This window comes from Microcebus murinus, chromosome 21 (genome assembly GCF_040939455.1).
Source record: "Microcebus murinus isolate Inina chromosome 21, M.murinus_Inina_mat1.0, whole genome shotgun sequence".
Taxonomy (NCBI): domain Eukaryota; kingdom Metazoa; phylum Chordata; class Mammalia; order Primates; family Cheirogaleidae; genus Microcebus; species Microcebus murinus.
In genome coordinates, this window is record NC_134124.1 from 9,453,884 (window position 1) to 9,522,001 (window position 68,118).

At 55.0% G+C, this 68,118-nt stretch overlaps 1 protein-coding gene across 2 annotated transcripts; it reads right to left on the reverse strand.

The window, feature by feature from the left end:
* Window positions 1-36,814: 36,814 nt before the first annotated feature.
* On the reverse strand, window positions 36,815-59,944 carry PCDH1 (protocadherin 1). Of its 2 annotated transcripts, XM_075996162.1 has the most exons (6): window positions 59,763-59,939; window positions 50,756-51,618; window positions 45,540-47,735; window positions 40,113-40,332; window positions 39,115-39,153; window positions 37,789-37,894 (listed from the first exon to the last, which is right to left on the reverse strand). In XM_075996162.1, the coding sequence occupies exons 1-5, from the start codon at window positions 59,800-59,802 to the stop codon at window positions 39,128-39,130; spliced, it is 3,345 nt and encodes a 1,114-aa protein (XP_075852277.1). In that variant the 5' UTR covers window positions 59,803-59,939; the 3' UTR covers window positions 37,789-37,894; window positions 39,115-39,127. The 2 variants fall into 2 exon arrangements, with proteins under 2 accessions (XP_012604523.1, XP_075852277.1); XM_012749069.2 differs by lacking the exon at window positions 39,115-39,153 and having other exon boundaries at window positions 36,815-37,894; window positions 59,763-59,944.
* Window positions 59,945-68,118: the final 8,174 nt, after the last annotated feature.

Consider the following 68,118-nt stretch of genomic DNA (forward strand, 5'->3'; position numbering starts at 1 on the left):
AAGGTCCCATGGGGGGGGGCAACCTCTTCCCAACTGAGAGGCACTGGCCTAAGCACTCACAGGGCAGTGCTCACTATTTGTGAAGCTTGCTGTCTGAGCTGGCCTCCCTGAGGGGAAGAAGGAAGGAGGAGGAAGAAGACGGATAGGAGTGGGGGTGAAAGAGAAAGAGAGAGAGGAAGACCAGGAGGAGGAGCCCAAGGCAGGGTTCCAGGTGGTGGGGAGCCTCTGGAAATAGGGACTCAGGGGAGATGCCCCCAGGGAGACAAGGGGCTGCCATTGTTTGCTTCAAGGATTAAATAAAGTGAGGTCTCCAAATGCCTTTCCTAGTTGAAGTTCCCTCTACCTAGTACAGCACTTCCCTGTCCCCACCCGTACCCCCTCCCCCTCCATACACATCCTGTCCTTCCTTCAGGCCCAATCAGGTACCACATCCAACAAGCCCTCATTCTCTCATCACGTTGATTTTTCTTTTCTCCGATGACTCCTCATCACTTTGCTTCTACCTCCATGCTAGCACTCAGCACCTTGGTGCAACTACTAACAACACTTACCTTTATTGAGAGTTGTGCTAGGAGTGCTAAAGGCTTTAAGCGTATGTTCTCATTTAATCCTCCTCACAACTGCATGAGCCACTATCATCATCTTTTTACAGATGAAAACACTGAGGCTCAAGTTAGGTAACTTGCCCAAGGTCACCCACCCCATTAGAAATAGCAAAGTGAGGATTCCAAGCCAGGTTTTCACAGCTCCAGTGCATGTGTTTTTAACTTCTGATGTTCACTGTGTGAGTGTCCGTCTCCCCCATTAGATTCAGAGTCCCCTGCAACACCCCGCCCAGTGCTGGGGAGCAGCAGGCGCTTGAGAGCTGTCTTGAGTGGGCAGGTGCTCTCTAGAAAGGGCCGAGTGGGCAGCTGGGCATCAAGCCTGAGAAGGCGAGGACCGGATTGGCAGGTCCAGGGTGTTGGGTGCTCTCTAGGGGCTCTCAGGATCTGCTGGGGCCTGGATTAGCTGGGCCAACCCCACGAAAGGCAAGTGCCACTGAAGCTGCATCACAGCCACACTGCCTCACTGGCCACCCTGGGTCTTGGGACTGACCTGTCCCTAAATCCCATGGATGCTGGCCCATGGCCCCCCCTAGTGGCCAGAAGGTCACGGTGGTGGTGGGTGGGAGTGAGGGTGGTTGGAGAGATGTCACAGAGCCCAGTGTGCTCCTCTATGAGTCCTATTCCCATGTTCCCAGGCACCCTGGGGAATTGGAGCCACAGGCCTCAGGCAACTGTCATTGTGGAGCCTGGCCCCTAACCTAGGCCTAGAGGGCAAACCAAACCCCCTGTTCTTCTACTCTCCACCAACCCTCTCCCGTCCCCATCACCCTCGACCCCTGAACCCTGGCAGCCCCCAGGAAGAGCCCTTTCCCTCATGCCCCATTTGGAATGAAGGGGCTGGTGTTGCAGAGGATTCTATCCTAGCCCCTGCCCAGGGCATGTTCCACCCCCATCTCTGCCTTACATTCAACAAGAAAGGGCTGGAGGCTAAGGGGTGTCTGCCAGGAAGCATCGTGTGATGCCACTTCCCTCTCAGGTTGGGGTTTTGATCTGGAATCCAGGAGCTGGAGTCCCAGGGGGTTCACATCAGAACTGCTCCCCACCCTAGACACGCATCCGCCACCCGCCTCCCCAGGAACCTGCAACACGCGCACCTCGGCTTTGAAGGCAGGGCTCCTGACAGGCTGCTGTTCCCATGGCAACCCCATCCCAGGCTGCCCTACCCAGAGCTTCCTTCCACCCCCCTCCCTCCACCCTGAACCCACATCACCTTCATTCATAGAACAAGAACTGCTTCGCATCGGCAAGTGGACACCCCTTCTCCCAGTTCTCTCCCACTCCTTCTCTCTCCTCTCACTCGATAGAGAACCCGACCCAGAGAGAGCAATGGAGAGTGTAGGTGGGACTGGGCTGGTAGAGCGGATGAAGGGGTGGGCTGGGGTGGGAAGGAGCCGTGGCCCAGTGCCTTCCACCAGCCTGCCCCCACCCCCAGTGATCCTCTCATTCCCAGCTGGCTCAGTTCTGGGATCTGTGCCTCTCCCAGCTCCATCTCTGGGGAGATCCAAGGCCCGGACAGGCTCCCTCATGGGCCAAGGCCACAAAGACCCCCAAGGTCTCAGCTTCCAGGCTCAGGTCTTCTCTCCAGCACCAGCCCTCAGCACAGGAGTACCAGGCTGCTCCTGCCCTATCCCTGGTGCCCTTCCTGCATAAGACACCACCTTGCAGAGGCCCTTGGAGAGTGAGGGGACTCCAGGTGACAGTGGGGTTCTAGGAGGAGCTAGAGGGGATTCTCAGCCCCCAGGCCTGGTTAAACAACGCAGCTCAGCCTGCTGGGCCAAGGAAGCCTGGCTGTGGGGCACTGGCGGGTGCTGTTGGGAAGTCAGGTGAGGCCTGCTCAGAACAGGCATCAGGCTCTCTCTGCAGGAGGCCCTGAGCAGCTTCAGGGTCAACCAGCCTGGATTTGATTTAGAATGCCCTAGTTTTTGCACTGAGTGATGCTTACCTTCTCTGAGCCTTGATTTTCATGTCTGAAAAATGGACATAGTGATTATCTACAGGTATATGACTAAATTAATGGGCTCCACAGTCCTTCCAGACATAGTGCTTGAGATGTGCTATCTCATTTAATCCTTGTAACAGCCCAGTGAGGCAGATATTGTCTGTTCTACAGAGGGGAAACTGAGGCTCAGAGATGTCAAGGTGACTCAGCTAGTGGGAGTGCAGGGTGTTTTTTTATTTTTTAGAGATGGGAGTCACACTATGTTGCCCAGGCTGTTCTTGAACTCCTGGGCTCAAGTGATCCTGCCTCAACCTCCCAAGTAGTTGGGATTACAGCCACTGACCCCGGGCTAACAGCAGGACTTTTAAGCCAGGAAGTATAAGACACTGTATGCACGGTGTCCAGCAGCACGGTCCCCAGTAAGTGGGGATTTTCTTATTAGTGAGGTCCTGTGACCTAAGCTGGAGCCTCATCTCTCCCATGCCTCCACTCTGAGGATGCACAGCCTCCACCTGCAATGAGATTGTGAACCACTGAGCAAGAGTCAGGGGGCGGCCAGACTGGGTGAGACGGTTTATGGTACAGGAGAGAACCTAATTTTGGTCCAAGGAACAACTGAACTGAGAAACCATCTCTAGCCAGCCCCTCGACCATGGCAGTAGAGCAAGAAGGTGAAGCCCAAGGAGGAAGCGACTTGTCCAAGGTTACCTGGTAAATGGACAGCTCCACTCTGCCCCTCTCCCCCTCCCCAGCATGCAGCCTTCGGACAACTGGTCAAGGTCAGAAGCCTCCCAGGCTTAGAATCCCCCAGAAGAGTGGGGAGGAGAGGAGGGGAAATGATATTTCCACTAAGGGGGCTGTCCTGGAACTCAAACCCACCCACTCAGACTGGCAGCTTTCCCACCTCCCTGGGAAAGGGAGGCCCGCCCCCAGCTCCTCCAGCTTCCGTCCTCCCCAGAAAGGCTCCCCATCCCGGAGCAGCCCCACTCCTCCAAGAACCTCGGAAAACTGGGGCCTGACCATCCCCCCCCCCCATCTTGAGTGAATGTGTCGAACAAACAGCATTGTTCCCCACACAATGGACACAAAGAACTTGGGAATTCACAGAATAGGCCTGAATTTCAGCTTCCTTCCCCTCCGAGCCCCAGAGAGATCCATTGTCTGTAAACTCCACTTAAAATATGCACCATTGCTCCAGCTGGGGAGCCACTTAAGACTACGGAAAAGCCTCCCCCACCCCCACTCGCTCCTTCCCCTCCTCCCCCAGCCATTTCAGAGCCTGGCAGGGAGGGGGAGAGGAGTGGCCGGCAGGAGTCGGTGCTGGAGTTGGAAGCTGGAAAGAACCCTGCCTCCCAGTACCGCTTAGCGCCGGCCCCCGTTTCACTACAGCTGAAAAGACTAACTAGCAGTGGGGTTGAGGGCAGTGGTCGGCCGGTAGACTCCTAACCACAGGATCTTGGCCCTGAAATGAAGACACCCAAGGACCCCTCCCTCTATTCTCCTGTCTGCATGCAGACCTCCAAGGACACTTGCAACCTCCTAAGGCACCAGTTCTACTCCTGAAAGTTCCTGTTATTGCAGAGACCTTCCTTAAAAGGAGCCCCACCCACCTCCCCGGACAGCCCAGTCCTTCACCTCCCACCCCTAAATTAACAGGGTCTTCCTCTGGCCGAGACAGGCTCCTGGAATTTGAAGGCTGCCATTACATTCCCCTGAGGCTTTCTTTCTCCCAGGCTGAACAACCTTGACCTCTTCCCTCGACCCCATTAATCAGCACTTTTGAGTACCTTCTGCATACTATTTCCCTCCTCTGTGCTGCTCGGTGTGGGGACAGACGGGGACTCAGCAACAGTGTCCAGAGCTGACCCAGTGGCCATGAGCATCTATTCAATAAGTATTTCTTAAGTGCCTTTCAGGTACCAGGCACTGTGCTGGGAGCTCCCGGATACAGATAAGATACCAGCTCTCCGGAGGCTTGTAATTCTGGTGGGAAAGTCAGGTATTAATATCAGATAAGATAATGCATAATTACCAAGTGAGATAAGGGTCTGATTAAAGGGATTTGGTAATATGAAAGCATCTAACAAAGGAAACTGATTTAGCGTGCAAGGGAGAAGGGCGGTCCACCCTAGGCTTCCTAAGATCTAAAGGAATAGGATTTAACTAAAGAAAGAGGGAAGGGAACAGTATTCAAGGTGGTGAGATCAGACTGTGCAAAGGCCCTGTGGCAGGAGGAAGCTTGTTTTATTTAAGGAACTGAAGAGGCCAGCAGGGATAGAAGCTGGTAGGGAATGGGGGTGGGGTTTTAGGTCTCAGTGAGGAGTTTGACGTGATTCTAAGAGCAATGGACAGGTCCAAATATGGGTGTGCAATAAAGGCTAATTGACATTTGCCTCAAAAATACACAGATCCCTAGAGTCACTGGTCCCAAGCAAGTCTTCTAAGCCTTTATACTTGCTGTTCCCCCTGCCTGGGATGCCCTGTTTCCAGACTTTTCGGAGGCTGATTAGTTCTCACCATTCAGGTCTTTGCCCAAACCATCCAAGCCAACGGAGCTCCTTCTCCACACCCTTTCAACCCCTTTAGCTTGTTTTATTATTTTTTACAGCACGTGCGCAATCTAAAATCAAATTATTAATTTTGTTGCCTGTTTACTGGTAACGCTCTTCCCTCGGGTGGGCACAGTGGCTCGCGCCTGTAATCCTTGCACTCTGGGAGGCCGAGGTGGGAAGATCACTTGAGCCCAGGACTTTGAAGTTGCTGTGAGCTAGGCTGACGCCATGGCACTCTAGCCTGGGCAACAGAGTGAGACTCTGTCTCACACACACACACAAAAAGAACTCTCCTCCCTCACTAGAAAATAAGCTCCACATGGGCAGGAATTTTATCTTAGCGACTCTCACATTGTAGCATCTGGCATAGTGCTAGCACATAGTAGGGCCTCAAAAAAATGATAAATGAACAAATGAATGAATTACTGAATGCGCACCAAGATAGAAAGACCACAAATACACACGTATAAATGTGTAGATATTTATGGGCAAGTGTATTAGTGCTACTGTCTCTCAGAGACCTCCCTGGCCTACATGGACCACCTCTTGGGGGACCTCTTAGACAATCCAGAGTTGGTACAGCTCACTGCACCTGTCTAGCTAATCAATCCACCTCCTCTGGCTGGACAAGGACCTGGACAAGGAGACATGTCTCATGTTAGCCGTTGGTTAATCAAAGATGGGGGCGGAACTTAAAATGCCCTACAGAGGGCAGCGGAAAGAGATTGATCTCTGTGGCCTGGAAGCAGTAAAACCTCTCATAATCTCCATCTATTTCCCACCTCTCATCTGCTACCTCGTCCTGGGGCCCCAGCCCATTGCCCATTGTTTCCCATGTCCCAATCTACTGAGTGGCTGAACCAGGCATTGTGTAGGAGCTAGAACAAAATGATTAGAATTTAGCCCGGGCGGGCACAGTGGCTCACGCCTGTAATCCTAGCATGCTGGGAGGCCGAGGCGGGCAGATTGTTTGAGCTCAGGAGTTCAAGACCAGCCTGAGCAAGAGCGAGACCCCGTCTCTAGTATAAATACAAAGAAATTAATTGGCCAACTAATATATACAGAAAAAATTAGCCGGGCATAGTGGTGCATGCCTATAATCCCAGCAACTCAGGAGGCTGAGGCAGGAGGATTGCTTGAGCCCCGGAGTTTGAGGTTGCTGTGAGCTAGGCTGACGCCATGGCACTCTAGCCGGGGCAACAAGAGTGAAACTCTGTCTAAAAAAAAAAAAAAAAAAAATTTAGTGGGATCTTACAGGGCTTAGGAATTTGACTAGTTGGGCAACTTTTTCAACAAGCATTTATTGACTTACTGAATACCTACTAAGTGCAAAGCATGGCTAGCGACTGCCAGACTCACACATAATGGCTGGTGCAGCGCAGATTGTGAAAAGTGATTAAGATAGAAACCTGAAAGGTGGAATCTTTGTGTTCCCAGAGTACATGCTCCGGTAGGGCAGAGTTAATTCGTAATCCAGGAGCTCTGGGAGAGTTTACTGGAGTATTATTTAAAATAATGACCACATTAATAGAGTACTGTATGTTAGGCTCTTCTTTCTTTTTCTTTCTTTCTTTTTTTTTTAATTTTTTTTTTTTTGAGACAGAGTCTCGCTTTGTTGCCCAGGCTAGAGTGAATGCCATGGCATCAGCCTAGCTCACAGCAACCTCAAACTCCTGAGCTCCAGCAATCCTGCTGCCTCAGCCTCCCAAGTAGCTGGGACTACAGACATGCACCACCATGCCCGGCTAGTTTTTTCCATATATGTTAGTTGGCCAATTAATTTCTTTCTATTTATAGTAGAGACGGGGTCTTGCTCTTGCTCAGGCTGGTTTCGAACTCCTGACCTCGAGCAATCCGCCCACCTCGGCCTCCCAGAGTGCTAGGATTACAGGCCTGAGCCACCGCGCCTGGCCAAGCCCTTCTTTCTTAATCCTTACTCTAAGCCTCTGTGTGTGTATCCCATGTACAGATGGGGAAACTAAGGCTCAGGAACGGTTTAGTAACCTGCCTAAATTTTCCACAGCTAGTAAGTGGCAGAGTAGATTTTTAAGCCCAGGAGGAAACTCTAGAGCTCCTGCTTTTCCCCATGATGGTGGTTATGACTGTGCCTTGAAGCAAAGGCAGGACTTGGATGGGCAGATAAGGAAATCCATTCTAGGAAGAGGACACAGTTTGGGGAAAAGCTTGTAGGCAATGCTGACAGACCTGTTTTTTTTTTTAAATTTCTAGTAGCCGGAGGTCCTAGGAGATCAAGAAAAACAACAACAACAAAACACCAAGCTATTGCTGACTTTTTCCTCTTTCTGGCCTTTAGGATATTAGCCCTGGATAGATTCCCTGCCCTGGGTGTGTCTTTCTCTAGTCTCCAAACAGAACTTCATGCAAGGGTGGTTGGTAGCAGGGGTGGGTGCAGTACTTTTGGTGAATTGGTCTTCTCCCTACCCTGGCTGGGGATGGGGGCCACTTGGGGACACTCTCTGAGCCAAGCTGGTCCTCTGCCCATCTGCATCCCTGCCTCCTGACTCATTTGATTGCAACCAATAGATTCTTGGCATGCAAATTTAATGAATAGGCAAAGAAATGATTGGCCCATTTTCCCCTGATGTAATAATGCCACTATTCAAGTAACTCCTATGTACCCCACCCCCAACCCAATTCAGAGTATTTGATCGTGTTTCTGGCAAGGATCCCCAACTCCTCTATTTCTCCTCTTTTTCCCCATTCTGAGTTAGCGAATCACTTCAAAACGCCCGACTTATCTCTCCAGGGATGGGATGTGTGGGGAGGCCCAGGAAGCCACCCTTAGGCCTGAACCACTGCGTTCTTCCTGGGAGGCCCCTTATGCCTCTGCTGGCTCTGAGTGGCATCAAATCCAGGCTAACACAGACTGTTTACTAAGACATTTTGTGAGAATCCATGTCCAAAGTCTTCCTGAAACCAAACCCCAGCATATCGGCTGTTCCTTTCAGCCCCTAATTTAGTAATTCTATTGAGAAAAAGAGATTGTGGGTTTTTTTTATTTGGTGTGATTTATTCTTTATCATATAAATAATAATAATAATTTACACAAAGCTCTTCCCCAAACAGAAGAGAATCTGTACATAAAAATAAACAAAAATTAAACTGAGCTGGGCCTGGTGCCCAGAAAACCAGCCAATTCCAAATACAACCAAGGGGGAAAAAATCCTCCAGGTCCTGGGAGCTCTGGGGCCTTGGCTGGAACCCTGGGTGGAGGCTCTGGTCCGGGAAGCCGTTGCCCTCTCTTCCCTAGTTCCTGTGCAGGATGATGGCACCTCTGGCAGCCACCACTCATGGACAGCCAGACAGCAAGCTCATTGGATTGGAAGGTGGGTGGGATTTGGACTCAAACGAATAATCAATTTAAAAACTACTGGGCAGTGTTGCTTGCTGCTGGCTTCCAGGGGCTGCAAGAGATACTGTGGCTGGGGAAGATGGGGTATTGGCCACCACCCAAAGTGGGTGGAAGCTGCCTATGGCTCCATCTTTCCCCTGTAGCTCATTAGAGACTCGGGCTGGGCAGAGTATCCCCTGGTCTTCTGTTCCCTTGGAGCTCTGGTCCCCTCTCCGGAGGCTTGTTATTTCTATAGATATTGAAAGATGACAAGCAATCTCCTTGGCCATTGATTAATTTCCCTCAATAGACACTCTTTGGCTGTTTGAAACTTCTCACTCCCTACCCCCATCTTATTTCCAGAACAATCTCTAAGAGGGAGACTGCTTTCTACATTCTGCCATTGTACCTTTACCTGAGGGAATATGTGTGACTTAAACTGGACATACGGTGTGACTAAGCCACCTCCTCCCATCCCAAGGCAGGAGTTAGATCCATGAGTCCTATAAGTACACACAAACGTTTGTAATTAGGGATTTATAAGTGGTGCAAATTGATGATGACAGCGAGTGTGACAATGTGGAAGATGATCACGGGGAAGATGAAGGGAAAAGGGAGCAGAAAGCAGTGCCGAGCTGCCCTTGTGTCTGGGGCAATTACCTGGCTTAGATGGAACAAAAATGGGAAAGTGATGAATTGTTAAGGGGAGTAGTGATGGTAACAATGAATGTGAAAGTAAAGGACAGGAAAAGGGGGAAGTGAAGGTAAATGTGTGCAGGTGCGGGTGAAGCTTCTGGAGAAAAAAGGTAGCAGAGCAGAGTAGTTAAGAGCCTAGATTCTGGGCCAGATACTCTGGTTTCAAATTCCAGCTCCACCACCTACTAGTTTAGCTTGAGTAAGTTAGTTAACCTCTCTGATCTTCGGCCTAATGGGAATCCTACTAGTCCTTGCCTCGTAGGTTGCTGGGAACACATAGCACGTGCCTGGCTCTCGGTAGGCCCTGTGCAAGGGCGTGCGATCTAAGGCGGAGATGGGGTCATAGCTACACCCGGAATAAGGGCCACATGGCACAGCAAGAAGCACTGGAAAAATTCAGGAGACTTTGGTCAGACTCTCCCGCTTAGTCTGTGGCTCTCCCCTGGCCTGGCCTCAGGTGCCTTGTGAAACAACAGTTGGGGTGAATAATAACCAGACTTCAAAAGTCCCCCTGGGCAGTAGAGCTCTACGTGTGTGACTGATACATGGCCTGGCTGTTCCTGCATGTGGGAACATCCAGGTCCAGACAAGACCATGCAAGTCTGCAGGGCCAGGTGTGGATTCAGCAGCGTGCCTGGATCAGGGGTCACACAGAGGGGGACGCTGAGCTGGTTGGACCAGCCTCCTTTGAGGCGTAATGGGAAGGTGAGTGTTGAGTTCCTGCCTGGGGGAGGAGGCTCCAGCTTCCCCTCATTCCAAGCCCCTACCAGGCCCCAAAGTGCAGCTCTGATGGGCTGAGCTGCCGATTCCTGGTTATACTCTGCAGCAGCCACGTTGGCATTCGCTCCCTAGCCTGGGTGCTTGAGGGTTTCACGGCCAGAGCCCGCCTTTTCCCTTGTTTGTATTCTCCGCAGGTCCCTTCCTCCTCCCTAGGGTTGAAGGACAGGAATGGGAGGCAAAGGTCACCAATGCTCAGTGCCTAATTAAATCTTCATAGACTCCCCTCATTTAGGCCTTATCTAAAGATGTCACAGCCCTCTAGTCTCCATCCCAGTATAACCAAGCCCGATTCTGCTTAGCTTCTGGGATCAGATGAGATCAGGTACATTCAGGGTGGTGTGGCCTTAGACCCCTCTACTGTCTCTCTAATCAGCAGGAGGCTGTCCGAGCTGCAGGGGAGGAACTGACTGCAGGATGTTCTGCCTTTATTCTGCCCCCAAGGGAGCCCAGCTTCAGGCTCAGTGGTCCTTGGAAGTCAGGGGTGAGGGAGTGGGTTTGGCCTTCGGTACCTAGGAGCCTTCATCAGTCCCTCATGTCCTCTCTTCCCGACAAGCCTCAGCCACTCCTCTTACTGAAGGAAGGAGAAAAGCCCTGCCATGTCCTGAGTTCCAATCCTGTGAACTGTCACTCATATCATGGTCTCTGGTCCCAGCCTGAATTTCATCCAGGAGCGGAGGCCTGCCTGGTGGTGTCCACCCTGCGGCCTAACACTTGGCTCAGGCCCCAATCCACCCAGGCACAGTAGACGGGGGCTGCGTGTGTGCATTTGGGTGGTGCTTGGAAGATATAACACAGATATGAGCCATCCACTTCTTGAGCTCTTACCATGTGCCAGGCTTTATGCTAGATGTTCCGCATGCATCGTTTCACTGAATCCTCATTTGCAGAGGAGAAAGAGGCTCAAAGAGGTTAGGTCACTTGTTCAAGGTCACACAGTTAGAAAGCACTAGAGTCTAGATTCACAGACCTCCCTGATTCCAAAGGCTGTGTTCTTACCCACCAAGCTGTGCACCACCCACCTGGATGAACATGAGATCCCTACGGACACTCAGTAAACAAGGTGTGCTAGAGACAGTGTGGAGAACCAAGGGTGGCCACCCTCAGGCCTCAGATCCACCTGTCTGCCCGTGGATCTCCTGTCCACCTAAGACTGTCCAGGGAGCCTCCCAGAAAAGCTGGAGCCGTGCCCAGAGCTGTCCAGACAGCTTGAGGAGGCAGCCAAGTCTTTGCTGAGTCAGCAAACCCCCAGCTATAGGCCTCCCCAGCCTGGTGAGCTCACTGCAAGAACTCCCCTAGTACCTCTCCCCGCCCCCGTCCCTTCCACCAAAGTGACCCTGGACCCGCTCTTCCCTGTTTCCTCTCCTACTTCCAGAGCTTTCCTGCAGCTCCCCCAGGCTCCCTTCCTCCCGAAGCCCAGACCTGTAGGGCTAGACTGGTCCAGCCCGAGTATCTCCCAGTTGGGTTTCTCCCAGGGGTCACAGCTTCAGAAGCATCTCTGCATCTTGCCTGCACTTTTACAAATCAAATGAAGACCCGAGTCTCCCTGATGCTGCTGCTCTGGAGCCCCCTCCTCCCTGCAAGTGCTCCCTGCCCGCCAGCTGCACCATGCAGTCAGAAGGAAGGGGGTGGACTGCCAGAAACCAGCTTGCTTCTGAGGCTGGAAAACAGAACTGTAGGAAATTAACAGGCTGAGAAATGTCTGCTTGGCTCCGTGTTTGCTTTGCGCCCTCAGTCTTTCTCTCTGCAGCTCTCTCCTCCTGCCCCTGCCACCTCTGCCACCCCCGCCACTCCGTGTGGGCGCCTTGGGCTCCGTGGCTGTGTGTCTGGGCCTTTGCGGGAAGGTGCATCTCGGCGTGTGTGCGTGAGCGTGTGTGTCTCCGCGTGTGTTTAGGGATGGCGGACCTGCCCCTCCTTCGGAGGCAGCTTAGCCAGAAACGCCAGCGGCAGAGACGGTCGCGCGGGTGGGGGTGCTGAGCGCGGAGCCGGCGGAGCCCGCGGGCAGGCAGAGAAGCACCACACAAGAAATTGATTCCATTAAAAAGTAATCTTAAATTTAATAAAAGTTATGATTTGATTATAGCCACAGAACCTACAGGCAAGAGGGAAGGGGGTGGATTCTAGTGATGGATAAACAGAAAGGAAAAAAAAAAACACACAAGAGGGGGAGGGGAGGGGAGAGAGATGCTTAGGTTTGGATGGATGAGAGGGTGGGAAGACCTGGGGGTGGGGAACCAGATCGTTCTCTCTCCCTCAGATGAAAGAAAGAAGCCTGTGGCTGGTTTCCAAAGAGGAAGCAGAGTGAAGAGTGAGAGAGGAGCTTCCAGGAGCTCTCAGGAGATGGAGGGTTGGAGGGGGCTGGGGGTGAGGAGCAAGGCCTGGGAGAGGCGAACACGAAGGCAGGATGGTTTTGAGCCCTGAGAAGGGAGGTGAGGAACGGAAAGCACCAATTTAGCAGTGAGACAGGCAGTCCTGGGTTTCAATCTCAGGCCAGCCTCTTCCTAGCAGTGTGACTTAATTCTCAGACCCCTCCTCTTTCTCATCTGCCCAGTGGAGCTGCGGAGATAGCGCCTACCCACAAGGTAGTCATGCGGGTGAGTGAAATTATGCAGGTGGCATCTCCCAGGTGCCCAATAGAGGACAGTTCCCTTCCTGGCCCTGCCCCACTGGAGGGAGGTCATTGCCCCAGCACTGCCCCCTCCCATTTATTTGCAAGCACTGGTCTAGCCTACTCCTACCTTTTGTTCCTTTTGCAATGGAGGAGACTGAGTGGACTTCAGTCATCACACTCAGCCTGGAAGTCTAGTCTCCTGGGCGGTCTCCTACTTTGTCCTTTGCCCTCCTTTCTACGCCAGGAAGAGGGTATGGCCAAGGCACGCTAGGGCGCACTTCCATTGGGGGCCAAGGGACCATCTAGGGGACACATGGCCCTGCCCGATCTCGCACCCCCGTCCTGCCTTTTCTCCCCTCACCCAGCTTACAATCATGCTTAGACACAGCTGAAACTCTCCTGACCCCTGAAAGCCGTCCCTTGGTGGAGACTGCTCAGGCCCAGCTCCTCCACCGCCATAACGAGGCCCTGCTGGACAGAGCATTTGGCTTTCATGAAGTCTCCTGTTGGTGTCTTCCAACAAGCCTGAGCCCTGTCCCCAGGCCGGGCGGGAGGGTGCCTGCAGGGTCAGCACCAGAACTAGTGAGTAGGGCCTGAGCAGGAAGCCAGGACATCACTGTGAGATGCTGAGCCGGGCGAGAGCCAGAGATCTCAGCTACCCCGGAGTCCAGGAGTTGGGGACCAGGAAATATAGTCTTGGTAACAGGAGTCTCCAGGGGAAGCAAGAAATCATTCTGAGGGCAACCGACCAGTTCTTCTCAGTCATCTCCTCCTATCTGGGCTGTTTATAGCCAGAAGTACCTTCACCTGAATTCACTCTTTCCCTTTGTCATGTTAAAGACACCTGCTGGTTGGAGACACTGAACAAGATGGGACTGGTGGGATTGGTGCCTTCATTTTACTGATGAAGAAACTGAGGCCAGAAAGGGCAAGCCACTTCCCGCAGACCACACAGCACGTGGCAGATGGAGCTCAGACTCCGGTCACAGAGCTGGTTCTCACCAGGCCCACAGTGTCCCCTACCAAGCATCACTCATCACGACTGCATCTGCTGGAGGCCTTGTCACCACTGTTGTCACCACACTGCTCAGCTCCACATTTGTGCCAACGTCACCACCCCAGGCCCATCACAGTGGCTGCTGGCTCACACATGCATCCTCTTCCCAGAAGGGCAGCCCAGGCTGGGAGTCTCGAGACCCGTGTAGTGTCCAGAAGGAAGAAACAATGAAGGTTGGGGGAGGTGGCGGGGCTAGAGCCCGCAGAGCACGGTGACCTGCAGCTAAGGGGCTCTAGGCATTGCCAAGGCTCCAGCTGGGACTATGGATGCAATCCGGCCACTACCCGCAGAGGATGTCCAGACCCTGAACGGAGATGGGGAGATGGGCGGGCCACCTTCTGATGGGGGGGTCGCCAGCGGGGCACCCTCAGCGTCCCTCACGTGCACGCTGCCTCTCCAAGACAGAGATGCCACCCTGCTGCCCAACCTCAGTCCTTTCTGCCGTATGTTTTCTTGTCCCGTTCTCTGTGCACAGGGCGGTCTGGCCACTCCCCATAATAAAATCCAGCCACCCTACTCTTCCTCGTGAGGAAGAGTCCCTTCCTCCTCCTGAGAGCCCGGAGGGCAGCATCTGAGGTGAAGGGACCATTAAGGGAAATGTCCTCTAGTGGGGTCTGACCTTCGATGGTCCCCTAGGCTGTGTTTTCAAAAGCAGATCCTTACACTTTACTTGAAATGGTCCCTACCTCCAAGAATCGCCTGGGTGACCTTTAGAAGAAGCCACCATGGAGTCCTGATTTCTGTGTGACATTCACTAATAAATCACTTCCCCCCACCCCTCCCCTGAGCTTGTCTTCCATGATGGATGCGGAAGGGGGTCCAGGCAGGGAGAGGGAGCTAACATTGGCCAAGAGCCTCCTATGTACATGCCAGGCCCACGCTAGAAGTCTGACAAGATGGCATTTGATCCCTGCAACAGCTTTTGTGAGGAAGCTCTTATGGTTCTTACTTTGCAATTAAGAAAACAGAAGCTCAGAGAGGTTAAGTGACTGAACCCAGGTCACACAGGAAAAGAGTAGCAGAGCCAGGATTCAAACTTGAATATGACTGAACAGAAAGCCCATTCCACCCTGTGCCTTTCATCCCTGGTTCAGCCTCAGGAATGAAGGGCTCCTTCACAGGAAAAAGTTCTCCACTCCAACTTGGCAGTATCTTTCAAATGAAAAATTCATACACATTTTGAGCCAGGAATCTCTCTTCTAGGAATGAATCCTCAAGAAACACTCATATATGTTCACAAAGTGTATTAGATGTTCTTGTTTGCAACAGCAAAACATCAGAAACAACCTAAATGTCCATCAATAAGGGACTGGATAAATAAACTGAATTACCATGTCATTGTAAGAAAGGCTGAGCCAGATCTTAACTACACCAGCACGGAAAGCTCTCTGTATTGGGGGCGGGGGACAGGATAACAATACCCTGAATATTGTGGGTATTGACATATATTTTATATGTACAGATATGCTACATATATGTATTTTGTTACGTAGTTGGGTTTTATTAAGGCGTTGATTGATTCCCGTGCGGGGAAGTGGGAAAAGGTGGGGAAGGGCCATGAGGGATGTAGCAACTCCCAGGCAGCAGGAACCAGGCCCTCCACCCTCTGCGTCTTTGCTCAGGGCCCTGTCCTCCCTCTCAGACCCAAGGAGTCCCAGTGCAGACATCGCAGTGCCCAGGACACGGGAAGGGAGTTTCTTATCAGTGCTAGGCATGACTTCCTCCCGCTGCCCCATCCTCACCTGGCACCTCTTGTAAGCAGCTGTGACTCGGCCCAGGGTTGATGGCCCCCAGGAGGTCATCTCGGTGGGTATGATCAATGGAGTCTGAACACTTCTTGCCACCAGAGGGTGAGGGGGAAGTTGAGGGACGTACTGCATCTCATGACGTGGGGAGCTGTGCAAGCCGGACTGTGCACAAGGCAGGCGTGTGCTTAGTTCCTCCTTCTGTCTCTCCGGTTTGTCACTAAGTTTTGTATACTGTAAATCAGATAAAATCTGAGGACATCTGATAAGGACGGGGTCCGGTGGGGGAGGGATGCCTAGCTCATGTGACAAGCAGGGATTGATCGAATGGTTTTGCTCATCTTTAAAGATCAGTCTTGGAATGAGGTTTGGGTCATCAGCGTTGCTAGCAGGGACATCCGTTGCAACTGGGTGTTGACTGTCCAGATAAACCCCACGTGACCCTGACTTCCTCCCCACCCATGTAAACCCATACCCTGCACAGACTGGGGGCTCAGATGGGCTACTGCCGTTCCACAGATAGTCTGGGTAGCAGCAAACAAGCTTGCATCCCACCTCTCATTGGCCTATCTGGAAAAATCCTCTCTGGCTCTATGTTCTTTCCAGTAAACTCCGGTGTTCCTGCTTCACTATTGAATGTCAGTTCAGTGGTCATCATGGGCCACCACACACACACACACACACACACACACACACACACACCTGCTTTCCCATCAGTCCTCATCCCTGCAGTTGTGCTTCTCTCGGGGTTGTCTTTCTCTCCGTCTGTTTCTCTAAGTGGACTTACAGTCTCTTGGATGCAAGTGGCAGAAATTCAACTCAAACTGGCATTTTTGCTCATGTAACTGAAAAACCCAGGAATAAGCTTCAGGCATAGCTGGATCCAGGCACTCAGACAATGCCATCTGGCATCTGTCTCACTGAACTCTTGGGTCTGCTCTCCTTTGTGTTAGCTTTACTCTCTGACAGCCACTCCCCAAGTGGTTTAAGCAGCTCCAAGCTTAAACCTGCCAGTGTGGCAAATCTAACAGAAAGAAAGCATTCTCTTTCCAATAGTTCAGCAAAAGATGCACTGCTGACATTGTTGGATCAACTTTTATTGGCTCGGAAATGGAAGGCACAGATTGACCAGATCCAGTTTTGTGCCCAACCTGGGATCTTGGGGGTAAGGTCGGGTTAGGTCAACCTTTCCTAAAGCACACGAACAGAGAGAGTGAAGGAGCAGTTCCCTGGGGAACATCTAGGAGTGGTCACTGGCAGAAGGAAGATGGGAGAGTGGATGGCAAACCAACATGACTGTCTGACCATGGCACTGACTTTGGAGAGGAGTTCACCTCTCTAGGTCTCAGTTTTCTCTTGTGAAAAACTGAGTGTGGTGTCCAGATCTGATTCTCTGCTCGTGGGACACTCTTGCAGCCTGATTTATTTCCATAGCCTTGGGCAGATGATCCAGATTAAAGCAGCTTCCAGATCTTTCCATATCACCACCATTCTCACTACTCCCCTCTCCACTTCTATTTCCAGTGGAGACTCTATGGTGTGGAGGGGGACAGGGAGGGAGAAAAGAGAAAGTAAGTGCAGGGACAGGAAAGGAAGAGAAGGGAAGAACAACAGGGACAGAGAAGAGGAGGGAGGCGGAAGCTCTTGAGCAAACTTCCAAGGCTGTGTTGGTCTTGGGCCACCTCAGCCCCACCTCCCCCTCTCTGCCACGTCCTTCAGCCTGCGAGTGGTGCATCATGTCTTATGCATCACGTCTGCGCAGTGCCAGCACCCTGGCTGGGCCGGGCTCCAAGCCCCTGCTGCTTTGTCAGGGTATCATTATTCCCATTCTGCAGCTCTCGTCACCTGGAGGTTCTTTCTTCTCCTCTGGCCCACACGCCAAACCTGCACACAGGTGCCTCTGTGCTCGCCTCCTGCCTGGTTTTCAGCTCCTCCTAATTGCCACCTTCTTTCATGGCCCTTTCCACTGCCACACAGAGCCTCTGCCCCTGTGGGTGCCACTCTGGCCCAAGCACATTTCCCCTCCTCTTTCCTCCCTCTGACTGGGCTCACTCTTTGTCTAGGGCGAGCTGAAACCTCTGCTCTAAGGCAACTCCCTTCCTTTCCTGGAAGGACAAAGGTGAAAGGGGTCCAGGTGGAAGAGGTGTCCAGGGCACTGGGCAGATCCGGCTAACTGATCACTCGTGAGCACTGGGCATCACGCGGTGTGTGGTCTGCAACGGACCCACTGGCTTCCCCACGGCCTCAGGTTGCTGCTCCTGTACTGGTTATCTCACGCTTAGACCTTCTTAAACTCAGCACTCTCCCTGAGTCCCTTCTCGACATTTAGTTTTGCAAATTTCATCTGGGTTTTAGGAGACAGCAAGAGCTTGAGATCTACCTGCAACTCGTTATATAACCGGTTGACAAGTCCCTTCACCCCAGGCTCATTGGTTGCACAACCATGAAGTGGTTAAAACTAGATCAAGGAAGTAAATCCTTTCACCCAAGCACCATTTCTAATGCGATGCCCATGGCAGACATTGCTAATCAACAACGGCACTCTTCTCAGGATGCACTACAGGCAGCTGTGGCTCATCATTCAGCATTAGCTCATGATTTGAAACTTCTTTGCTGTTCCTGGACTGGCTGATCTCTGAAGGCGCTTCCTACACTGACAGCAAGGATTCTGTGCCCTGGTTTAATCAATATCACTTCCCCCAGTTCCCACTTCTCCCTCCAGCTCATTCTTTTGATCATGCCTACCCCTCCCTCTCTCCCATCTTGCCTTGTTTCCAAGTCTTTGCTGCTGAGTCCATGTAAACCCCAGATGATGTCTGGGTCTCCAAGGTTCTGTTTACTGTCATTCAACTTCAGGTTCCTTGAAGGTTACATTTTCCAGGCAGTCACACTTACACATGTCGGGCAGTTCCATGGCATTGGCTCGGGGGAGGGAGGCAGTGATAGAGACACCAGAGACAGACAGAGGAGGAGCAGGAGGGACGAGACCAAAGAAATATTAAGAAAGAGATAACAGGGTGGGCAGACAGAGGGGCTAGAGTTAAATTTATGTATCAAGGCCATCCTGGTAGGAACAGGGAGTGGGAGTTTGAATGGAATTTATCCTGGACCCCCAAGGTCACAGCGGGAGGGAGGGAGGATCAGTTAAGGACCTAAAAGCAAAGGACAAAGAGGGAGCATATAAATTAGTAGCTCAACTGACAAACATGAAAGGGACAAAGGGATTCTTTGGTGGGGGGAACTATCAAGAATGGCCGTAATGAGATGGACCTAACCAGGCTTCATGAGTGTGAAAGCATCCGCTAGTTATTGATCAGTAGAGTTTGGTGCTGTTAGGTGGGTGCTAGCCAGCAGCCAATTAGAGGCTTAAAGCAAAGCCTGACCCAGGTTGCAGGCCATGTCTTATCCCATCAGAACTGCCTAGGGCACTTTTACGATTTTTCAGAAATGCTGCCAGCTTCATCTGAACAGCACGTGCACTTGCCGTGTACTTGCTGGGCACGCGCAAGGGCCAATTGGCCTGGAGCAGAATGACCAAGAGAAAGCCCCATAAAAGCTTCAGGCCTGAGTTCAAACCCCACCCCATCCACTTATTAACTGTGAGAATATGACCTCAGTTTTCTCATCTATAAAACAAGATGACTAGCACCTAACTCACAGGGTTGCTGTATTAAATAAAAATGCATGTAGGGCCAGGTGCCATGGCTCACGCCTATAATCCTAGCACTCTGGGAGGCTGAGGCGGGGGGTGGGGGGGATTGCTTGAGGTCAGGAGTTCAAGACCAGCCTGAGTAAGAGGGAGACCCCGTCTCTACTAAAAATAGAAAGAAATTAATCGGACAACTAAAATATATATAGAAAAAATTAGCCGGGCATGGTGGTGCATGCCTGTAGTCCCAGCTACTCGGGAGGCTGAGACAGGAAGATTGCTTGAGCCCAGGAGTTTGAGGTTGCTGTGAGCTAGGCTGATGCCAAGGCACTCACTCTAGCCTGGGCAACACAGTGAGACTCTGTCTCAAAAAAAAAAAAATGCACATAAAGTGCTCAGCGCAGTGTCAGTCTTTTGACTGATAAATAGAAGCTGGTAATATTAGCACTGTTATTATCATAGGCAACATGTCTAAGGGGTCCCTTCAGTGACCCCCTAATACACTCACTGTACATGTTTGCCTGTGTTATCAAATGTAATGGTGGGATCCTCCCAGGCACACCTTCTAATTCACACGTGATAGATAAATTTTGTCTAAACTGAAAGAGCTGCAATCCAAAATGCCTGCTTTTGCGTGGGGATTGCTCATGGTATAGGAAGAGCTGGACAGCTCCCCTGGGCCTAAGAGGAGGGTCTAATTCTTCCCTAGGATGGATGCAAAAGCTAGATGTTGGGGAAGAGCCCCAGTGCCAGCCTGACAAAGGCTGGGAAGGGCCCCAAGCATGAGCGAGGGCAGGTTCTCATCTTCATCTCCTTCACAACTGTGCTGTGGGCGGGGCCCTGACCCCATGAAGGAATGGGGAGGCATCTGGGACTTCCTCTGCTTCCTGGGAGGCTGCCCAGCTGGGGTTAGCAAGGGTCAGCCAGGCCTGTAGGCTGGCAGGCAGGATGCCAGTCAACTGGGGACAAGGACCCGGGCATGGGGCCGATGGGGCAGCTTACCAGGCCTCTTTGCTGCTTTCCTGAGGTTTGAACTGTTGTCCTAGAAGGAGCTGGGGACCTTCTGCCACCGTGTGTTGTGCCCACTGGCTCTGCCATGCAGAGGGGAAGCCCAGGCCAACAGAGAGAGAAAGCTCAGCCTCCCAGCCAACCTCTGCCCCAGGACATGAGTGGTGCCCACCTGAGCTGGAGCCCACGGGTGCTTTCAAGATGCCCTCTCAGCAGGGTGCCACACCCTCCGGCCGTGGTACAGGCACACAGGTTATGGAGAAAAGGCTGTGGAGTCAGACAGCCCTGAGTTCAAATCCCAGCTCTGCCACTTACTAGTGTGACCTAGGGCCAGCTCTGTGAGCAATCTGTGCCTCAGTTTCCTCACCTGTAAGTTAGGGATGATAAAAATGAGTCCCTGACAGGATTAAGTGGGAATGAGGCACGTGTAGTATTTAGCCCAGGTCTGGCACATAGTAAGTGCTTGAAAAATGTTAGCCATTATTCTTCTAATTAATTATTACTGTAGTTCATGAGGTCCCAAAATGTACTGATTGAGCAGTTGCACAAATTCCAGCCAGGAAGTCCGTAAGTCTCAGTATGGGAGTAAATCTCACCACAGTCCAATGTGATTTGATCCTGGTCCCTCCTGTCGCCCTGAAGATGTGACCCAGGCCAGCCACAGAGGGGTTGGAGTGTCCAGGGGAGCCCCCTGCCCTGGAAATGCAAGGGGGATCTCAGATGATACAGCTGCTCCTGCACTCCCTTTGGCCTGTGTCCTGCTCAGGGTTCAGCCGGAGGCAAGAGCGACAGGGAATGTATGTCTCTGAACGGCCTAGTCTAAAGTGGCCCTCGGCCACACGCTGGGAAACAGCAACAGCACGCCCTGACAGGGCCCAAGCTGCCTGAATTTCCGTGGATTTTAGTCCGGAGTCTGGATGGTCAGGGCAGGCGGTCAGGGAAGGCAGCTGCCACCTCTCCAAGCATAGCTGAGAAGGGGGAGGGGACCACCTGCTGGTCACCACAGCTGGGGAGGCCACAGGTGACCTCAGCCTCTCTTTGTTAGGGACCCCAGCTCAAGAGCCCCACCCAGCCATGTCTCCACCCCTCCTTCCCCCATCCTCCACCCTTGCCTTCTGGCCTTCTCTCTCCCCAGGAACAGACCGAGTTCCTGTGTTTACCTGGGGGCGGTGCTGGGTCTGGGTATTCTTCTGCACTTGGGCCCTTCCTTGTCCCCCACCACCGGGGCGGATGCCTGGGCTGGATTGTATATTTCCGGAGTTGCCTACTTGAATCACAGGCTTTTATTTTTAGAAGATTACAAATGCGGGGGCTGGGAGGAGAGGATGGGGGTGGGGGAAGAAGTTCAGGGGTCTGAATACGGTGACTGTGGGACGGGAGTGGATTTAGGCACTAAAGGCCATGAGTGAGCTGGTGGGAAAAAATGAGGTAAGGAAGTCGGGGGGGGGGGGGGGGTCCCACTCACCCAGTGCCCAGAGCTCCCTGGGCAGGGATCAGAGTCTTTACCCAGCGGGGAGGGTGTGTGGAGGGGGCCGGGGTCAAGGGCCACCTCTCTGGCATGTAGCAGGATCCCCAGGGAGGCTGAGGAGCCTGGGAAAGAGACAGAGAAAATCTATCCCCTCCCCCCTCCCCAGAGGCCTTTGGGACTGGGAGAGTAGCTTCCTGCTCAGACAACTTCTCCATCCCCTGGGCTGGGGACGTCTTAACCCCTCTGGTGCTGGTATGGGAGAAAGCAGAGAGCAACACAGATGTGCTTACAGGGTGGCCCAAATGCCACGTTCCCACAGGTGCAGGCCTTCCTCTTGCTCTGGCCTGCGCAGTATGCTCAGCCCGGCTCCTGACCCCAAAGCCCCGGATTGCCCCTAGCAGCAAGAATTCAGCTGAGCCTCCTCCCAGAGCCCAGAGTGAGAGAAAGGGGGCTGCTTCACCTAGGCTCGGGCAGGGGGCGCAGCATCTTCACCATGGGTGGTGAGGGGACATCAGACAGAAAGGACAGCTTGTAGGATTAGGAAGTCCCCATCCTGCAATGAATGGGGGGCCCCAGGCTGAGAGGAGACAAGCCTAAAGTCGGGAGACCCAGGTTTGTGTCTCTCTGTGTGTGACCTTGGGGAGTTACTTCACTTTCAACTTCAGACGGAGCCTCTAAAATCAAGCCAGAGATGGTCTGCTGCCCTCAGGGGCAGAGAAAGGAGATCTGCTGGCCTTTCACTCCCTGGAATCCCCTGACTATGGCAGCCCCGCAGCCCCAGACACAGAACTTCAGGGCTTTCCTCTCCATCTGCTCCATAAAGGCAAGAGGCCATTTGCTTTCTCTGCCCCTGAGTAAGCAAGCCCAGCATGGCAACGCGCACACACTCTGCTTCCAATAAGCTTGTGACAAACAAATAAATAGATAAATAACCCACCTTGACTTCGGAATGGGATTTTTTTTTCCTTTTTCCATTGTCTCCTCAAGAGCACTAGACCAGAAGTCGGACCTGGCCTGAGTTCAAGCTCTGACTGTCACTTTCCAGTTACGAGGATTTGGACAAGTCACACTGACCCTCCAAGTCTCAATTTCATCTATCTATAAATGAGAGGTTAGAAATAAAACATCCACCTTATAAGCCTGCTGTCAGGAAAAATCCAAAAAGCCTTTGTAAACTCTAAGGTGATCTATAAAAAGCAAGTGGTATTGTTATCAGTGATATTGTTAGTCTTACACCTAGTTCAGGGGTAGTATTAATACAAAGTATGGTGGTTTGGGGGCTGAGGTGGCTCAATAGATGTGTGATCTTGGGCAAGTTTCTTAACCTCTCTAAGCCTCAGTTTTCTCGTCTGCAAAATGGGGATTCCAATAGTATGTATACCAAGAGGCTATGAGTTTGAGATAGCATACATAAATCATTTGCAACTGGAGCCTGGTGCATGGTGAACTCCATCTCCTCCACTAGCTCCTCCAGCAACATCAACCATCCCCCACCGCCTCTTATCTCGAGGTGGTTGTTGCACCTATACCTTCCTTGCATGATGACAGATAGTCCCAGCTTTCTACTTTGGCCTCATTTGGATGAAAATGTACCTCCCAGAAGCTGCCTACCTCACAGCCCTGAAAAGGAGAGAGCAGGAGGGAGCAAGGGTTGCTAAGGGGCTGGACTGTGTGGCAGCCACAGTTCAGGGGGAGGGTCACAGGCTGGCCTGAGGCCCCCCCAGCAGCCTCCCAGGATCGAGGCTGCTCCACTTGCCAGGTCTGGCGCATCGATGTTGGAGCTGCTTATCAAGTTAGAGCGGACCCACTGTCTCTGGCTGTCTCTGCACATTACCCAACCCATCCGTCCTGCTCTCCTGCACGCCCTGCCTGCCCCCAGCTCTGCCTGCGCTAACTAGTTAATTGGATCTTGGCTAACCTGGTTATGGGCCAAGTCAGCCTGCTCCTCTGCCTCCAGAAGCAGGGGTGGGGGAGGGGCAGAGAGGCTTGCGTGTGTGTGTGTGTGTGTGTGTGTGTGTGTGTGTGTGTACGTGTGAGTACGTGTGTCTGTGTGTAGAAGCCTGTCTTTGAGCTCTGGTTCCAAGCCTCCCAGGACCTGCCACAACCCAGTGAAGACTGGATCTTTGTGCCTGAGGTGAGCCCAGAGCAACCTGCCCCCGCTGGGACAGGTGGAGGGCCTTGAGTCACATGACCCTACTCCAAAGTCCAGCTCTGCTATTAACGTATTCTGCATGACTTGGGGCGGGAGGGGTTTGGGAGAGTTGAGCCCCAGCTTCCTCTTCTATAAAATGGGGGTTATAAAATGTACCACCTAGGGTCGTTGTGAAGATCAAGAGAAACAGAACCTCCACTGCAGTGCCTGGCAGCTAGCAGGCACTCCAGCGGACTCTTGTGATCACCATCATCTTTGATTGGGTTCCTGCCACTCCCCTCCTTCCTGGAATCCTGGGATGGGGGCGGGAAAGATCTCAGGGCTGGGGCAGGGAGGCTTTCATTCCCAGTTCTTTGCAGGTGTTTCCTCTGAGGCTCAACTCCAATTTCCTCAATTGTTCCTTATGCAAATATTATGCTAATAATCACGTCAGCGCACCCCTGTCCCCAGCACATGGAAGGTGACAGCTGGGCTGACTCCCCAGCTTTCCCTTCCGCTAAGGCCATCCTCTTCCTCCCCCAAAGAGGAGCAAGTGCTAGTCCTCGGACAACACCAGTCCTCAGGAAAGAGAGAGAGAGAGAGAGAGACTCGCATCAACATAGAAACAAAGGAAGGCCCCAGTCTTGGTAGGAGACGGACAGCCTCATCATCCCCATAGTCATCAACATCAAAAAGGCCTTTGGAAACGTCAGATTCTTTCCCCACCCTCTGTGGGCTACTCTGCAATTACCGCAGCCCAGCCCCCACCCGCTCCACCCGGGCCCTCAGGGAGCTGGAGCTGGGCTGGAGCTGGGGCTTGAGCTGGGGCTGGAAATGGGGCTGGAAATGGGGCTGGAGCTGGGCTGGAGCTGGGGCTGGAAATGGGGCTGGAAATGGGGCTGGAGCTGGGATGGGAGGTGGGAGGAGTCAGAGGGAGACATAGGGCTTCTAACTGGCAAGTGGCCTTTCTTCTGGTTCTTCTGGAGGGCAAGGGTCACATCCAGGTCTCCGTCCAGTGCCCCATAAAGTAGGGAGATAGAAATTAAGGAGGTGATCTCAGGGGTTCTTGTCCCGCCCTGCTTTTCACTCTCTTACCAGTTGTGCAACTTCACCTCTTTATCTTGCTTCCTCAGCTATAAAATGGGTATAATAATTCCCAGTCTCTAGGTCACTGTGAGAGGAAGTGCGATCCTGCAGGCCTCAGTGAAAGTTGATCGCAATTGCTGACTACTGTGATAGCAAGGGAAGAGCAAATCCCGAGCCCTGGCCCCCGCCCTCGTTAGCAGGGTGGTCAGATATAACTGGTGCCACTTGGCACCTGGCAACTTGATGTGTGCTCAGTTTTCTGAACCAAGGTAAATAATCAACTCACATGGTATGTGCCTTCCCAGCGAGGTGGGTTTGAGGTTGGGGTCTCCAACCACTGAGCACTTAACCTGCCCTCTGGGTTAATGTTGGACAAGATTTACAGCTGAACCTTAGCCTGATGCTATCCTCTAGGTATAAAAATAGAGATGGGGGCGCACAAAGACAACACGTAGGCACAAGGACAGCAGCAGGACAGGCGTGCTGTTGAGGCCAGCGTGGAACCAGGCTCTTCCCCGTGGGGAACTCCATGCTGACACCATCAGGCTTTTAGTTCTCAAATGTCCAGGCCTGTAGGCAGCTCTCTCTGACCCCGCCAGTCCCAGTAGAGAGGAACTCCAGCACTTGGAGGCTACTCCAGGGCAGCCCTGGCCCTTGAGGCATAGTAGGTGCTCAATAAACACAAATTGGATGGACTGCAGAGATAGCCCTGAAGACACTGCCAAATAAATAACAAATTGTGCAAGCGGCAGGCAGCTGTAATTAGACCAGGGAGGACAGTCAGTTATTAATATCAGGCACGAGGCAGGGTTAACAGCCATTGAGGGTGGGTATAATGAAGAGAGAGTCACTTTCTGCAGCCTCAGGGACTTCCCTCCATGATGTCCTCCTAAAGAGGCCCTCACCGCCTGGGGATCCTGCTGCTCTTGTGATGTCCCCATGGCCTCTGCCTTGCTGCCCCCAGCCAGCCCCCTCCTAACCCCACAGCCCTTTATCTTCACCTCCATCTTGATGCTATCAGTGTGCAGCCCAAATCAGAGCAGAGCACACCCAAGCCTGTCTCTCCTCCGGGACTGTATGCTCCTGAAGGGCAGCAGTCAGCCTGTGCCCATACCCCCTGCGGCGGGCGAGGAGCCCCGGGTCTGTAAGGGATGCTAGTTCTCTCTAAGGGAGAACTCCAGGGAGGAGGAGAGGGGGAGTGAGAGAGGAATGGAAAAGAAAGAGAAGAGGAAAGGGAGAGAAAGGGGGAAGAGAGAGAGAGAAGAGGAAGCTAGCTCAGACAAGACGGGAGAGAAAGGGGAAGAGAGGAGGGGAGAGAAGAGGGAAGGAAGGAAGGAAAGAAGGAGGGAGGAAGGGAGGGAGGGAGGAAGAGATGAAGGGAAAATACCAAGGCAGCCACGTCTGTTCTCTGGCTCAGGAAGCACGAGCCTAGCCCTGTCTTTTTGGAAAGATATCATGGCCACAAAAACAGCCCTGCCCCCGACACTGTCCGGCTGCCCCATGTCCACTGGGGCTGGCATGTGTGTCCCTCGAGTGTACCTGCTCTCTGCCCTGTCAGCCCGACTCCCCTTGGCAGCCTGCTCCTGAGGAGGTTCTCAGCGCCTTCCAGGGGGTGGGGGCCGGGCAGGAGCCCAAGCCCAGCCAGGGAGCACGGCCAGGAAGGAGTCGGCAAAGCAGATGCCGCCCCTCTCCTGCTGCCTTGATTAGAGAAATTGAGATGTTAATAATATTCCGAGATGCAAGGTGCTAATTAAAGTTAATTACTGTTTCCTTGTGAAGTAACCTCTCCTCGTGTTTACCAGGAACAAGGCTGCCAGCCGCTCCCCTGGCTCGTGCCAATCACGATGCCCGCTGCTCAGTGTACCCCGCACCCTCACAGGTGCCCTCGGCTGCCCCAGCCCAGCCCGGCCCAGCCCAGGCAGGCACCAACATCTAAAGTTCCCAGGCCCTCCCCTTGGCCCAGTATCTGGCTGGCTGTGCCAAGGAGCACAGGGACACGTGGGCATGAGTGACCCCTGGGTCCTGGGGACAGGGCGAGTGGCCTCAGGAACTGGCACCCCTGTCCTCTGCCTCCTCCCCTCCTGCAGAGTCTTGCCCTGTCTCTTTCCAGCTCCTTGACCTGGAGCAAGTTACTTACCCTCTGAGAATCTCAGTTTTCTCATCTATAAATGGGGCTAATAATTCCTACCTTGTGCCGTTGTTGTGAGCATCAAAGGAGACACTGCCTGTAAAATGCTCGCACAACCACATAGGTGGAATTTAATGAGCTCTCAATTAACGATAACTGTGATTGTTGTTGTCTTTGTTAATAATCATCTCCCTCCCAAATCCCTGTGCTGTGTGGTCTGGCTGCAGGATTGGGGTTGGGTCAACCGAGTGTATCCATGCCCTCTGACGCGTGCTGGGACACACCACCCAGCTACACGGCACACGAGACCCCACACCAACCCACACACTTGGGAAACACACGTTCCCACCCCCTGTGGAGGGCTTCCCCCTCCCTGGCACCCTGACACATCCTCCTCCCATGGCCCCCTCCCTGGTCCCAGCCTCACCCAGAGAAGAGAGAAGAGAGAGGAAGCTGACAACACCCTCCCAGGAGCAGAGTTCGGCAAAGCCGTGTGCGTGTGCGTGTGCGTGTGTGTGTGTGTGTGTGTGTCTCCACTCTCGTGTTCCAAGCTTCATAGGGCTTTGGGGGAGAGGCCACCCCCTTGGGATCCAAGTCAGGTTGCCATGACAACCACGGCAGGTGAGTACCTCCAATCTCCTATGCTCCCTCACTGCCACCCGGCACACACAGCCACTCTGGCCAATTCTGGGGGAGAAACCACCTCTCTGATGGGAATCTCTCCACCTGCACTCCAGGCTGCCTACCCTGTCCCCTGCCTGCCTTCTTAGGAAGCCCCTGGGCTGGAGCCAGGGCTAAGGGAAAAGGCAGAGGCCTGTGAAATGATTACTCCCTCAAACCCAGTTTCCTCTGGGGGCTTAGTGCTAATGAGTTAATATTGCTGTCACCTTTGATTGGGGAGGATGGAGGCTTCTGAAGGGGCCTCCTGGAGGGGTATAGCATAGGTATGCAAAGGGTCAGGAGCCCTTGCTGGCTTTGCTCACCTTTCCCAGCTACAGGAACATCCCTGGCTCTTTCTCTAAGGGCAGCCCGGCCAGCCCAGCCTGGGGCATTTCCTGTTTTGGGGCCTAGAAAAGCAAGGGGAGGGGACTTGGGGCTGAGCATTCTGCCCAAATTTGGGGGTGCAGGTGGGCTGGAGGGATGTTAATGGCTCCAGGGAATGTGGCCCTCTCGATGACTCAGTTCCTTCTAGTTGGCTGCTGCACTCTACGCACTCTGGCCCCAAACCCCAATTTCAGCAAGACCGTGTCCTTGGCTCCCTATTCCAAGTCTGACCTCCTCCTACCCAGAGCCTTGCAAGCCCCTCTGGTTCTAGCTCCATCTACTTGGATCCTGGATCCTGGTCCCTCTTCATCCCCACCTCTTCCCTAGTGTCCCTCCCATCCCCAACTCTCCCACTCCTTCTACTTCCAGCCCTCCTTCCTCCAGCCACCACAGTTCTAGCCTACATCCCCTCTGACCTGGGGCCTGCCCTCCCTCTGCCTCCCTTTTCTTGCTCTGGCTGGAGAATCTCCAAGCAGATTTCCTCCCATTCACTCATTCATTCACTCACTCAGCACTTTCAGTAATGGTAAATAAGTTAAACAAGGCCCTTGCCTCCTGCATGCTTTTATTCTAGTGGGAAGAGACAGAAATAGAATAAATAAACAAATAGATAAAATAATGATAGATTGGGATAGGGCCAAAGAAAAGGACAAGGGGGCCTGTGAGGGAGATTGAAAGAGGCATCTTCTATCCCCCTACTAAGATGTGGAGTGGGGATAGGGGAACAGCCCTACATGGCCACCCGGGGGCAGAGGGCTGGAAAAGGCGGTCCCCCAGCTCCTCTGTAAGTAGGGGGCATGGAAGCCACTAGACTCTGCTATCCAGCCATGCCCACCAGCTGTGACCGACACCTTCCTCCTTAGTCAACCACAACCAAGACATGATCTCGGGGACACCTGGACCTCCTCCCCACCCCAGCCCCCAACTGTGCTCTCAACCCATCAGCTTTTTCCAACTACTGGGACCTCCTGATAACACTGATGGGATGAGGGGTGAGGGCACCAGGCCTTGGGGAATCTAAAGGGGGAAACTGAATACACGGCGAGAAAAGACGTGACCATGTGAAAAACAGCCTAAAAGCTGTACAAACTACTCCAGCTGTAAGACATAAGATGCATGTGCTTTGAGGGGTTTTGGAGGGATCCTGGCCAGGAAAGGGTTCACGGGGGCAGCTTTCCAGGGGTGCGGTGTGTTTTGAGGGATGGGGGGAACAGAGGGCACGGGGCATTGGGCACGGGGAACAGCTCCGAGTCACGTGGAGTCACGCGCACACTCACAAGCACAGCACAGGGACTTTGCCCTTCCCAGTGCTGCAGCCCCATGAAATATTTAGGCTTCTGGACGCTGCTCATCCCTTATTGTCCCCCTCAGCAAGTATACTTCCCCTGCATCATTTATGCACGTCCCCTTTCTTCCCCTCAGAGGCCTGCAGAGAAGGGAAAAACAGACCCTAAGCTGGAGGAGGAGCCTGTCCCTGCAGACCCTGTGAACAGGGGGCAGGATAGAAGCCTCACCCCCAACAAAGCTACTCTGCCCCCCCAGGGGGACGCCCACTGTGTAGACTTGGGAACCAGGCAAGAGGCCTGAGCCCAGGAACTGAGATGTAATATTGGCCCCAAAGAATGGGGAAGCAGCAGGAGGAGGAGGGCCATGGAAGATGCAGATAGATGTCCTGGCTCCAGAAGGGCCCCAGAGAAAGGAAAGGAGTCCGGAGTGACAGTGAAAGCTGCCATTTATTGAGTCCTTACAATCTTCTGTGCTAAGAAGTTTACATGCATCATCACCTTAAATCCACACGACAAATTTAGGGTTTATCACCCCATTTCGTGGTTAGAGAAAGTGACGCTCAGAGAGGTTAAGTAACTTGTGCAAGGCAATCAGACCACCCAGCTCCAGAGGTCCAACTCCCACATGCCTTGTCCTCTGTGTATGTGGGGTGGGGTGTGGGGTAGGGGAGTGGGGAGGCGGGGAGTCATGCCAGGCCAGTACTGGCCCTTTTCCCTCTTACTACCCTCCCTCTTGGTATGCTCCCCTACCTGCTCCTCCTCCACTCCCCAGGGGATAGCCCCATCAGCACTCCTAAACCCCAATGTTTGTTCATTAGCCAAACATTGGTGGCCAGGGGACCCCAGGAAGGGACAAGGGAAGGTGAGGAGCTAGAGAGGGCGAGCGAGAGTGAGAGCTGGAACTAGAGGGGTAGAGAGAGACTCACAGAGAAGCAGGAGCAGAGCAGAAAGCAGGTGAGTGTGCAATGGCTGGGGTTGGTGTCAGAGTGACCCCCAGCCTGTACACTTAGGCCCACACCATCCACTGGGTGGTGACAGAATGAATGGCAGGTGGCAGAAGGGACTCCCACCCCACTCTGTCTCCACCCACCTTCCCCCTTCACACCCCTGCTTCTCCTTCCCCTCCCCCACTGTTTTCTCCAGAACAATTCTAATTAGACTAAGTGACTAAGAGGGGATTTCAGCCTGAACAGCCAATTAGGCCAGGAAGAAGGGAACAATGTGGCTCCCCCAAGTCTCCCACTCCTCATCTGCCTTTTACCCAGATCAAGTATTCTTATCCCAAGACTCCAGACGGTCCTGCAAGTTCCCTTGATCCTGCTCCCTCTGCACTGCGCCCCATTACCCGTGTCCAGACAGCCCCTGATCTACTGCTTAATCCTGCAGTGAGCACCTCCATCCTCAGGCCTGAGTCCATTGGGGCTTCCTGGCAGGGGGTACAAGGAAGCAGCAGGGGCCTCCTTGGGAGGCTATCTTTCTAAGTCTCTTTATTTCTCTCCTCTCTCTCCCCCACCCCTTCCTCTGGCACTTATTTCTAACATCCATGGACCAGGCCTGCTGGTTGCCATGGAGACACAGTGTGCAGCTGGATGGTGAGTGTGCGAGAGACGAGCTGTGCGCGCTGCTGCAGGGGCGGGCTGCAGTGAGAAATGTACCCGTGTGCATTCTTTGAGGGGGAATCGGACAGGGATCTAGGCTGCCTCCCTGAAGTGAGACCCAGACCAAGGCTGAGACTCCAAAAGGCCTAAGCTCCTGAACCCCTTGGCCATCTTCATCCAGGAAACATCTTCCTCCCCTCAGCCCCGGCAAGTCAGGATACTAAAGTCTGCTCAGTACAGGCTCTGGATTGGCTGATGCTGGAGGGGCAACAATCTGCCCCTCCTGCCCAAGAAGAGGACTGGGAACCCCAGAAAGGTACAGGAGCAGGCTGAGACCTGTCCTGAAACTGGGGGGAGGGGCTGTAGAACAGCTGGAAGATTAAGCCAGGCAGATGGGCTGACTGATAAGAGGCCAGCAGCTCCCCAATACCACTCCAGGGAATGGGGGGCTTTGCCCAGCAGGCTGGAAACTCCCTTCCATTTCTCTTTCCTTCACCCAGTATTTACCCTTAAGGTTAGGACAGAAATGAGAGACCTCAGTAACTGCCCGCAGGAAGCTTAGCATCTTTTAGTACTTGGGCTAAATTCTTTGTCTCCCACCTTGGGGCCTTTGAAGCTACAATTTCTTGTGTCTGGAATGTTCTTTTTCTGAGCTTTAAATCTTCAGGTTTCCTCAAAGAAGCTTCCCTGGCCAGGCTGAGCAAAGCAGCCCCTTCCCCTACCCCACCTCCAGTTATCTTCCTTCATGTCCCATTGTTTGTTTCCTTCACAGCACTTGAACACAATCTGTAATTATCTCATTTGTTTGTTTATTGTCTGTCTTCTCCACTGGAATGTAAGTTCCAGGAAAGAGAGAGTAGGGACCATGTCTGTCTTATTCAGTGCTGTAATGCCAGCACCTGGACAGCCAGCCGCTTGGTAGGTGCTAAGTTTCCGCTAAATAAAGAGTGGACCAATGATTTCATTGAAATCCCACAATAATACTTGGTGACAGTAAGCATTATTATCCCCATTTTACAGAGGAAGAAACTGAGGCTCAGTCACCTGCCCAAGGTCATAGCACTCACTAGGAAGTGGCACAGCCAGAATTCTAATGTAGGTCTCTCTGACTCCAGGCGTAAAGGAAGAAGGTGGGGACCTTCTTAACCAATCTGAATTGCATCTGGTTCCTCTTCCAGTCTGTCAGCTACGTGTGTCTCCACTCCCAACCCAGGATTCCCCAGAGAACCCTGGTGCAGGGAAGGGAGGAAGGCAGTTTGGATCCTAAAAATGAATGTAAATCTGACCTTTTCGGTCAGGGGTTTAGAATACGCCAATGGTTCCCTCCTTTCCTCTAATCCAAAAGCCCCTTAGGTTGACCAGCATATCCTTCTAGTTCTGGGCCCTGCCTTCCTCTGAAATATCTCTGGCCACTCTGAGCCACCTGACCTTCTCCTCCTCCACCTCCTCCAGACCCCTGCCTGCAACTACTTCCTCAGGCTGCACCACCACCCCTTCCTCAGTGGCCTGTCCCGACCGGCCCTTTGAAACTCAGCTCTGGCACCACCCCTTTCAGGAAGCCTCTGGACTCTGGAGGAGACACCTCCTTTGGTTCTCCTGCCAGAATTTCCGGCTCAAGACAGGGCTGAACGCATGATGTGGTCATTGTTTACCTGTCTGCCTTTCCCATAGAAACTGTCATTCTCGGGGTGTCCCAGTACTCTATGCTGGCCTGGCACAAGGGAGGGGCTCAGGAAATGTTTGTAGAATGAGTAAATCAAACACCGGCAGGACTCTGTTGTCCGGCCACCGAATCTCTCCCAACTTCCTTAACTCCTGGCATCTTTTTCTGGGCTAGGACTAACCAGAAGGAGCTCCTCATCCCCCACTGTCTGGTCAAGTCGCCGGTGGGGGTTGCTGCTGGGCCCTCCTCGCCTATTGAGAGTCTCTCCAGATAAGGAGGGGAGGCCTTGAGTCAGGGGCCGGTCATCAGGGCCACAGGAGAGGGGGTTATGTGATTCCGTAACTGGAGGACTGGTGGGGGGCTCGGGCTGCTCACTGAGCCAGGGAGCTATCTAACCCTGTGGACTCCGAGGCTGCCAGAGGGGCCTTTGCCTTTCCTTGAACCCTCCTCCCACCCCTCCCCCAAGGCCGGCTCGCAGAGCGCTCCATCACCGCGGTGCCTTCTTCCTCCCCTCGCCACGCCCCGCCCCCCCCCATCCAACACGCGTCTCCCCGAAAGCGAGGGGGCCCGGGGTGGGCTCCAGGCCCCACGAAGCTCCGCGTCTGGGAACGGATGAAGGGGAGCCAGTGACCCCCGCCGTCCCCGCAGTCGATCCGGGTTTACACGCAGGCTCATCCGGGATTAGTCCCTGCGCTCGGCTAATCCCAGAGGCGGCACCGACCCCGGGGTCCGGAGCGAGGCCCACGCAGCGCGCGCCCGGGGAGGGAGGACGCGGCCGAGCGGACGCGCGCGGAGGCTGGGAGGAGCGCCCCGGGAGGCGGCGCCGGGAACCGGCTGATCCGGTTTCTGTTTTTCGACCTCTTCCGAGCCAGTGTTTACCCCGGAGCCAGACCGAGGAGGCCCGGGCCGCTCGAGCCCGGGGCGGGGGAGGGGACGCAGTCGGAGACCCGGGCTGAGACCTTTTTGGTTCCCTTCCCCTAAATCGACTTCCAACCCTCGTTCCTGAGCGTAGGAGGACGCGACAGACAGACAGATGTCTTCCGCCTCTTATCCCATCCAGTTCCGCAATTCATACTGGTTGCCAAAGGAGCCGGGAGCGGGGATGGATGCACCAGGAGCGACAGAAGGGCCCCGCCCGCACCAGCACGCGGGGGGGGGGGCGCCCCGTGGAAGACGGCAGCATGGCATAATCCTCGGCCCCCACCCCCATTCCTGGCCTGCACCTGCGCTCTGGGTGGAGATGGGGCTCGCGTAGGAGACACTTTGAGGTGTACGGACTAGGTGTCTTGTCTGTCCTCATTTGCGTCCTCTCGCCCCCCATCGTCGCGACGCACCGGCGAATCCCAGTGTGGGTCTCGGCCCCTCCTCTCCCTCGCGCCCCCCATCCCCCGCCCTCTCCAAGGCCTTTGCCCCAGACTTAGCTCCCACTCGCCACTGCCCGCAGGCCCCAGGGCCCGGAAGAAGCGGAGTGGGGTCCGGTTTTCACACTTTTATTGTAAAGCTCGGGAATAATTACACGGGTCTTTCATTGACAGCTCAGCAAACAAACCGGAAACGAACCGAACCGGAGGGGGTAGGGGTGGTGCCTGCGCATGCTCGCGGCGTGGCGGGGAGGTCAGAGAAAGAGAAAGACAGAAAGAGACAGAAATCATTACAAATCAACGGGATTGTGCTCGCAGCGCCAGGGACGGGGTGGAGTAGGGGCGGGGCGGGGCCCTTCCCGGGAGGAGCGAGGCGGTGGGAAGCGGCACGAACCAAGAGAAACACGACCCCAGTATGGGCACCCGACGCGCCCCAAACCCCCCACCCCGAGCCCCACCCCCCTACACACGAGAGAGACACGGCCCCCCTCCCCACTCAGATAACCCGAGGAGACACAGTCTCCCCCTCCCCACGGGCAGACACACCCGCCCCGGGACCCCATGGGCGAGACACAGTCCCCCCTCCCAGAGAAGTCCCGCGTGGAGACGCCCCGTAAGAGACTTTCTCATGGCCAACACGAGCCCTCCCAACACCCGGAGACAGCCCCTATTCAGGGAAGAAGTGGCTCCAGGGGCCCCACCCTCAGGAGAGAGTGGCATCCCAGAGCCCCTGGGAGAAAAGACAACTCAGAGATGCCCAGCCTCATCCTAAAGTGCTGCAGGGCAGAGATGCCCCCACAGGAGAGGGGGGCAGAAACATCCCTTCCCAGACATGCTTCGGAAGATAGACCCCTTCCCTGGGAAGAGAGAAGGCCCGAGACTGACTTGCCTTAGGTACTCCCAGGAACCCTGGGAGGAAAACAGGCTCCCTAGAGAGCCTGGGGAAGGGGGGGAGACATGCTCCCATGGTCCCCAGCGGGAATACATGTCCCCCAGAGACTCCCAAGGGGAGAGACAGGGCCTAGAGAGCCCCCAGAGGTGAGGAATGCCCAGAGACCTTCCCCTGGGGATGTGAGACATGCTTCAGGGACCCTAGGAGAGAAATATGTCCCCACAAATCCTCCCCCTACCAAGAGACATGCCCTGAAGTAGGGGGATGGGGACCGACTAGGTCCCTTCTAGGAAGACACTGACTGGGTCAGGCTGGGTTTGAGGTGGAGTCTCCTCTGGCCAAATGTCGCCTATTGGTACATAAAACTGTACCCGACACAAGGCATTGGGGAGGGGCTTCACAGACCTAGGACCAACAGGAGTAGTCCCCAGTGCTGTCACCATCCCCTGCCCACCTTTGGTTTCACCTCTCCAGTGCCCAGGTGGTGACAGACTCAGCACCCTGACCCCAACCAGGGGGTTAGGGGCCTGTCTTTGCCTGGGAGAAGGGCTGTTGCTCTGTGCTTCTCAGCCCTCCCAGCCATCTGGGCCACCCCCTTCCTTCTGGCTTCTCCATTGTGCAAAATGCTCCTCTGCCCTTCCACTCAGTGCTCAGGGGTCTCCAAGACCAGGGCAGGGTACCCAGGCCACCAGGGGCTTCTGGCAGGAGTCCACTGACCCCAGGAATACCACCTGACTGGACCACCTTCTCCACCAAGCAAATGGGCCTCATACAATCTTCTTGCCTGAATCCTGACCTCCAGGCCCCAGGACAGTCCTTGAGGGCACTGCCCCACCAGCTGGGCACCCAATGCTACCAATTCCACCACTATTGCACCTGCCCCGTTTGTGCAGGGGAAGGGGGCTGTCTCTTTAACAAGCCCCCAGCCCACTTCCTGGGCCTCCCCCAGGGAAAGGAGCCTTTGGCCAAACCCTAGACCTGGCTGCTGCCACCCAGCCCACTCTGCACCCTGCCCTCCACAGAAGGGCTGTATATGCCGGGGCCACCAGCCAAACAATGCTCTCCTTCCCAGCACTGTTACCCCAAGACACACTAGGGGTAAGGGGCAGAGAACAGGGTGATTCTTCAGCCCCCTGGCTTTTCTGGGGTGGGGGTGGGGTCTCTGGGGTTACAGGAGTCAAGACCCCAGCAGCACAGCTCCCAAAGGCACCAGACAACCCAGCAGCCTGCACCCACCCCTCCCACACTTGGGCCACCCCCCTAAGCTTGGACTAAGTCAAGCAAGGGCCATACCCTGAGTCTCCAGCCTCCCAGCCTGGGCCCCTGGGGAGCTGGAGAGGTATGGGCCAAGGCAGTGGGGGTTTCTGGAAGGAAGAGGGGCTGAGGCTTTGAGATGGCCACAATGGGAGATGGGGCTCCGCAGGATGCCCCTCACACCCTGGCCCCCTGAGGTGAAGAAAAGAATCCCACCTCATCATGGCTGACTGGGCTTCTCTGCCCCCCAATCTCCCTACCCCCTCCCTCATGGGACCCCTGACCCTGGCAAAGGGAAGCCCAACTGGAAGAAGGGGGCCTGGAGCCAGGGTGCCCTGAGGCAGCCCTTCCCACCCCCTGAGATCAAGGCAATGGTGGTTTTACAGGCTGACGGGTCAGTCATGGCAGGGGCTGGGGGTTGGGGGGCAGGGTGGGGGCAGGGTGCAGGCCCCCCATATTGGGGGCAGCAACCAGCCACCCCCTGAGCAAACCTTCCTGCTCCCAACTCACCCAACCAGGCCAGAGGCACAGTCATCCCACCCCTGTCCAGCTGCCCCCCACAGCCTCAGGGCCCCTCTGTGATGCTCATCTGGGTGTGGGAGGCCAGCCTGAGCGGGGACCCCCCCAGGGCACAGCGCAACAGTTCCAAAAAAATAGAGATTTGTATTTTTAAAAAAAATTAAATAAAAGCCCAGCTCTGCTGATAGGCGAATGTTACCCCCATCCCCACCCCCACCCACCCTTTGTTTCCCTAGCCTGCACCCCCATCCCACCACGGCCCCAGGGGTATTTACAACATGGAACAGTAGAGGCCTGGGGTGGGGGCACTGCGGCAGGGAGGAGGGGCACAGGGCAGGTCCCCCCCAGAGGGGTCCCCCAAGACAACACAACATCAACGAGAAAAGTTGCAAATCAGGCAGAAATGGGGACGTCATTCCAAGGTCCTTATATACAGACACTGCATGACCAGCAGGGAAGGGGGGGCCCAGATGGGACCAGGCATGGGCACGTGGCAGGCAGGTGGGCCAGCCCAGGAGCACTATGGGAAGAGGAGGCCTCCACTCCACTCCCACCCCCACCCCACCCCACCTTTGGTAACAAAAGCCCTTCAGGAAGCCCCTGATGGTCAGGAGTCTCCTCTGGGAGTTCCCAGGGAGAGGGCTCTCCCGGTCGGCCCTGCTTCGGGGCTAAGATTGGGCATGCTATCCCCGCCCTGGTCGGCCATGCGGGAAGCAATGAGTTAAAAGTGTGCTGCCCACCGTGACTCCACCATCTGCCCAAAGCCAGGGGGCACTCCCTGGAAGTCAGGGAAGGGAGCCCAGTCACTGTAGAGGAGCCCTCCTGGGCATCAGCGGGGGGGAGCCCCACAGAGGGGAGAAGGAGCTCCCGGGGCTAGGCGATGGAGATGAGGGGAGAGGACCTGGACCCTGCGTGGGGTAAGGGTCAGTGTGGTCATGAGGCCAGTACAGCTCCGCACGTGGGGCTCTGGCCGGGAAGTCCACACTGGAAGGGTCAAGAGTAGGGGCCCTGGAATGGGCCCATGTGGGAGCTGGCCAGCGGCTGGGGGGCAAGGGTGGCCGCCGGCCAGGAGGGGGGCTCACAGGTAGATCTCGCGCTTGGCCGTCTGGGCAGATGCCGGTGTGGCCGCGGGTGGGAAGTCCGAGGTCTGGGTCAGGGGGATTTCCTCCAAGGTGGCCGAGTCCTTGCAGGAATCATGGCTACTGTGGGAGAAGGCACTGTAGGAGGGCAGGAGGCGCACGGGGGCCGTTTTGGTGTTCCGGTCTTCCGGGGGGCTGGGGCTGCCGGCGCCCGCAGGCTCCTGCCCTCCTCGGTCCTGGTAAGGCACGAAGGTGGAGAGTTTGAGGGCGCTGTTCTTGGTCCGGCGGCTGGGAGACGACTGGCCAGGCATCCAGCACGTGTCGGAGTGGCCAAACTCGCTGCACTCCCGGGTACAGGTGCCCGTCATGGCGACATCAGGCAAAGGGCGGAGGTCTGCAGGAGAGAGCAGGAAGGCCGGGGTCAGGCGCGCAGCCCGGCAAGCTCTGCTCCACGGCCTCCTGCTGGCATCGCACCCTGCCTTGGAACAGGGTGCACGCCCCTTCCTGCCCACTGAACTCCAGGCACACACGCCCTCAAACAGACGCACGCCCTCCCACCGTCCGCCAGCCCACCGTTGCCCTCTCTCTCTCTGACACACACACACACACACACACACACACACACACACACGATCCACCCTTAAATAGACACATTCCTTCTAGCCTCACCCACCCGCCAGTGCTCTTCTCGCACGCCCGCCAAACCTGCCCTCAGACGAGTGCACAAACCACGCTCATCTACACACTCCATCACCTACCTCCAGACAGGCCTGCACGTGCAAATCCACCCTCAGGGAGGGCAGAGGACACCCCACCCTCATTTAAGGACACAATCAGAATCCCTCTCTCTCTCTCTCTCTCACACACACACACACACCCTACACACACACAGATAGGCATGGACACTTAATCTACTACACCGGGCAGGGCACCTCTATTCTCAGACGGAGACGGGCACCTACCTTCCTCTGAACCCCGTCAAGCCTCACATGCTCCCAGTTGTCCTACTCCCCCCCCCCCAGCGTAGCAAGGCTTTGCTTCAAAGCTGTGGGAAGGGATGGGCTTCTATGTGGGGGTTCACATAGAGGCACACACTCACACCCACAAGCACGCTCATGCAGCCCCTCCCCACCTGACTCTGGCCCCCTATACCAGCCGCCACCCTTGGCCTTGCCCCGGCTCCCTGCCCAGAGCACCCACGGGAACAGGAGTTGGCCGCCTGACATCAGCAGTAGCTGGTGTGGTTGCTGGGCAGCAGGGGTCTCCATGGGAACAGCTAGACCATGAGCACTTCCTGTCACAGCTGCCCTGTTTCGCCCTCACTCAGGGACAGCACCAGGCAGTGACCGCCCCCCCCCCTTAGGGACATGGCTGAGCGGCACAGCCTGGGGCAGGGGCTCCCCTGCCACTACCCGCCCTGGCTGGGACTCCTGCCAGGGCAAGGTGAGGAGGGGACAGCTCTGTTGTTAACCCTCAAAGTGCCAAGGCTCTTCAGCTCAGGGCAGAGGTGGGGGGCCCAACATGGCACGGAGCAGAGCATGGGTACTGGGTGGGCGGGGCTGGGTGCTGGGCCGAGTCCCACAGACCCCAGACCCCACAGCAGCTCCCACGTACCTGGCACTCTGCCTCAGGGCCTGCTCCGGCCAGCTGGCTCTGCGCGGGCACAAAAAGGACGAGACGGGCATGAGATCACGCGTGATGGGGCAGGGGTGGGGGCAGAGGGCACTCTGAGACCTAGGCCAGGGAGGTTAGACAGGGGTCCTGTGCCTGAGGGGTGGGGAATGGAACTTTCCATCCTATGGGAGGAGAGGAGGCTATGGAGGAGGGTGTGAGCCCCAGGGACAGCTCCAAGTTAGGGTCTTTCCACCCCTAAGGCTCGTTCATTCACTCTCCGGCGCAGGCTGCCATGGGCACCTTCACATGCGCGCGTGCACACACACACACACACACACACACGCACCGCACACACACATTCTGACGGCACGCCTCCCCATCCATTGCCTGGCCCACCTCTGCTCCCCGACCTCCTCTGCCATCACCCTCCAAACCTCTCTCAGACCTACCCTTCCCGCCCCCTCCCGCTGCTCTTCCTCAGCCAAACCTCCTCCCACTCCCCTCCCCAGGGGACCATCACACCATGCTCCGAGCTGCCCACAGCATCCGGGGGAGCCCCCTGTCAATTCTCAAGGCCCGCCCACCCTGTTAGAGGACCGCCATCTGCCTTCTCGAGGTTTCCTCGCTGTTAGCTGAGCCTTCTGGCCACCGTGCTCAGCTCAGGGTCCCTGTCCCAGGGAGGCAGTGTAAATGCAGTGCTGAACGCAGAGAAGCCTGGGTTTGGGTCCCTCCCAGGTCCCTCGCTTCCTAGATGTATGACTTTGGGCTAGTGACTTAACCTCTCCCAGCCTCAGTTTCCTCCACTAAAGTGGGCACAATAAAGTCCTCAGAGCAGAGAGTGGTTGTGAGGATTCAACATACACCGAAAGCACTGAGCACAGTGACTGGTACTGAACACACAGTAAGAACTCAGTAAATGGAAGATTTTTTAAGGTCTCGTCACTGTCCCCAGCTTCCACTCATTCCCGGGGTGCCCTGACCATGCTGAGGCTCCTCACCGTTCTCGGGGTGCTCCATCTCTCCTATGCTGCCGTCGGGCGTGGTGCGCTCGTAGTGATCCTCAGGCAGGGCCAGGGGGCCCAGTCGAGGCCCCGAGGATGACTTGCTGGATGGCGTCTCAGACTCCTCCAGGCCACTATCATAGTAGCTGTGCTGGGATGGGTCCTGCAGCTCCTGGGCCTGGCTGGTGGCCGAGAAGGTGACACGGCGGTGAGGTAACTGCAGGGAGAGAGAGAGTCACTGCTGGCCAGCCAGCCTGCCCCGTAAGGCCCACCACCATACCAGGCCTCAGCCCCAGCCAAGCTGCCCCCAGGCCTCAACAGCAACCAAGAAGAGGCCCAGCCCCCAGCACAGCGTAGTCCCCCAGAAAGCAGAGGACTCAATGGAGGACTGCTCCTTAATTCTAGGGCAGCTTCCAATGCAGCCGAGTCCCCCCACTGAAAGTCCCAACACAGCGCAGGCCCCAGTGTTATTATAGCCCCCAGGCCACCCCAGTAACCCGGATCCAGTACAACCTTGTTACAGCACAGCCCTTCTAGTTATAACCTGGCTTCCCAATACTGGCACAGCCTCCCTTTAGTTTTAGAACAGCCCCTAATACAGTGTAGCGCCCAGCACCAGAGTAGCACAAAACCAGCCAACTCTCCTAATTCCAGCATGCCCTCTAAACACCAGCACAGCCTCCAATTTCTAGCATAGCTTTCTAAACGCAGTACAGACTCCTAACTCCCAAACAGCTCGCCAGTACCAGAACAGTCCCCTGCAAGCAGCACCCTCCAATCTCTAGCTCCTCACCTGGCTCACTGCTCTGCGACTTCCCACTGCCTCCATCTAACCGAGGAGCCAACCTCTTCCTTACCCTCTGCTCCCCATCCCCGTCAGTGTCAGCCCCTCCCACGTGGAAGCCCCCATCCCCACTTGATCCCCCTCTAGAGAGGGGGCAGCAGGGAGTGGAAAAAGGAGGGAGGGGGGAGGAGAGGGAGCCAGATAACAAACCAGGGCACCTGGGGGAGGGGAGGGGGCAGCAGAACAATAGACCCTCCTGTCCTCCAGATTGAGGAAAACAGAATAGGAACTGCAGAGGCAGAGGGCCCTGCGAGGAGCCTGGGCATGCAGGGAGGGCATGGCCCCCATCAGAGATTGGGAAAACTAGCCTCAAATGGAGACTCCTTCTAGGAAATAGGAAGGCGCTTCTGGGAGGGCTGCTGGCTTGGTGGAGCCAGACTTGGAGGCCTAGACTGAGGACTGGGGGTCGGGGGAGTGGAGCGGCGACAGGCTACTGCCAGCCAGCAGCCCTGTCTGCCTGCCACAGGTTAACGATCAGCCCAGGAACCTGGCAACCCCAGCTTGGCACTTGGCACAACCAGCCAGCCACCCAAACACCCACCTGGGACTGCCACTGGTTTTCTTGCCAACCAGAAATTAGGAGTTGTGGAGGGCGCAGACCCAGTGCCCCTGGAGGCCAGGGTGAAAGCAGCCAAAGCCCAGGAACCTGCTGATGAGTCTCCAGGCTCCTTCCAAGTCTCCACGACTTTGGCAGTGCTTTGTCTTTACTCTCTAACCCTCCATGGCAGGTTAGGAAGATGGCTGGGGGGAGGGGGTCCCAGGTCTGCAGACTCACCCTCCTGATAGCCCCGCACAATCTCCATCCACTCAAGGCAGCTGGGATGGAGGTGGCTGCCAGGACGAGGTGTTTTGGAGCTGTCAGGAAGGTAGCCCAGAACTGCTTCCGCACTTTGGCTCCCAGCTCATCTTCAGGAATAGGGAACCTTTCTTGGGATCCATGTTGTGATCCAAAACACTGAAGGGTCTGGGTGATGGCTAAAGGGGTCCCCAAAATCGACCTGAACATTTAGGGCTGGGAGGTTATAAAGGAGCACATTCCACCTGGTGTTGGGTGAACAGGCTCCAGGGGGGTTCTGGCTGGCCCAGGGCAGTGTGGCTGTCGGTGTTTCTCTTTCCAGGTCTTTCAAGACATTGGCCAGCAGCCTTCCCTCCCTTCAGAACCCACACCCACACCCGGTAATCGGTAATCGAGAGCTTCCGTCCTGCCTACTAAGCAAGTCACTTGGTCTCTTTACCCAGAATTCTTTTCTGTAAAATGGAGGGTTGGGTTATACTCAACACTTACTGTTCCCTCTAATTCTATGACTATCAAATCTTAAAAGCCCAGATCCAAAATCTCTCCCAAACTCTAGTCCTGAAGTTCTAGACACTTGCTGTTAATTTCCAATTGGCTATTCCTACCTGTCCTTCAGATTCAGCACGTCTGAAACCAAATTCTTTTCCTTCAACTAGCTTCTGCATGGGCAATGACGTCGTCACTGTCCCATCACCCAGACGCAGAAGGCTGATGTCTATGTGGGGATCCTAGAAGCTCTCCCTTCATTCCCCATCCTACCTCATATCCAATTTTCCCTTGAATCCTGGGGTCCTTTCTCCCTAAACTTAGCCAAATCCATCCATCTATCATCACCCCCATTGTCACCATCTTAGTCCAAACCTTAGAGGTTCAATCCTGTACTTTCAAGTCTAGCCCCTTTTAAATCCACCATGCACTCCAGGGAACTTTCTAAAACTCAGTTTATCTAAAAAATTCATGAGCTTTCAGAGACTTCCATTTCTTCTTGAGGAACTCTTGGCAAGGCATCCACGTTCTCTACAACCTACAGTTCTTCCAGTCTCATCTCAACGTTCTCTCTTACCCTCCACTCCAGCCAGAATGTTCCCCTTTCTGCCTTCTCCCTGCCTCCAACTTGGTCATGGTCACACCTGCCTTAGGAGTTTGTTCTCAGGGGGAACCTCCTGCCCAAATCCAGCTCATCATTGACAAGCTCATCATTGACAAGCTGGCTCAAGTTTCACATTCTTCTCCCAGAAGCCCACTCCTGTGTCCTGTGCAAGTCCCCATACTGTGTTCCTCAAGGAAGGGAGGAGCACTGTGGCCAGATAAAATCAGAAACCCCATGAGTTAAACAAAATTTAACAGGTGCCCCCTTTCTTGCAGGGTTTTGCAGTCTTTAATAGGCTAATGTGATAGTGAATCTCTTACTACCAAACTAACTTGGTCATGGAACTCCTTTTGAAAATAGCATAATGGATAAAACAGCTGACTTTGGAAATCACATTTCCTGTGCTTTGTATTTGAATCTGGCTCCATCACTCACTAGTTTTCACTTCTGTAAAATGAGTATTAAAATGACCTTTATCACAAAGAGTTATGAGCACTGAATAAACTAATTCATGTAAGTGCTTAGTATGGTGCCCTGCACCTAGTAAGGACTCAAAAAAATGGAAGTAAGCAGTAACAGAAGTAGTTTCATGGAACAAGTTGGGAAACTCTTTACTATAACACTTCTCACTCAAGACTCTCAATGCCTTGTTGTTTCACTTGTATGTCTTGTACAAGTATGACCATTTTTTTCCAGCAGAGTCTAGGATGTAACAGAAACTTGGCCCATGTGTGTTGATGACAACAGGTGGTATGGTTTGGTTGTGTTGGAATGTTGGGAGAAAGCATACAATATGGCACCACGGATGGGTTGGGATGGATTAAGCCAAGTAAGAAACAATCCCTCAGACTCTGGGCAAGAAAAAGAGATGAAGGCTCTAAAGGAACAGGAAAAAGAAAGAAAGCAGTGGCATCAAGGACAGAAATGGAAGAGAAAGAATGAGAGGTCAGGAATTGCTGGGGTCACCCTACTGATGCTGGATTTGTCCAGGAGACGTGAGATGTTACTGGATCTCACTCCTCCAAGGACTCCAGGAGTTTTTACTCCGGGAGCACCCCCAGGGCATAGGGGAGTTTGTGGATGGAATCAGAGGAGAGAGCTGACGCCTTGGACCTCCCCAGAGTGTCTCAAGCCTCTTTAGTCACCATGGAGATAGGTTGCCTCTGGCCTCAGAGACTCCCCCAGGACCTGAGGCCCCTCACCCACACGTTAGCCTTCCTCCTCGCCAGGCACAATCAGGGACAGGGCAGACCCAGGAGAGCAAGAAGTGAGAGACGAAGAGAGAGAGAGTAAGAGGCAGCAGCCCAGGGCGGCCAGAGCAAGGAGCTGAAGGAGCGGAGGGAGTTGGCATCACAGGCAGGAGGCAGGACTAGGAAGCCTCTGCCTGGGCCCAGGGAGCCCTAAGAGTGGGGTGCAGAGCAGGTCAATGCCAGTAACTTGGGAATTCCCTCGCCTTCCCCAGACCCAGATCCCACTCCTGGCAGCCCAGGTGATCACAGCGGGGAGACACAGGGCAGGGCTGGCTAATTGCTGGGTGTTGAGTGGTGCTGGGATGAGGAGGCTGGGGAAAGGACTTAGGGGAAGATCTTGCCCTGAGGGAAGGTGGCCGGCATAATCAAGAGGTTCTCTGTCTTCACCAAGGTAGCCAGGGGGAATGCCTCCAGGTGCTCTGGTCTGAGGTTTGTCAGAGGTGACTCCATTTAGGCAGACTGGAAAAATCGAGTCTCAGACAGCAGTGCGGCTCCCCCTGCCCTTCCCTGGTGGAGGGTGTCGTCCCTAGGCGGAGGGCCTCCCAAGCGTGCGGGGAGGGTGCACGGTGCCACCAGCCACCTCCACCTGAAGCCCGGCCGGAAGGGCACTTTCCCAGACATGGACGGGACAGGAGGCAGATGGGGAAATGGTAAGCTAAGATAGGGCTGGGGTAGAGTAGGCAGGTCTAGGATGTGGCAAGGGGCAAAGGGCAGGGAAGGGGAAATCGAGGTAGGACCTGAGGACAAAGGGCTGCTTCCAGTCTCTCTCGCTTCTTCTCTCAGTTCCAGAAAAATAAGAAACCAAAACTCCAAAAATAGAGAACTTTATTGTCAGGGACAAGTGTCTGGGGCTGGGGAAGTGCGAGTGGGGCCCAGCCTCAGGAGCCTGGTGGTGAGGAAGAGGTTAATACACATACACATAGAAAGCACAAACGGGGAGGGCCCCTGCCTGGCAGATTCCCCACCTGGTTACTCACCAGGACCCCAGGCCTGTTTCCCTTCTAGAGAAGCACCCATGGTTGGTCTCAGACAGAGACGTAGGTTTGGGACAGACTCCTTCCCTCCTTCCCTCCCCACTTCCGCTCACCCGCCCATCAGCCCCCACCTACAAGACCCAGCGGGAGGTGCTGGGTCCAGGGATTTAACAAGCCACAGACCTCTCCCCAGTGGGGTGGGGCGGGGCAGGGAGGAGACCACAAAACACGCCCTCCCTTAATTTTCCCTCCGCCTAATCCCCATGCCTGGGTGAGGCAGCAGGGTCATTACCAAGGCCCCAGCATCCCCAAATCTGTGGCCCTGCCTCCCACTGCTGGCCCCCATACAGGCTGGTGAGCGTGGCAGGCCCCACACACCTGCTCCGTCACTCCCACACCTCGGTCCAGATGGCCCCGTGGTAGGGATGGGGTGGGGGCCGGGGCGTGCTGAGCCGAAAGGGCTGGCCTACCTGCTTGCTGGGGTATTTGGGGGGATTGGTGCGGTAGCTGTAGTCGGAGTACTGCTCAGAGCCCGTGGACGTGGTGTCCCCCGTGCCCACAAATGTGTTTGCAGGCGGCAGGTCCTGTACCACCTGGTGCTTCTTGGAGGCCGAGGGGGACTGGGGCTGCAGCTGGATGGAAGGCAGTGGGGAGTTGGAGCGGTAGTGGCGGCCCAGGTCAGGGCTGCCTGGTGGGTAGTTGAGGGGCAGGTGGATGCGGGGACTGTCCCCAGGGGCATCACTCATCAAGTTGAACTTGAGGGACTTCTGCAGCCCGGCCTCATCCTCATCCTCCACCGGCTTCACGGGCTTCGGGGATTTGCTCTTCTTGCCCTTGCTTTTGTTTCCCTTGGAGGCTTTGCCGCTGGGCTTGGGGGCGTACAGGTCCTTGGTCTCCTTCTTACCAGCCTGGTAGCCACTCTTGGCCTCCCGCTGCCGGCAGTAGCGCACCAACACTGCCAGGGCGATGAGCAGGGCCACGGCCACCACACCGGCCACGACACCAAAGAGGATGTTGCCACGCTGCTTGGAGCGCTCATATTCCGGGTCCCCAGCAATGTCGATATCCAGCGGCGTGTCCAGGCTGTGGCCCAGGAGGGTCTCCAGCAGTGTGCGGTTGGCCAGGGTCTCATTGACATAAAGGTGGACCAAGGCCGTGCCATAACGTGGGGGCTTCCCACGGTCACTGACCTTCACCACTAGGCGGTGTAGCCCATGGTGGCGCCGCTCAATCTCCTTCTCCAGGGTGATGGCACCTGAATGTGACCCAATCTGGAAGAGTCCATAAGGGTTGCCACCAGTGATGCTGTAGGTCAGCTCAGCATTGACACCAGAGTCAAAGTCCTCGGCTGTCACCTGGCTGACCGTCTCACCAAGACGTGTCTGGGGGGTCAGCAGCCGGTGGGAGGTGTTGGAGGGGGCGGTGATAAAGGGTGCATTGTCATTCTCATCCAGCACATTGATAGTGACGCCAACATAAGCTGAGCGAGGTGGGACGCCACCGTCCACTGCTTTCAGCTGGAAGGTGTACGTGCTTTGGTGCTCTCGGTCGAAGCTCAGGCTGGAGAGGATGGTGCCTGTGCCATTCTGGATAACAAAGTCACCATTGTCCTGCTCCACAGAGAGCTGGACCCGGGCATTCTCCCCCTTGTCTCCATCAATGACAGTCACCATGCCCACTGGACTCAGCGCTGGCATGTTCTCCATCACTGAGAAGTTGTAGCCACTCAGCATAAATTTGGGGTCATTGTCATTGCAGTCCAGCACATTGACGAGGACAGTGGCTGTGCCCTGGAGGCTGGGGCTGCCCCGGTCAGCTGCCACCACCTTCAACTCGTAGCTGTCCCGCTGCTCGCGATCCAGGGATGTCTTCACCCGGATCTCTCCCGTCTCGGGTGAGATGGTGAAGAGGCCCTTGGCGGCTGGGTCGGGCTCCAGAGAGTAAACCAGCTCGGCATTGGAGCCGGAGTCAGCATCACTGGCGGTGACCTCCGCGACCACTTCTCCAGGCTTGTTGTTTTCTGAGAAGGCCACCTCAGTGACGCTCTGAGTGAAGACAGGCGCGTTGTCGTTGACGTCCACCACCTGCACCTTGAGGGAGTTGGTGCTAGAGAGCGGGGGGTTGCCGGAGTCCACAGCCACAATCTCGATGGTGTAGTCTTTGACCTTCTCGTAGTCAAGCGGGGTAGTGGTCTGCAGGAAATACTTCTTCTTGCTGTCGCTGCCCGTCTCACTAGCCTGGCGTAGCTGGAAGGGCACATCACCTGCCACCACACAGGTGACTGCTGCATTCTCTCCCTCGTCTCGATCAGATACCTGCACCAGGGCCACAGCCGTCTCCTCCGCTACGTCCTCTGAGATGTTAGCCATCCCATCTTGATGAGTCACCAGCCCTATGCCCCGGATCTCAATGGTGGGGGCATTGTCATTCATGTCCTTCACGGTCACAACCACCTGGGCACGAGCACTCTTGGGGTTGGCACCTCGGTCCTTGGCAAGCACCGAGAAGCGCAGGGTGCTTAGGTCCTCACGGTCCACCGGGCCCTGGACAGTGATAAGTCCAGTGTTCCTGTCCAGTCGCAGAAGGCGCCTCACAACTTCGGGCGCCTGATGGAACGTGTAGTCGATCTCTGCATTGGCACCTTGGTCCGAGTCATTGGCCTTCACCTATAGGGCAAGAGAGAAAAATAAGAACAGGGATGGGTTAGACCAAAGATAGCAAATTAAGGGGCATGTGTACTGCCAATGTTTTTTCCAACAAGCATGGTAGACACAACTAATCCAATATGGAACCCTTCCCAAAAGCCCCACAAGTACTGCCCTTTCCCAATTCCAGCACTCTGGCAGACATCAATAACCTATTTTCCTGAACAGCCCAGATGCAGCCTGCAAATCCTCAACAGTGCTACAGGCAACCACTAGAGATGGGACGGGCAGAATTAAACTCTACCTGTCCTTTCTGCACAAATGCACACGGATATGGTGAGAGGACAAGGATCCAACTAGCACCTGGGGAAGCCCTTTCATCCAGCTGAACTTGCCTCTAACCCTTCTGAAGGATGGAAAGGTGCGAGTGGCAGCGATGGTGTGTATACACATTTGTATGTGTACAATATGCACGCATGCACATACGTAAGTGTATAACTGCGTGAGACTGTGTGATTACATGAGAAAGTGTGTTTGCGCGCGCATACGTGAGGAAAGACCCACATGCCCACCTGGAGGCCGCAGGTGAGGGGATTTCTTTTGAAAGCAGCCAGGTAGGGATGTGGGTCAGAGGGAGTCTGCCAGGCCCGGCCCAGCCACTGCTCTGTCAAACCGGGGAAACCTGTTTCCGCAGCTCCTTCTCCTCCTGGCTGGCGCTGGCGAGCCACCAATGTGAGGAATCCGGCCTGAGCCTGCGGCCAGGAGGGAGGGGCTGGTGCAGGCCACAGAGCCTGCTGGCAGCAGGCTGGGCTCCCAGCACCAAACAATGAACTGTCTGTCCCTTTGCAGTGGGCACGCCCTCCCACGCCAACTCCAACGCGCACTCGCCCGACTCTGTGCAAACATGGCGGTGATGGGGCGACAGGAACCAGGTGGGAATGGCCATGAGGTCCCACCAGAGAGGGAGAGACATGAGGACTAGAGCTGGGTCCCAGCCAGGCAGAATGCGATGGCTGTGGGGGGAGAGAGGAGAATAGGCATAACTTGGCAGAGTTGCTGGGGAGAAAAACAGAAGAGTCCTGGGTTCAAATCCCAGTTCTACCGCTTCCCAAAGTAACTGTATGACTGGCCCTGGGCCAATTATTTAACCTCCCGAGCCTTAGTCTACAAACGTGTAAAATGGGGATAATAATAGACTCTATTTCACAGGCTTGTGAATTGAGAATTAAATGGGATGATACATGAAAAAATGCCTAATGCTGTCAAGCATACGGAAAGTGCTCCTTAAATAACATTAATTTCTCTTTTTGTCCATCTATCCATCTTGCCTCCTACCTGCCCATCTCTAAAAAATCGGTGCTAACACAATGCTGGGCACTGCACCTAGTGGGGCCTCAAGCAACTGTGAGTCCTCTGTCCTTCCCCTTGGGAAGGGGAGCCCCAACTCTACTCGCCAGGGCTTTTTCTACAGAGGAGACTAGGGGACGGGGGTCCCCTAGCAACTCTACTCACATCTGTGAGTGCCAAACTCAACAGCTTCTCCTCCAGCCAGCCTGACTGTCCACAACTTTGCGGTGAGGATCCCACTACCTCCCTGTCTCCAGACTGGTCACCCAGCTTCTTATCTGACTCTTGCATCTCACCTCCCTGTCTATGACTCTATGACTCTTGGCTTCTGTCTGTCCCCTGGCCTCGCTTAGTTGTGATTCTTCCTCTTTCCCACGGCCTGTTCTCTCCCATCCTCTCTTTTCAACTCTGTCAACCTCTCAGCCTACTCTCTGCCCGACTCTCCGCTTTCCCTCCCTGGGGGTGGTGAAGCTGATAGACACAGAGGCCCTGAAGCCAAGCTATTGGATGTAGCGAAGGTGGGCTCTGAACCCATATTTCCTAATCTCTATGGGCTCAGTTTCCCATCTGTAAAATGGGGATAATGCTTACCTTATACTATAGGGGTTAAATGACACAATACACACAGTGCATTTAGAGCAGTGCCTGGTACCTAGGCTATTATTACTTGTCATCCCCGACTGTCTGTCTCCCTTTTCTTTCTCACTCTGTCTTTTCCAGGTTCCAGTCCACCAGCCGAAAATACCAGCTAAAAAAAAAAGCTGAAACTCCCACCCAGCCCCCACTGTGGCTTAAGGCTCTAGGATGAAGGGCTCCCCAGGGGCTTCCCGGGATGGGTAACGGTGTCCAGGGCAGGGTGAGCCTTTCTTAGCTCCCTCACATCAAAGACAGAGGCAGCTTCAGCACATGGGGAAGGAGAAAGGAGCTGGGGCTGGCAGGAGGCCAGGGGCGAGATGACAGCGGGAGATACACCCACCTGTCTGCCAGGACGCTTTCTTTGCTCCCTCCCAGGCCCCAGCCCCACCAAGCTGTCCAGCCCCTGGGGCAGTTCCCATGGAGAGGGGTGCTGAGAACTTCAACAGAGGCAACTGACCCCCCACTGTGCCAAGCACCCCACACCCATGGGCGCCCCATACCTAGCTAGGGGTAGCGGCAGGTGCACAGACACCCCACCCAACACAGTTTTTCAGAACTGTGAGGACCCATCTGGTTAAAACGATCTCATTTGACTTTGCCAGGGAGGGGCAAAGGGAGGCTGTGTCCTCCAGCTTCAGGAAAACCTCATCTGGCTATAGGGAAACCGACCCTGGCTGGTAAGACATTCTGAGCTCAGGAGAGATTTTACCTGGATAAAAGGTGATTCCTTTGTTCCAACTCAGCTCATCTGTCTCGGGAATGAGGATCTCGTTTGACTAGGGAGGAAGTTTCACTTCTCAGAGTTTCCCCAATTTGAGTCTGCCTTGGGGGTCGGGGGATGACTGTTCATATGCTATGTCACTGTCACCTAAGCAGCTCGATAAAGGAAAGTAATATCACCTATAGAGGAAAGTCTCTCCTGACTGGGGCTGGGGAGAAGGGGTCTCCCAAAGTATTCTGGCAGTTTCCCCCCTAAGTGAAGGACATGCTCACCTAGCTGGGGGCAGGCTCTCATTTCTAAAGGCTGGTCTAACAGTTAGATGGAGGGGGCTTCTCACCTGGATAACCGAGTGTCCTATAGGGCTATTTTCCGAGAGTTCAGCCTCATAGGAGGGCCGCTCGAACTTGGGGGCGTTGTCATTGGTGTCAAGCACGGTGACACGCAGTAGGGCACTGCTGGCGCGTGGGGGGCTGCCACCATCCTGCACCTTGATGGTAAGATCATAGGAGTCCCAGCGCTCGCGGTCCAGGTTGCCCATCACGATCAGCTGTGGCTGCTTTTCCTCCTGGTCCTCTGCCACCTGCAGCCCAAATAGCTCCTGGGCCTCAGGCCCGGCCTGCAGGTCATAGGACGCCACGCCGTTGGGACCAGCGTCCCGGTCCGAAGCCAGCGGGATGGGGAAGAGTGAGCCGATGTTGGTGTTCTCAGGGATGGCCAGGGTGATGACTGGTGAGGCGAAATTGGGCGTGTTGTCATTGATGTCCTGTACTTCTATCTGGCCCTCTAGCAGCCGGGGGCTGCCATTCTGCACGAGGTCCGTGATAGACACCTCGAACTCCAGGATGCAGGGCTCACCAGGGAGCTGGTTCTGGCATTCACGGAGCCCCTCGCGGTCGATGGAAGTCTCAGTGGTGAAAATGTCACCCGTCTTGCCATCCACTCGAAGGTACGGGGCACCTACCTCTAGTTTGTACAGGTGGCCCACGTCTGGAAAACCATAGTCAGCTGCGAGGCTCCCAATGAGGGTGTTGGGGGGCTGTTCCTCCGGCACCTTGTACACTACCCGAGTGGCGTGGCCTGGGGACGGAGCCAGCAGGAGCAGCAGTGCCAGCAGCAAGGGGGGCAACAGCAATCGTTGTCCCCCGGGGCCGGGGCTGGGCCTCTGGGGCCCCATCCCGGCAGGCCCCAGGATCAGGAGGGCTGCAAGGGGAAGAGGCAAAACAGAGGCTGTCAGCTGGGCAGAGGAACCTGGCCGCAGGGGGTGCCCAGAGCCAGCCCCCTACTCTCCCTCTCACACTTACACACTACTCTCTACAAGGCGAGTCAGCCCCAGCACAGAACCCCGATTCCAGAGCCCAGAGCCCAACACTCTGAGTCTCAGCCGCGGAGAGGTGTAGCAGCTGTGTCTGCCCCAGCTGGAGCAGCCGGTAAGAGGCCCAGCAGGTCTAGAGCAGCTCCCGCCCATGGAACGCCCTTACCTACCTGACGCTCTTGGGCCCGCCCGCCCGCCCGCCGCCCTCCTTCTTTCTTTTCCTCCCTGCTCTCTGCTCCATGCTCTGTGCTTTGCCCCACACCTCCTTCTCACCAGCATCCTGCCTTAGTCACCCATGGTAATTACCCTGATACTGAGATAGGGAGAGAGAGCAAGTGCAAGAGTGAGGCCTCCAGCACCCCCCAAGTGGAGCACCCCTCCCCCCACGCGTGGTAGGAAAGAGACACAGGTACCCCCTTACATGCCCCACACCCTGGGACCATGACTGCATTCAGGTTGGCCGCAGGGAGAGGGGAAGACGCTTCATTTCTCTCCATTCTCAGATGCCAAGCCAGCATGTGTGTGTAAGGGGTGACATCTCAAATCCCCTTTCTCTAGCAATCATCACCCCAATGTTCTCCACCCCCATAAAAGGCCAGCTTGAGTTGGGCAAGGCTGTGAAAATGGTTAGGGTTGAGAAATGGGTTTTGGCCCTCCCGACTTCCCCTCCATGAGCGTGCCCCAGAGCACATGTGCACATGCACAGCATAGTTCCCAGGGCTCCTCTCCTCTCACTCCTGCTTCCACGGCAGGTGTGGAGAAGAAGCGAGTAGGGGTCAAGATCGGGGTCAGGACTGTGGTCAGGGCTGATTGGCCCTGGATTGGCAGTGGGAGCTGCCCTGGCCTGTCCTTAGCAACTGGGAGCCCAGCAGGTCTAACTGGGACAGAGCTGCCGATGACACCACCAGCCTTTCCCTGCCCACTACCCCCACCTCCACCCTTTCACACACCCTCTGTCTCTAGATGAACATCTGGCTCTTATTTGGTTTCTATCCCCACATATTATCCAGCCCTCCACACCTGGCCCCTCCCCCTCCCTAACTGGTTCAGTCCTACCTCACACCTGCCTCTCCCTGCCCACTCCCAAATCCTTCCGGTTAGAGCTCCGCATGCCCTAGCCAACCGCCAACCACAGCCTGCACCCCCATCACCACAATAACCCCCTTCTTCCACCCATCTCCCCTGGCGTTGGGGCTGTGCATTTGCAGATTCCAGCCGTACCTGCTACCGTACCAGGCTTGACCGCCCTCCTCCTCTAGAACAAAACCATGGCCAGCCTCTCCTCCATTCACACACAGTCTCTGGCCTAGCATTTTTTGCAGAGGGCTCTGGTCAGTCTCTTTTCCCCACTTCCCCACTTAGTACACCTGGAATACCCAGCCCAGGCCCTGCCGCCCACCGCATCCATCCCACTAAGGCAGGCTCTGGCCCCCAGGAAGCCTTCCCAGGCCTCTTCAACCCACGGTGACCTCTCCTTCCTCCAGCTCACAGCCACGTATTGTCTGCTCCAATCCCGAGGCGATGAATCACTGGGCTGCCTGGGACACCGCCCACCCGTGTTGTTCAACTCCAGCACTGCGCACCTATTCCTGTGTCCTCGTCTCTCCAGGCAGACGCCAAGCATCCTGGAGGAAGGGGCAGGTCTCTGTACACTCACTCATCCCCTGGCCCCCACTGGTGCCCCTTCGCAAGGCTGGGCGCACTGCAGGCACTCACTCATGCATTCAACAAATGTTTCCTGGGCACTCACCAAGTACCAGGCTCTGTCCTGGGCACTGAGACACAGCAGTAAACAGGGCGGCCCAGTCTGCCATGACAATAGTTCTAACGCAGTGACTATCTGTCGATTTTTTTCATCACTTCTCTGTACCCATCTGGCTCATGTAAGGCAGCAGAGTGGAGAAGAGTAAGGGCTGTGGCATCAGACAGTTTGAGGCAAACTCCAGATGCCCACTTCCTGGCTGCATGACTCAGAACAAATAAGTTTCTTCATCTGTGAAATGGGAATAACACGACCTATTTCCTATGGGGTTCGAGATAATGTGGGCTACATGCCTAGCACAACGTATTTAACAAATGAATGGTCTCTCAAAGCACTCATGTACCTGTTTGGAAAATTTGTTGCCTTTCCTACAAGACTCTGAGCAGAGAGTGGGAGAGCTTCTACTTTGTTTACTCCTGCATCGTCAGGGCCTACCTCTGGACCTGGACCTGGCACACAATAGGTACTCAAAAAGTAGGCCTTAAATGACTTATTATTTTAGCACCCTGGATGTAGCCCATCCTGGCACTTGCTGTGTAGTCACTGCTTGTTGACTTGCTTGCTGCCTGATTTCCATACTCCACTCAGAACCTGCTGGGGTAAAATGTAAGACTTTTCTCTTTAGGGCACATAGTAGACTCTCAGCAAGTACTCACTGAGTGCACAGATTCCTTACCAAAGTCCAACACTTCACCTCCTCCATGTAGCCTTCCCTAAGCACAGGCCCCTCCCTGCTCACTCCTAGGCACTAATGGGTGTGAGGCCGTTATCAGATTAGTATGCATGTTTGTTCCCAGCTGCAACGTTAATCTCTTAGAGGAATTAGGAATTTATCTGATATTCCATCTGGATCCACCCTCCAGCCACCTGCCCTCTACCTGCATGGACCTGGCACAGGGCTCAGCTTACCACTTCAAACCTCAACCCAAACACATCCCCAGAGGACTGTCTCCAAAGAACCTCATCCCCTTCTGAGCACTGTATTCTGCTGCCACCTTCCTCCGCACACACACCACGGGATCATTGTGTGCCCCAATTCTCCACGTAAGTCTTGGCAGGTCATGGGTTATGTGGGAAGTCCACTGGAGTCACCCTACACCTGATCAAGGGGAGAAATGAGGCAGTGACTGCTGGCCTCTTATTCTGTCCACACCAAGGACCTGTTACCTTTTGGGGTCACATCCCCTTAAGAATTTTATGAAACTTTTCTTCTGTTTCATCTACCCAAAAAAAAAAAAAAGAAGAAGAAAAAAAAAAAAAGAATTTTATGAAACCAAGGCACAGATTTTTCCAAGAAAAATGATTGTTCATAAATTTTGGCTGCAAATTCAGAGGTCCATGGTCTGGCAGAGTCAGGGCGACTCATTTGTGGCTCCTCCAAGAGCTACAGATTAAGCTCCTACCTAAGGGGCTTCCTTCCTCATCTCAGGGTCACAGCCTGAGGCTCTAGCCTTTCAGACCTCCTAGCACAGTACCCGTACTTCCTCTCACCCTTAGAAGATCCCCTACCTTCAAGCCAGCATAAGAGTCGTACGAGTAGGGAAAAGACTGTAGGATCTACCTTCTGAATCAGGAAGAAGAGAACCAAGGAGTACAGTCCAGGTATGGGATGGTGGGGGGAGGAAGAGTATGGGGAAAATGAGGTTGGGGGAAAGGTTACCGAGGGTGGGGGCAATCATTGAACAAGGTTAAGGCCCTCAAAGCTTCTGGAGAGTTCCTTCAAAATGAGAATTATCAGGCCCCACCTTTAGGAATTTTGATTCCAGAGGTAGGACCAAGAGAAATCCCCAGGCAATTGTGATGCAATGGTCCCGACCATCTGGGAACAACTGCTAGGTCCACAGAGTTAAGAAAGAGCCAGAGGTCCTGCAAACTCTGTTATCATCACCTTCACCATCATCACTCATCACTGCCATCATCTGAGCACATACTCACTAAGATTTTACTAAGTGCTAAGTGTTTTACACACATGATCTCACTTAATCCTCCTAACCTTCTGAAATGGGTACTATTTATTATTACACCCCTCCCAATATTACAGACCATGAAACTGGGGTTTAGTAAGAATGAATTAATTGTCTTAGGTCACAGAAGTAGTATGAGGAAGAGCCAGGATTTGTGAAATTGGAGAATGCCTCTTTGCATCCTGGAGTCTGGGGAAAGGCTGGTTGGGGGAAGGGAACAGAAATCCCTGAGGCTGGAAAATGTTTGTTATGTCCCCCTACACACACACACACACACACACACACACACACACACACCATTCCTGGGCTGCCAACCCTGCGTGGCAAGAAGGGAAAGGGAAAGAAGGGGCCTCGGGTTCAAGGACTGAACAAGCCCGGTTTCCCAGGCTGTCACTGCTCGCCCAGAGGTCTGAGAGAGGCAGGGAGAGTCAGAGCAGCCTTAAGGGCAGGAGCAGCAGTGAGGCTGCTGCTCCTCACCCCTGCCTCCACCATCTCTGAACTTTGTCCCCTGCAGTTGGGTACTGGGAGTCATTAGTCCTAGCCGGCAGCCTTTGAAGCATTTAGTGCCTTATCTGCCCTTCCCCAGGCACTGGCTGCCATGCTAGGCAAAGGTGCCCCACCTCCACCCAGTGATACGGGCAGCACCCAGCACCCTGAGAAGCCAGAGCCTCTGAAGGGACAGGCACAGGGACCCATCTCCCCTAGGCCTAAGGAGCAGAAGAGCCATGTGGGGTATAGGAGTGAGGGACGAGGGGACAGAGTCCAGGACAAGCCAAGGGAAGCACCATCTGTGTCAACATTTGGGAAGAGGTGAGGACAGAGGTGAGGCTTCACCTGGAACCTTCATTTCCAGCCCACCTCAGGGACCAAGGTCCACTTCTTGCTGAAAGCTGTGGCCAGAGAAAAAACACACAGAGGCAGCCATCACTGTCCCAGTGACCAGGTCAGTTCTGACCCCTACCCTCACCCCAGCACTGTTACACAACAGCCACTGCCGCAGGCACAAAACACCAAGGGACAAAGGGACTGTCTGGGAGGGGAGGGTGAGAAGTGGGGCTGCGTGGGGTGGAGCTGCACAGAGGCCTCCCACAGTGATCAAGTGCACAGACCTCAGCTCTTCTCGCCTCTCCCACAACCCTCTATTAGCCCTGCAGGGCTTCCGGGCATCTGTGTTCTTAAGTCAGATTGCTGGGGTTCAAACCCTTGATCCACCGTTTCCTAGCTGTGTGACCTCAGCCAAGTGAATTTACTTTTCTGAACCTGTTTCCGTGCTGTGAAATGGAAATAATGAATCTTGCCTCTTGAAATGATTTGGGAGGATTAAATGAGATCTGCCGCATATAAGGTCTATTATATCATAAAAGACAGATTTTTTTTGTTAAAGTCTTCCAACCACTGAATAGAACATTTTATTTCTAGCATCAGGCACTTAGTAGGTGCTCCTTGGGTCAATGAATAAACGAGCTAATCCCTTGCCAGCTGGCAAGTCCTGTGATGACAAAGATGGTACGTATCTTACTACAGCACCCTCACCACCCACCATGGGCCCTGGCAGATAGAAGGTGCTCACGCGCTGTAGAACAGGATATCTCTCTTCACCAACTATCCTGGCTCATGGCAAGGGCAGCCCTCACCCCATATCAGAAGGGTCTCCTCCATACCCCCCCTCCCCTACCACTGGAGGCCCCTCCTGGCCCTCCTACCCCATTCTTCCCAACACTTAGCTCCCCACTCACTCTTGTCCAACTGCCCTGCAGAATCAGCCACAGTGGCCCTCTGCTAGAGGGACCCAAGACCAGCAAGACACCCCTTTCTAGCCGAAGTTCCTTCTGAAATTGGGAATGGGGATAAGGGAGTAAACTAAACACAGCCAGAACTGAATCCAGACCTGCTCCCCTACCTACCACACCGCCTCAGGATGTCTCTGGAGACCCCTTCTCATCCCTCTCCCCCAGATTCCAGCCCATGCCCTAGGCTACGTGCAACCCACCCTCACCCCCACGTCAGGAAAGTAACACCAACCGGTTCCCACACACATCCAGACCTCTGGGTTGTCACAAATACCTTCTGGGTGGCCCCCTTCGGGCGGCTCCCCAGGGTTGACCCAGAGCAGATGCTGGAGGGCTCTCTGCATCTTCCCGAAGTCCGGGACTCTGCGGGCCAGAGAAGCCCCCGCCGGCACCGCCTCGGTCAGCGGGCGCTCCCAGCACACACCCAGCGCGGAGCGTCTCCTCCCAGAGGACGCCGAGTATGGGGGTGGGGGGACCAGGAGACCGGCGGCAGCTCCTGAGGCTCGGGCAGCCCCACCCCCACCCCGGCGGCGCCTGGCCGCCAGGAGCCCCAGGCAAGGCGAGGGCGCGGCACGGTCAGCGGGCCACTTGCGGCCCCCGCCCCCAGGCCGCCGCGGGGAATCCCTCCTCCTCTACATCTCCGGCCACAGCCTAGGGTCCCCCGCACGCCGGCGCCGCGGAGAGCCGCGCAGCGGGCGCCGGGAGGGGGCGGGGAGGGAGCCGGCGCCGGAATCACAAAGCCGCGAGCCAGGCCAGGCAGGGACATTCTCTTAAAACCGACCCTCTCCGGGCGGGCGGAAGAGGGTCTTTGCCCCGCGCTCAATCCTCAAAGGCCTCAGCACCGCCCCCAATCTTTCCAGTCAGAAGGAATAGACACCGACCACTGCTGGGGAAACTGAGGCCAGAAGTCCGTGCAACGGAGGGGAGCTGGGGGGAAGGGGTGCGAGACCACCTAGCCTGCAATTTTGCTCCTGTGTGTGCCGTTATCTCCCTTCTGGCCCCAGGGCCTAGCCCGCGAACGCAACTGGCCAGCAGCGGGAACCCGACGGAGGGGCGCCCAGGTGTGAGACGGACCCAGGTGTGCGGGACCCAGGTGTGCCGGGGACCCAGGTGGCGCGGAGAACTCAGTTAAGTGGCCCGAAGAGGGTCGCAATCACCCCTCCCCCCAGGCTCGCAACCTCTGCAAAAGAACCTAGGGCCCTGAAACTCCGGGGACGCGGGATGGCAGGGCCAGCAAGGTCCAGCCAGTTCCCGGAATACCGGCCGGTCCTGCCCGCGTGTGGGGGTTGGGGAGGCGCTGGCAGGGAAGCCGGTTGGCCCGCCCCAGGGCTCCCGGTGTGCCGAAATTTACAATAACAATGTCGCGATTTAGGTGAAGGAGCTCTAGGGGCTCAGCCGGCGACCCCGAGGGGTCTCCAGACAGAATCTGGCCTCCGAGGAGGAGGAGGAACACAGTGTGTGTATTTGTGTGTATGCGCTGCAGGGTGTAATGTAACACTGTTGGTGTAAGGTGTGTGTGTCACCCGGTGTTAAGATGTGTGAAGCACTGGATTCTGTGTTTGTGACCGTGAGGCGCTGCTGTAGGTGCCACTTAGTGTGTTAGGGTGTGTGCTGTCAAGACGTGTGCTGAGACACACTAGGTTGTGTGTGTGGGTGCAGTCGAGGCGTGCAAGGAAACCTGTGCTGTGTACCTGTGCGCTGGCCAAGGCATGGGTAACATAATTTATGTTAGGGTGTGTTCCTTAAAGGAATATGTGTGTCGTGGCGGGGGGAGTCATGTTTTGAGTGTTCATCTAGCCAGCTGGATCGTGACACTCGTACCTGAGGGGACGAGACTGTGTGTGTATCCACGTCGCGGAGTAGCACACCCGGTTGTGTTGTTGCTCTGTATGGCCACGGGTTGTGTGTCTGTGCTGCTGATCGTACAGACGCTGAAGCGGATTCTGAGCTGGTGACGGTGCCCCAGTGGGCGCTGGTGTGCCGGAGGTATGTCTGTGTGCACATATGTACGGATGTATGTATATGTGTATATATGTCCGTGGTCCAGGCCTCCGGGTGCCCGCGGGGAGCTGGAAGCGCCTGAGTGAGCCGAGCTAGTCGTCCAACAAGTGTGTGTGTGTGTTGTGACTGAGGGTCCTAGCTTGCTTCGTCCTCGGGGAGCCCCCCACCAAACTGGCTGCTGCGCGCTTCCCCCAAACCATCCTCCATGCCGCGCGCTCCTGGAGTCTCCTTATCCCCGTCGCTCCGAGCGCGCCCGGGTGCAGGACGCGGGGGCTGGGGTCCTGCTCAGCAACCCCTCCCCTGTCTCTGCTTCTCTCCGCGGACCTTGGAGGCCAGGGTGCCCCGACCGAAACCCCCACTCCGTGCCCCCAGCCGCCCCCACTTCGGCCCCCGCGCAGAGCACAGGCTGGGCCCCCGCGGCCTCGCTCCGCTGAGCGCCCCTCCCTCAGCTCCCGCCGGCCATGGCCGCTTCGGGCCCCGAGCCGCTGCCACCTCCACCGCCGCCGGCTCCTTACCCGCCTCTGGGCAGCGCCGGCCGCCCGCCCGGTTGTCCATGAGCCGCCGCCGGCCCCGGCCCGGGCTGCGGCTCGGCACGGCTGGGGCTGGCGCTGCGGTTCGGGCTCCGGCTCCGGCTGGCTCTGGGCGCAGCAGCCCAGCGGCTTTGCGTCCGCGCCGCGCTCCCGCTCCCCGAGTGTGTGAGGCGGCGGCGGCGGCGGAGCCAGCAGCGAGCAGAGCGCACAGCCCGGCCCGCCCCCTCCCTCCCCCCTCCCTCCTGGCCCGCCCGCCTCCCCGCCCCCCCTCCGGCCGGGAGGTGGAGCTCCGGACCGCTCCGGTCCCGCTGGGAGGGGACCCGGAGCACCGCTACCCAAAGCCGGGACCCCCTCCTTTGCCATCTCCTCACTACCCGAGACCTGGATACACAGGCCGTCCCCCTCCTCTGCTCTTCACCTTGCACTTATCCCACCCAAGCCTCCGTCTAGGACCCCTACTGAATTCCCCTCCTTACCCTACTCAAGCACCTGTCCTCCACTCTGCCCCCTGGGAAATCGAGGCAGGGAAAGTGACTCCCCCAGCGCCTCCTTCCCTGGGCACCTGCACCTTCAGATTCACCCTCGCCTCGCCCGGACCCCCAGATCACCCTGTGTGGCCCTCCCTTCCCACTGCGCTCCGGGGAAGTCCACCCCTCCCCCTCTGGCCGGAGCCGCAGAGCGGTCGGCTTCGGTGGCCGCAGCAAGCCGTGGGGGTGGGGCTCTGGAGGGGACCATGGGAGGGGCAGGGTAATGGGACCTGGGGGCTCTAGAGTGAGGATGGATGGAGGAAATACACAAGTGTGAGGATGAAGTGATGCGCCTGAGCTCAGGCTATTCGAGGGTCCCGCAATCACCTGTCCTCAGGGCGGAAGAGCCCTGTGGCCACACGCCTTACCAGTGACATATACACATTCACACAGAGTCACACGGGTCCCTGCCCCGCAAGGCCGAGCAGTGTCACGGCCTGTGTCATACGCCCTCTCAGTGCCACACGCTGCCTGTCACACTCACACTCACCGAATCACACACGGTGTCACACGCAGTGTCTCACGCACGCCAATACTCGGTTTCTCCCATTCAGGCCCGGCTCTCTGGCGCCACCTTGAGGTCTCTGAGCAGCTTGGGAACTCCCTTCCCTGCGCTCAGGGTTTGGTACCCCAGGCTGCCGATTGCCCCAGTTCAGTAGGACCTCCTGCCTTACCGGCGTATGGGCCAAGGCAGAGTGTTCTAGGTCAGGAGAATGAGGGAGGCTATCTCTAGCAAGGCCTGGTGCTGGGTGTGGAAAGGCCCGGATTATGGTATGACTGGTCATGGGGCCTTCATTTTCATAGCTTCTGACTCCTCATCCTTGTCCTCCCCAATTTCCCAATACCTACCAGTCTGATTTCTCTTTCTTCCACTTCCTTATCTCTTTCTTCCACTTCCTCCTCGTCCCAGCCTTGGCCTCTCTCTGTGGGATACTCTTCAGAGTAAGATGGGATCTCTGGCCAGCTAAGAGGGCAAGCGAGGAATGCCCACAAGCTGTCCAGGAGCAGCACCCCCCACCTGGACTCCTTTTCTGGCCTGGGCCCTGATCTAGCCCTCAGCCCCACAAGCCCTGGTGGGGGCTCTGGATGGGAGATGGGGTAAACTGGTGAAAGGAGGGTCTGTCCTGTAAGTGGCTTCTCTCTGTCCCCTGCAAAGTTCATACTCTCCCCATCACTGAGCACAGCTCTGAGGAGGGAATCAGTGGCCCAGAGAGAAGAAATCTTCCACAGAGGAGCTGCCCCAGTGTCCCCGCCCCCAGCATGTGCCTGCTGCCCAATGCGGCAAACCCTCCCCGATCTGCTTGCTGGGAGCCATTCAAAGGCTCCTCTGTTCTCCTCCCTTGCTCAGGGCTGAGCAGGATCGGCAGCCACAGAGCTGGGCAGGAAATGCTAATCTCCCAGATGTTCTCCTCCATCCTCCCTGCGTCTACCACCATCAAACCCAAATTCTGCTCCAAGTGGTAGGAGCAGAACTGGGCCAGGGCAGCAACACCAGGATGTGCCTACCCTTCTCCTGCTCCCCATCCCCTCCTATCCCAGCTGCTGCGCTGGTCTCTGTGAGGACCTGAGATGGGGGCAATATAGATATGGGGATTGAGAATGGGAATTGAGACCCATTCTCCGCAGGAAGGAGAGCAGGCATGAGGGCAGGGACTGGGAAGAGGATGGTTGGAGAGCAAGGGAGGTGGCATCTGAAGAGGAGGGAAGCCAGGCTGTTGGCCCTGTGCCAAACTGGGAGGAGGACCTGCTTGGCAAAGCGGAGCACTGGGGGAGGCTCCTGGAGCTGATGGTGCCTGAGTTCCAGCTGAGACTGTGGCCAGGGATTGGAGCCTGGGTGACGCCAGGTGTGGGAGTAGCTGGGATGCTTGCTGTGATGTGTGTGTACCTGGGATGGGCTGCGCCTAACGGGACTAGGATGCTGTAGGGCCTGGAACTGTAGTGAAAGGCTGTTGTCCCTGAATGCAGCTGGGACATTGCAGCCATGCTGTGATGCTGGTGTGCCTAAGGCGATAGCTAGAGACAATCAGATTACCCAAGAGGCTACTGCCAAGCTAAGTGTGTGTGTGTGTGAGAGCATGTGTGCATGTTGAGGGAGGGCTGTAACAGAAATGTTGTTGGGCCTGATGCTATAGGAGTGAGGCTGGCACCCTGACACCGCTATAGCTGAGAAGCTGTTCCCTATTAATATGATGTAGGTGGGGCTGTAGCTGGATCCATTACCTCGGTCCTTGGAGATGAGAGGCTGTTGCTAGGAGCCTGTACCTGGGAGGCAGGCTGTTACCTGGGATAAGAGCAGAGCTACTGTTGTGTATAAGACTGTAGCCTGTGATGCTATTGGTCCTGAAGCTGTAGCTGTGATGACAGCATACTGGGGATTGGCTATAGCTAAGATGCTGTTGCCCGGGACCGTGGCTGGGCTGTTGCTGTGTGCAGGACTCTGGCTGGGATGCTGGGATGCCTGCAGCTATAGCTCTGAAGCTCAGGTGTAGCTGGGAGGCCATTTCCTGGTAATTTAGCTGGACTGCTGTTTTGTGGGGGCTGTAGCTGAGAATCCTTTGTCTAGGAGATGAGAAGCTGTTCCCTGGGATGTGTTCTGGGAGGCAAGATGCTACCTGAGATGGAAGCCGATCTGCTGTTGGGGATGGTCCACAGTTGTGCTTGGGATGGACCTGAGTGCTTGTTGCTGGGTCTGTGACTGGCTGGGAGGGAGGAGGCGAGTGAGTCCTGCCTTGAGGTCTGGGAGATGCCAGGAGCCTGGCTGGGCGGGGGCTGCTGCTCTGGGGAGGCCTCAGCAGCTGCTCTGCTGTGGAGCTGGGAAGCCTGTTTTCATTACTGTTTTAACTCTTTTTTTAACCTTGTTTTTCTCTCGGCTGCACTTTCGCTCACTCATTAATTTTGGTATTTTTCTCACGGTGCCTCAGCCCCTGTCACGGCTGCCATGGCAACAGTAGGCAGTGTGCACAGTGCCAAAATATCTGATCAAAAAATAACCAAAATAAGCAAACACCAAGACGACTGTGCTGGGGGCTATGGCCAGGGGAAAGCCGAAGGCTCAGATCCAGGAAACCCTAGGCTCCCAGGGGACCTTCCCTGTCTTCCCCAGGGAAGCTTTGCTGAGCCTTCTGATAACCTGGCAGGCCCCTTCCCAAGGGAGGCCCCCAACATAATCTACCAGGACTCAGATACCCAGCAGTCTCCAGCTTTGAGGTGGGGACACTGGGAGAGCATGAAGGCTGGGGCTCACTTCCCAGGAGCTGACAGACGAAGCTTCTAAGAAGCCCCCTACCTGCCCTAGACACACACGTCTGCACTCACCCACCTACCGCTCTTCTGGCCCTTCCTGCCTTAGGCTTGTCACCCCTTCTCCAGCCCCTAGCCCCACCTCTGCTTTCCCCTTCTCATAGCCCAACATCCTGATGGGATGGACAGAGGGAAGGACGCTGCCAGCTACAACACCCCCATCTTCTCAGTGGAGGTACTAGAGAGGGCGACCATAAAAGAACCTTACCTAACACTCCTAGGCCTCTGGCCACCTTTAGCTTCACCTTCCAAAGGGAGATTCCTAAGCATCCCTCACACACCACTCTGCTTTCCCCTCCTATTTCTTGGGAGACTTGTAGTTCCCTGGAAGCCTCCTTTCAAGTGGGCATGTCCCCAGGAGGGGGAAAAGAGCCTTATGTGAGGTAAGAAGGGGCAGAGCTCTTGGTGTTATCTGTGATATTATCTCCCTTCCTTCTTCAGCCACTAATTTCCCCTCTGAGGGCTTGTCTAGATGTCTGGAGCGCTGGGAATTGGGGGAATGAGAAGGAGCCCCTCAACTCTGTCTCAGTCACATCACTCAATTATATATCTGTCCCTTTTTCTTGCTGCCCCACCCCTCAACAGTAAAAACCTCACACAGCAGTTCTCCATCACCTTCTGGGAGTGGCTACAACTCATCTCCTGCTCCTCACTTTCAATTTCTATCCTCCTCCCCCCAAGAGCAGTAGTGGCCTTGGCCTCCTGGCAGAGTCTTCCCAGCCCGTTTCCATAGAAACCGGGTAGGCTGTGCAATGCGGGAAGGGGAGGGGAAACAGGAGCGGAAAGGAGGGACCAGGCCTCAGGGGCAGCCACAGATGAAGGAACACGGGCACCAGGAGAAGGGGGGAAGCTGTCTCATCCAAACAGAGGGTGGGACCCTGATTTGGGAGGGGAGGCAAGAGGTAGCAAAAGCTTGGTATGTTTTCTCCCCATGCAACTTGCTCTGCTGTCTCCTGAGGAAGGGGCACAGAACTGTCCCCTCCCCTGGCACAGGGAGGGGGTTTCCTCCCTCCCCTCCTCCTTAAAATTCTTCTTTACCAGAAACTGCCTGATGGGGATGAATCTGTTCCCCAGGACCCACCAGTCTTTAAGACAGGCTCCATTGGATACCTTCCCTCCTCCAAGAGCTCCCTGCCCTCCCCAGCCCAGCGGATCCTTGATCAGGACGCTGGGCAACCCGGGGGACCCTGTGGCCTGCGCTGACCCCGTGGCGTGCGGCTCTCAAAGGCCCCATTCATCTCTGGGGGCTGAAGGAGCCATTGTCCCCGGCGGGGGGTGGTGTGGGGCGCGATGGGGTCTCGACTCAGAAGGAAGGAATGTGTCTGGAGAAGTTACCCTGGGGGCTCCGGTCTCAAGTCCCCACCAGATCTCCATCGGGACCCTTTCATGACCCCAGCCCTTTCCCCAGGAGCTCCCAGCAGCCTTCGCGCTTCTGCTGAGGGTGGGGACTGCCGCGGCGCCGGGGAAGCCTCGCCCCAGCCCGCGGGTGGACTCGGGAGAACCACGCCAGGGACCGGGAGCTGTCCAGCACCTCGGCTCCTGACGGACCGCTGATTCGCCTAGGTGCCATCGGACATAGGGGCGCTCAGGACCAGCCTTGGTGGCTCGGGAGCTCTCCCTTATGCGAGCTAAGAGCACTAAACCACATCTGGCCTGGGTGGGCTTGGATGCAGCTCCGGATGTGGGCATCCATCGGTGCTGAGAGCTGACCTAGGGGGCAACCTCACCCCTGTCCTATCTGAGCAGAATTGAAGGGGCAAGTGCCACCTGACCACTCCTCTGGAACCCTATCTCAGACCTGGGCAGGAAAAAAAACCATGAGAGGTCAGGCCCTGCCTCGGCCCCCCTCCCCCATCTCTTTCTGTGCGTCTGTTTCAGTTTTCCTCTCTGTCTCCTCCCTCCTCCTCTCTTTCCCTCCCTGCTGGGTTGGGGGCTGCTGAATTATCATTTCTCCGCTCTGCTAATGTGCTCCCCGCTGCGGGGAGGGATCATAATTCTGGGAGATGATTAAGTTTCAAATTGTTTTTCTTAGTGTTGTTGAAGATGAGGCTTTAATATGGTCCCTCTTCAGCCTGGGAGGCTGCCCCCATCCCTCCTCTTTCGCGCTCCTCACTGATAGGCCAGATTTGGGATTATGTCCTTGGGGTCCCCTCTAAACTTCTTTGTGGGCTGGGGGGAATAGAACTACCCTGATTCAATGGGGAATACATTGAATGTAGTGGTGAGGGACAGTGGTTTTGACGTCAAAATTCAAATCCTGACTCTGCCACTTACTACCTTCATGAACTTGGATGAGTTGCTTAAACTATCTGAGCCTCAGTTTTTTCGTCTACTTAGTGGGGATACAAATAATTACCTTATAGAGTGTTGGTGAGGATTTAAAGGGAAACTGCACATAAAGTGCTTAGCAGAGCGTATGTTTTATGGTAAAACTCAGTAAATGTTAGTGGTTGTCACTACACCCGTACTCCACTCTGTGTGATCCTGCCTCCCCCATACTCCCTTTGTTCTTCAGTTCAGTAAATGTTTATCTAATGCCTACTTTTTCCCAGGTACTGTACGATAGAAATTAAGTTATCCAGGGGTAAGGAAATTGGTTTTCTTGCCTATCTGTCCCTCAAACACCACTTGATTCAGCTCCTTCCCTCCTTTCAACTTAAGTTCACTCCCATTATACCCTCCCACCTACTTCCACTTCTTCCTGCACCATTCCCATTCCATTTTCCCTTCTTTCACTGAAGTCTTATCACTTCATCTTGACTCTTATCCTCCTAATGCACATGCATCTTTTACCTTCTACATCATTCTTAATCCCATTTGGGACATCATAGTGAAAAAAGGGGTTGAGTTTTTTTTTTTTTTTTTTTTTTTTTTGAGACAGAGTCTCACTTTGTTGCCCAGGCTAGAGTGAGTGCCGTGGCGTCAGCCTGGCTCACAGCAACCTCAATCTCCTGGGCTCAGCGATCCTACTGCCTCAGCCTCCTGAGTAGCTGGGACTACAGGCATGCGCCACCATGCCCGGCTAATTTTTTGTATATATATTTTTAGTTGGTCAATTAATTTCTTTCTATTTTTGGTAGAGACGGGGTCTCACTCAGGCTGGTTTCGAACTCCTGACCTTGAGCGATCCGCCCGCCTCGGCCTCCCAAAGTGCTAGGATTACAGGCGTGAGCCACCGCGCCCGGCCAGGGGTTGAGTTTTTAAACCAGAAAATGCTGTGTGTATGAGTATGTGCAGATGTGTGTGCCTAAGGAACAGGCATATTAACTCACATTCAGCAGTGAGTCTATAGCAGACTTCTGAACTCCCACATTTGAACTGTGTGCTTGTCTGCCTATCTATCCCTATATCTAAGCCATACAACCCTGGAAATATAAGTCTATTTCTTTACCTACTTATCTACCTGCTCTGTCCCTGCCTCTATCTTTCTTTTTTGGGATTTGTTTTTGTCATTTTAAACAGCTTTATTGAGATATTAATGTCACTGGTATACAAAGAACTCTGCATGTATTTAATATGCATGACTTGATGAATTTGGATATCTTTGTTATACTCTGAATGGAAAAGCTTACTGGTTGTTAGCAAGAGAGACTGATTTATGACAGTATATTTTTGTGTCTGCTTAACTAGCCTCCTACCTTTCACACACTACTCCAAAATATGGCAACTTGGCATTTGGGAAAACAGCAGAAGCAAGGTCACTCTCACCTGCCCCTCTCCCTTCCCTGAGGCAGGCTGGAAAACCTCTGCCCTTCCTCCCGCCTCCCCCGAAGTAGGTCAAAAAACCCTTATTGAAGAATTATCCTACCAATACCCAGAGGAAAGGAACATCCTTGTTCTTGACAACACAGAGTCGCCAAGTAGAATCTGAAAAAACAGATATGCTAAGTTCCTCCCAGTTTATTACCATTAGATCATACTCCCTTTGTCCAATCATATTTCTGCATGACTGTCCACTCTTAATGAAATATTCCCAGTACACAAGGGGCTTTTCTCATTTTAACCTTCATTGCTTGGTTAGTGCTGGGGAAGTCCTGGCACAGTAGCACCAGTTTGGTGTCCAAGATTAGTGGGTATGTGACTGGAGGTGTCTTACATTTCCTGGGAAACCAGAGACACCATTTTCACAAACACCATCCTTAACTACCTGTGGCAATGAAGGTGTTGGATTTCTTTTGGCTATCTTTGGAGTTCTTCTGGATCTTGGGAGGACTGAATCTTTTTGCACTCTCTTTTGAGGACGTCTCCTTCATCCATGGTTAAGTCATAAGGCTATTGGTTTTGGTTCTGAATCACTTGATAACCATCTTTGGTTTAAAAGATGAAAAAAGATATTTGAAAGATTTTTTTAAAAGAGTTAAAGGTCAGGCTGATCACTTGAGCCCAGGAGTTTGAGGTTGCAGTGAGCTACAATGACACCCTTGCACTCTAGCTGGAGTGACAGAGTGAGACTCTGTCTCAAAAAATAAACAATTAGGCCGGGCGCTGTGGCTCACGCCTGTAATCCTAGCTCT

What these genes read in the sequence shown, in the direction of transcription:
- PCDH1 (XM_012749069.2), bottom strand. Translation starts at nt 59,802, where the DNA reads ATGGACAACCGGGCGGGCGGCCGGCGCTGCCCAGAGGCGG. An exon ending in CCAAATACCCCAGCAAGCAG is followed by an intron (nt 40,333 to 45,539) that starts GTAGGCCAGCCC and finishes CTCTCCCTGCAG; the next exon opens with TTACCTCACCGCCGTGTCAC. An exon ending in GATGGAGCACCCCGAGAACG is followed by an intron (nt 37,895 to 40,112) that starts GTGAGGAGCCTC and finishes TCTCTCCTGCAG; the next exon opens with ACCTCCGCCCTTTGCCTGAT.